At 41.2% G+C, this 60,948-nt stretch overlaps 1 pseudogene; it reads left to right on the forward strand.

Moving 5' to 3' along the window:
- Nucleotides 1–15,255: 15,255 nt before the first annotated feature.
- LOC130102007 (cilia- and flagella- associated protein 210-like) lies at nucleotides 15,256–57,914 on the forward strand (annotated as a pseudogene).
- Nucleotides 57,915–60,948: the final 3,034 nt, after the last annotated feature.

Consider the following 60,948-nt stretch of genomic DNA (forward strand, 5'->3'; position numbering starts at 1 on the left):
CGGAGTCGAACATCATTAGTGCTGACATGAATAATAATCTTAGAGAATTTACGATTAGCATTAGCCAGCACTTTTAAATTTGCTTTGATGTCAGGCGCTCTGGCTCCCGGCAAACATGTGACTATGTTGGCTGGTGTCTCTATTTTCACGTTCCGTGTGATAAAATCACCAATTACCAGGGCACAATCAACAGAATTCTCAGTGGGTGTTTCACTGAGCGGGGCAAATCGATTTATTATGGTAATCGGAACGGAAGAGTGGTTTTTTGATCCGCGACTGCGATCTCTCCCTGTCACCCATGATCTGCCCTGCTGCACTACTTTATTCTACTAGTAACTAGTAATTCTACTTCAGCCGGAACCGAATCATGTACAGAGTTCACTATGCTAGGCGCATCCAAAGAAGTATCTAAAGCTCTAGCATTCTTACTACCCAGACAGCAAACTGACTCCGAAATGCATCCGCCGCGGAGGTACAGTGAACTCCGGAACGGATCAAGAAAGCGGATCCGAAACTGTGTCCACTTGCACACCGCGGTGGATCCGCCCCGGTGGCGGCTTGCGGATCCGGTCCGACATCGCGGCGGTCCCTTTGCGTATCCGTACATAAATGGGTACATCCGCCCCGGCTTCGCTTTGGATCCGCGAATGAGCCGCATATCCGCTCCGGGTCCAAAACGGACCCGGACATATGAGCATCGTATCCAGCCCGGGTCTGTAAATTCCGTCTGCAATGCCACTTTTTTCCCCACACTGCCTGATAACATCCTCATCCAAAATTCATGCAATGAATCCAGTGTGTGAACATGATTGCATTGCGCCTTGTTAAAGATGTCAGGGGTCTGTGATACATTAGGCTACAATATTACATTTGGCTGACGCATTTTTTACCAAAGCGACTGCCTACACAGCTTGTCTTTTAAGGCAATTCTCTCAACAATTATATTTTAAAAAAAAAAGTTAAAGTACAATAAGAATAAGTGCACCAGTGAGTGCTGTTTTTAAACAGTCGAGTGTCAGTTCTAAGTGCTAAAGCAAGACTAGTTAGTGCTACGAGAGGAGATGATGATTATAAATAGGCTACATGCCAATGGAATTTGTAAAGGGCATGGTCTCTGAATTGGAAAACAATGTGTAGCCTGTGAAAGACTATTTAAATTAAAACTGAAACAATTTGAAAGAAATAAAACATTTTATTTAACAAAAGAACACATAAACATAATAGCCTAATCATCTGCCTTAGCATGGTTAGACCGGTTGGTCAGGCGCCTCCTCGCCGCACCACGGTCTGCAGCCAAGTTAAATCATCTTATGGCATGACGTTGAATGTCTGTGGGACACAAACCATTTGCACGTACAGCACCTGTAAGCACAAAATGAGGTTTTAAATTTAAGCTAATAAATGGGTTCTCTTTCCTGATTGGCTGAAATTTGTTACAGGTTTGTTACCTTCTAACAAAAAAACTTTTGTTTTGACCAAACAATATCAATTACCCTATATATGGTACAAAGATCATGTTATAGGGGTAAATAAAATCATGGCACTCAGCATCTGATGCAGATCTGGGTAATGCTATAGCCATTTTAAAACAAACAAACATCATGTGATACATTTACACAATTAGAGCTAAGTTAGTTAACGTTAGCCATTGTAAAACAGTCAAATGTGCGATAACGTTACACATTTTGATAGATAAACAGAACAACAGACATTCTGTAGTTGATAACTGGTAGGAAATAAGTGTGAGTGTGTGTAAATTATAAATTAAAGCAATTTCAATAATCAACAAACTTTCAGTAGAGCTGTTATAAAATATAAACCAAATATCTATAAACAAAATGCACAAATAATAATGAATAAAATAAATAATATACAAACTTTCAAGGACCTTTGGGAAGCGGGGAAAAGCAAAGAAATAAATTGCCAAAAGAACAGTCCCTTATCCTGGTTAGGAGTCCATCTTGGTTCTTCACTGATTTAAACGATAACCACACTTTTGCGCTTCACCTGGTGTCTTAGCTCGCAGATTCTACTGTTGATGGATTTTCTGACATCAGCTTCCTTGGCCGTCGAAAACTGGTTTACAACAGCATCTGTGGAACAGAACAATGATTACTCCCTCACTCCTCCTGCTGCCCCTCTGGTTTGCGAAAAATCTCGCAACCATAGAAGCTGATATGTGCCTGAAAACCACATCTCTAGTTTTCTAATATTAACCCATTTAGAACTGAACTAGTCCAAGAAGCTACAAATCAATTGACTTATTAAAATAAACACATCGGAACAGCAAAAAGTGATAGGACAGACCCTGACCTCCATGGGTGTACAATATATCATTCTTGTTTGCACACATGGCTCATTAGACAGTAACAATCAGTATAATGATGAAACAGACTGTTACCGATGGCTGTAACTTGTTACTTGCACAATCACATGGAACAAATTGCAACATAATTTTCCTTCTTATACCTGTCTAAGTGAGTGACAAATGTTTCTTCAAGGATCATCCTTGTCCCTTGACATTTTCAAAACCCACCTTTTTAGACTTAATTCCAGTTACTTTTGTTCATTAAGGTCTTAGTCTTTTAAATAATTATTTCTTAAAGTTGTTTGTTTCTTTCATTCTTTTGTAAAGCGTCTTTGAGTCTCTTGAAAAGCGCTATATAAATCTGAGGTATTATTATTATTTATTTTTTATTCAAACATTCTCTGAAAATGCATGCGGCCAACATATCTGACCACATAGGTGGGCAGTGATTTGCTTTTCTAGATTTAGAAAGCGTATTGAAAACCACCTTCAGGTCTAAATGGATTAATACCATTTGATATAGAGTAATATTTGATGATATAATACTCAATACCGGTACTTGCCTTTAACTACCATGCTCCGCAGTTTGGTGTTTTCTTTCTGGCTCTGCAGGTCTCTGGTAAGGTCGTTGTTTTACTGGATTGACGAATCTGCTCTGGACTGACTGTCCTCTGACAGCAGTTCCTCCTCCGCCTGTCATTGTGCAGCAACCTTGTCCTTTTTGTATAGGGCAAAGATGTTCATTTTTAATATTTAATCATGGATAAATAATCCAAAACACAAACAATTCCTAATGTGATATCAATCTTAGCTGTTTAATTACCTGTTTTTGATTTCCAGAGCCAGAGGCTTTGTCACCAGTACTGGTATCTTCATCACCAAAGTCCAGGCATTTTGCTCTTCTCACCCTCTTGCCCGGCATGGTATCTGGATAGAGTTCCCGCTCAGCAGCTCTGAGTGTAGCCTCTTTTTCTACATTCATGTAGAAGGATAGATTTTCTTAATGCCAAAAATCAACACCATTACAATGAATAATAAATACTACAGAATAAATAAAAACTAATGTGTCCCATTTTCAAACTTCTTTAAAGAGGTAGTGCCATGAATCAGTGTTCAGTGTTTTTAACTACATAATGTTTATCTTTGGTTTTAGACATTTAAATACATATAATTTGTCAAAAGACCACATTTAGGGCCGTTTCATAGTCAACGCATCGGTACGCATACGCGTCCGCAAGGCTACGCATCGCTACTCTTCGGCCGCCATTATGCGTCGATGCGTAGCCAAATGTGTCGTCCTAGTTTTTGATACGCGACGCACCGATGCACGCAAAACTACGCGTTGTCGGTGGGGGCGACATTGCAAGTATTGTACATTAATTCAAGTATATTATGTTTACAGAAGAAGGTTTGAATCCAAAGGCGGGCGAAGAGGAAAAATTATGCGAGCTATGGAGCTTATACGTAGGTTATACATCCGCATTCATATGACAGTTCATCGCGTCGTGTGTGTAGCCAATCTAGAAGTCAATGCCGTGTGCCCTTCTCGATAGGCTGAAATAGCCTACGGCAAGAGAAAGAGAGAGATATGAGTGTGTGTGTGTACATTCAAAACCATTCAATTTGTACATTGAAATTTAAGTTATTGTTATAATATTTTATTATTTTGATGTCTTTATAACTTACTGTCATTTACTGAGAATGGTAGGCTACTGACTCTACTACCCCCTGTTGCGTGAGCGGTGTATTGCATTTCACGGATCGCCCGGATCGTCACGCTTGCGTCTGCTTGTGTCCACTGTTTAGGGAGCGCGTCGCTCGCTTTGACTATTAGACCAGGTTGAAATCACAAAAATGTGCCTAAATAAAAATCCTCCGGCATTTTTGAGTAAAAGTTGGCAAACAGACTATTCTAGGGGTATTTTTTCTGCTGAATCCATTTTTGCTGTTTGCCAAGCTCTATCTCTTACGTGAAACTCAGTAGAGTGTAAAATCCAAGATGACTGCCTCATACGCCAAAATGAGCAAATTTCTCAGCACTGGCTCAAAGATAAACTGTTTTTATTGTGATTTAGCATTTATTGAGTAAAGGAAACAAACTGAATAGTCAGAACAAGTTAGTCATTCTGTCTTACAATATTTCTGGTAAACACTGACCTGTTATTTTGTGTATTTGAGTATGTCCATATAAGAACATCAACATCATGCTGGGGGTAGCAAAAGGCCGTAAAGTAAAGTGCTTCGTCAACTGTAAGGACCACGTGTTATTGACCAAATGCTGTTGAAATGTGCCTGCATCTCTGTATTACTGTGTTGAGTGGGTCGAGTTCATGGGCGGGAGCTTGTACAATTGGCATATGGTAAAAATGATAAATGGACTGCATTTATATAGCGCTTTCACACAATGGCCACCAAAGCGCTTTACATATTGCCTCACATTCACCCATACACTCACTCATTCATACACCGACGGCAGTGTCAGCCATGCAAGGCGCCATCCAGCTCGTCGGGAGCAGCTGGGGTTAGGTGTCTTGCTCATGGACACCTCGACACTTGGTCAGGTGGAACCGGGAATTGGACCACCAACCTTCTAGTTTGTAGACAACCTACATGAACCACTGAGCCACTGCCACCCCATATGGCCAATACTTGTGACCCCTGAGTTGGTCGTGCAGATTGTCTGATTGAAATTGGTCCAATCTGTCTTAATATCTGCATCTTGCCATTTGACGAAAAACGCCATGTCCTTGGCAAGTGCTACACATGCTGATGGATTATCAAGGAGTTCATTGTACCATTCCTAGTAGGTTTGTAAAATTGATCCTGGTTCTGTTTTTCCTGTCACAACTGCAGCTGGAGAAAGTTGTTCCATGATTTCAAGAACTTGAAGACTAGTTTTTGTAGATGGATGGAGATCATTCAGTCCCATGACTGCTTCTGGACCTGTTTGCCATCCAGCGACTTGAGTTGCATGAAAGCTGTTTTTACCATCAAAACTGCTATCATTGATGTCAATATTGTCACATGTGAAGTGCACAAATCTGTTGGGTACAAAGTTTGGGGGAACCACTGCTCCTGTATCCATGTCCATTGTACGAAGTGTGCTCTCTGCCAAAGCTGTATCAACCTGTTTTAAGTTGTTGTAGCTTGTGACCAGCCATGTGAAACAGCTCAACCAGTTCTTTTGATCTGGTAGCTTGGTGCAATGTGCTTGCTAGACCAATATGCTTGGGAGTCCAGAGTTTACCACAACTGAAGTTGTACACTAGGTCTTGAGCAACACTAAGAACCTTACTTTGAGTGTTGTCTTTTTTATTTTGAGCATCATCATCATCATCATGATTCACTTCTAAGAGACCCTGTTCACCAAACAATAAGCGAAGGAACATGAAGAGGCTCTCTGGAACGCATGATATCATTTCCTCTTCTCTTACTACAAAACAATGACATTGACCGGTCAGTCTTCAAACTACACACAGCTTCCATAATGGTGATCTTATAATCTGACCAACTTCATGGGTACAATTCCACAACTGGAAATATTTTGTTTCGGTTCATGTCGCTCTTTGTATATAGAAATTAATTCTGCTGAAAAATATGATGTGTGAAAATAGAAAGTATGTCTATTCTTTCTATGATCTGTGAATGTATTTTTTTGTTGTATGTCTATTGTATGTCTATTATTACAATAGTACAATATTACAACTTACAATAGTAATACTATTGTATGTCTATTATTTCTTCGACACTGTGAATCATCAGATCCTTCTGTCCACCCTCTCATCACTGGGCATCACTGGAACTTCCCTCCACTGGTTTGAGTCCTATCTCACAGGTAGGTCCTTCAGGGTCGCATGGAGAGGCGAGGTATCCAAAGCACATCAACTGACCACAGGGGTTCCCCAGGGTTCAGTGCTTGGACCGCTCCTCTTCTCCATTTACACCACATCACTGGGACCCATCATACAGGCACATGGTTTCTCTTACCATTGCTATGCTGATGACACACAGCTCTACCTCTCATTTCAACCAGATGATCCCACAGTAGCTGTACGGATCTCAAGCTGTCTGGCGGACATCTCGGCATGGATGAAGGAACATCACCTGCAGCTCAACCTGACAAAAACTGAGCTTCTCGTCCTCCCTGCAAATCCGTCTCTACAGCACGACTTCACTATCCAGCTAGATTCAACCTCAATCACCCCATCAAGGTCGGTCAGAAATCTTGGAGTAATCTTTGATGACCAGCTGACATTCACAGACCACATTACAAAGACAGCTCGATCATGCAGGTTTGCAATGCACAACATCAGGAAGATCAGGCCTTTCCTAACTGAGCATGCAACACAACTTCTTGTCCAGGCCCTGGTTATTTCTAGGCTTGATTACTGTAACTGGACTTCCTTAATGTGCAACTAAACCTCTACAGATGATCCAGAATGCTGCTGCTCGTCTGGTCTTCAACGAGCCCAAAAGAGCCCACGTCACTCCTCTGTTCATCTCTCTGCACTGGCTACCACTCGCTGCTCGCATCAAGTTCAAGGCATTGACACTTGCTTACAGATTGACCACAGGCTCAGCTCCCTCCTACTTTCACTCGCTCCTTCGAGTCTACATCCCTACCAGAAGCCTACGATCAGTCAATGAGCGATGGCTCGTGGTACCATCACAGAGAGCCTCAAAATCACTCTCCAGAACATTCTCATTCATGGTACCATGCTGGTGGAACGATCTGCCCACCCTCATCCGGAATGCAGAATCCCTGACAGCATTCAAAAGACAACTGAAAACTCATCTCTTCCATGAGCACTTAACATAAAAAAATATATAAAAAAAACTCTTTAAATCCTCACTTGTCTGGTTTATGCTACTCTGAGCAATGTTTGAACATTTTGCATTTTGAGCACTTCTTGCGTTGTTATTGCCTCTTCACGAAGACTCGTTTGGTTTAGTCCTCAGATGTAAGTCGCTTTGGATAAAAGCGTCTGCTAAATGATTAAATGTAAATGCAAGTAGAATAAAAAACCTCATGGATAACTCAGAACTCAATTCACAAAATTTGACCCAAAGACAATGGTATGCATGTGACTCCAAACAAATGACTCTAGCATTTTAGATATTCTGTTTGTAAATTTGAAATATAATGATAAAAACAGATATTTTCATGACTACAATGAGAAATAATGCAATTATCATTGTCACATACAAGTACCTTAATTCCCACCTAAATAAACTTTATATACTTGTTAATTGATGTCGCGCATGATGTAAAGTTTTAAAATATGGAATTTCCTGACATTTTAGAGGTCATCCTGGAGTTTGCGCTCTACTGAGTTTCACATAAGAGATACAGCTTGGCAAACAGCAAAAATGGATTCAGCAGAAAAAATACCCCTAGAAAAGTCTGTTTGCCAACTTTTACTCAAAAATCCCCGAGGGTGTCACATTATCTGAAAATCGACCTAGTCTATATTGTTTGAGATGCGCCTTGCCTCGCCTGAAATGTAGTCGAGAGTAGGCGGCTGCAGTGAGAGGAGGAGAGAAAAAAGCGCAGGCAAGCCGGACAGATCTCTCTTCTCGCAGTGGATCAGAGACCTGTGAGATCAAAGGCGGATATCGCGGGATTCACGCTCGTGCAGTTGTTGCTAATAAACTGGATGTAATTGAAGTTTTGTTGCTTGAATATGAAAATAAATAAAATGAACAAAAGACACCCAAAGTACTTATTTAATTCCATTTTAAATAGGCCTACGTGTTTATCAGTCATTTTTTCTACAGATTACAGAAATGTGTTTCTATTTTTTTTATTTTATTATTACATCACATAGATCACACTGTCAGAGAGTTTGGGAATATTCACAAATAATTGATACACATAAAACATGATATCAGAGTTTTAAAATCAAACATTTTAAAAGAGAACAATACATCACGGTTGTTTAAACCAATGAGCATTAAGCTGTGTCGTCGCCAAGTCGTTTCCCATCATGCTTTTGATCAGCGCAGTCGGTGGAGAGCAACTGCGCGCGACTGCAGAATCCGACACGTGCGCCTTGCGGTCGCGAGAGTTTTTTGACATACGTCGGCATGACATCAGAGCAAGGCGGACCGCACTCGGACACATTTCTAACCGGCATGCATCTCGCGCTGATCACCGGTGATCGGTTCTGCGCAGATTTTGCTCATCTCAAACAAGCCTTATGTAACGTCTCTGGTTACTCACGTAACCATAGTTCCCTGAGAGGAGGGAACGAGACATTACGTATGGGGAAATCCATTTTCCTCGAATCATGAAGTCTGATAGAATAACTCTTTTGCTTGCAAATAGCCAATGGCAGTCCCGCCATCACCTGATTGGCTGACACTGCTCAATATAGGTGAGAGCGGGCGCCAAAAACCTCAGAATCTTAGCTGAACGAGTGTAAGGAACTGTGAGCCCTTCCCACACGGCAGGTTACGTAATGTCTCGTTCCCTCCTCTCAGGGAACTATGGTTACGTGAGTAACCAGAGACGTTCCCTTATCGAGTCGGTCTCTCGACATTACGTATGGGGAGCAATAAAACCCCCGCCGCGTGGGAAAAACCCCGCCCAGCTAGAACGAGCTGAAGATAGCACAAGTGCTAATCCCTATACAGCTCAGGAACCGCCACCGGACCTGGTCGAAACCACCTCTTGGCACAGAGCCAAGTCGGCAACCGCACCAACGTGGCCCCTCCCACACAGTTAAGCAACACTGAACTGAATGAGTGGGGAATTGCAGCAATGTGATTGGTGCTTAGGAATACACTGCCGGCTTATGAATGCGGGCATAATAATAAGGACACAACATAGAGAACAGATAGCTTTATATTGCTAATAACTCACGCTTAGTCGGAACCGCGGCTAGAGTGTGCGCCATTAGGGGCATGTTTAGCCTAGTCCAATGACAGCTCAGCTTTCTCTCCATGTACTGACAGTACGTGCGGTGTGAATGAAGGAATATTCAAGTTATAGAATCTCGCAAACGTATTACGCGACGACCAGCCTGCCGCGAAGCAAATGTCCTGGATAGACATACCTCTCGCCCACGCCCATGATGACGCCAAACTCCTAGTGGAATGGGCGTGCACTCCTATAGGGCAAACAGCTCCTCGAGAAGTATAAGCCAGTCGCACAGCCTCCACTATCCAGTGTGATAGCCTCTGTTTCGACAGCGCGCCGCCTTTCTTGGCACCCACGAAGCAAACGAAGAGCTGCTCTGAAGTTCGAAAATGGCTAGTTCTGTTCACATAAGCACGCAGGGCACGCACGGGGCACAAAGCGTCCTTCTGAGACTCTGAAATATTGACCACATCGGGGCAAAAAGCTGGAATTGTAATCACCTGGGCTCTGAATGGAGTTGAGAGCACTTTAGGCGAGTATCCGCGCTTGGGTAAAAGTCTGACCATGCAATCTTCCGGTCCAAACTGCATACATGCACTGTTCACTGACAGAGCCTGCAAGTCCCCCACCCGCTTACCGCAGGCTAGCGCGAGCAAAAGCGCCGTCTTGAATGAGAGAACTTTGATGTCACTAGACTCAGCTGGTTCGAAAGGCGGGTCAGACAGCGCACTAAGCACTAACGACAGGTCCCACACAGGCATCTGACGAAGGCGGGGGGGGAAAAGCCGCCTCGCTCCCCGGAGGAAACCCGTTATCAAAGGGTGTTTCCCCACTGAATGGCCATCTATATTACGACAAGCAGCAATAGCGGCCACGTAAACCTTCAGTGTAGATGGTGAACTGCCAGCATCCAGACGTTCCTGTAGGAAGGTCAAAATAATGGCGATCGCAATTCCTGGGGTCCTCCTCTTTGTCAACACACCAGTTAGCAAACACCCTCCACTTTAGAGCGTATAAGCGCCTCGTTGAAGGGGCTCTAGCCTCTGCTATTGTCTGAAGTACCCGCTGTGATACTCCGTGCTGATCTGCCACACATGCAGGTCCCACAGCTCCGGGTTGGGGTGCCATATGGTCCCCCTCGCCTGAGATAGGAGGTCTCTTCTCGGCGGTATCCGCCACGGGGGAAAAAGCGCCATGTTCACTAGCTCCGGGAACCACGGCTGGTTGGGCCATTTCGGCGCTACCAGAACCAGCGCACATCTCTCCTCCCTGATCTTTTGCAGCACCAGCGGCATTAACTTGATCGGAGGAAAAGCATACTTCCGCCCCTTCGGCCAGCGGCTCGACAGTGCATCTCCCTTTAGAGGGGCCGTCGTCAATGCAAAGAACAGCGGGCAGTGGGCGTTCTCCTGCGATGCGAAGAGGTCGATCTCCGCTTTGCCAAACAGATTCCAGATCATGTTTACCGTCTGCGGATGAAGCCTCCACTCTCCGTGCACAATGCCGTCCCTGGACAGCATGTCCGCGCCGCAATTCAAACTGCCCGGCACATGTACTGCTCGAATCGACAGTAGCACTTTGTCCGTCCATAATAATAGCCGCCTCGCTAGCCCCTGCAGGGATCGCGAGCATAAACCTCCCTGGCGATTTATGTACGCCACCACTGCCGTGTTGTCCGTTCTGATGAGAACATGACGGTCTTTCACAAATGGGAGGAACCCACGCAGCGCTAGATGAACCGCTTCCATCTCCAAGCAGTTTATATGCTAGCGCGTCCGATCTCCTGTCCACGTACCGAATGCCGGTCTGCCATCGCAGAGGGCTCCCCAGCCTGACAGCGACGCATCCGTAGTGACCACTACGCGTCTGACCACTCTGCCCAAAGCAGCTCCCTGCTCGAACATGGTCGTGCCGAACCACGGTGCTAGAGTCTCCAGACATGAACGCGTTATAACAAGGCGTTCCGTTCCCGCTCTCCATGCCCGCGGCTGTACGCGCCCCTGTAACCAGTGCTGAAGCGGTCTCATGTGTAATAAGCCCAGTCTGCAGACGGAGGCTGCAGCTGCCATTAGACCGAGTAGCCTCTGAAACGTCTTTAAGGGGATGGCTCTGCCTTGAACGAATAGGGCTAACACTCTCTGAATCGACTGGATTCTCGCCTCTGATAGCTTCGCGATCATAGTGCGCGAGTCCAGCACCATACCGAGGAATGTGATGGATTGGCACGGTTGAAGCGCGCTCTTCTGCATGTTCACAGACAGTCCCAAATCCGTCAGGTGAGCGAGGAGTCTGTGTCTGTGTTCCACAAGGACACTCCTCGACCGCGCGATGACTAACCAGTCGTCGAGATAGTTCAGAATGCGCATTCCACTGAGCTTCAGGGGAGCATTCATGCACATTGTAAACACACGGGGTGCCAGGGCCAGCCCGAAAGGCAGCACTTTGAACTGGTATGCCACACCCTCGAAAGCAAACCGAAGGAAGCGCCTGTGATGTGGGGCTATGTGAATGTGCGCGAGGATCTGCTTCACTGTTAACATTTTGAACGCGCGTTTCGCGAGCGCTTTGTTCAGTAATCTCAAATCCAAAATAGGGCGCATACCTCCGTCCTTCTTTGGTACAAGAAAATAACGGCTGTAGAAACCGGAGTTTTTCCGCTCTTCGGGAACTATCTCTACTGCTTGTTTGGCCAGGAGAGAGGAGATTTCTTCCCGAAGTAACGGGGCGCTCTGTTCTGACACCTCTGTCAAAATCACACCGCCGAAGCGGGGTGGTCTGCGAGCGAATTGGAGCGTATAGCCGCGTTTTATCGTGTTTAACACCCACATTGAAGCCGTCGGTAGTGTTGACCACGTACTCAGGTGACTCGATAGGGGGGGCTTTAATGAATGCTGCGGCGGGGGCTGGGCGCCAGCCACCGGGGAAGCATTGGCCGCTATATTGAGGGCAGATGGCTCGTCCGCGGCTCTTTGCACGGGGACATGAATAACCACCTTCTCGGGTTTCCCCGAGCTTCCGCTCTGCGAAACGTCTCCCGGGGGAGAGGTTTCGCTTATGGCGCGGGTAATAGTGTTGGGAGGAAGAAAGCTCTTTTGCTGAGACATGTAATGCACTTTGTTTATTGAAACAGAACACAGCGGTTTCAAAATCAACACATTCTCGTCGAACTCTGGGCGGGAACACGCCCTCTTTGCAGCGGGTCCGACGAACACGTCCCGCGCTCTCTCCTCCCCGACACACGCATCAGGAATGCCGCTCCTTTTTGCCCGCCGGGCGTCCTTGGCTACTAGAGGCCGGCTTCGCACCGAAGCGGGGCTGCTTTCTGAACTGCCTCTGGCGGAAGGGGGGCTCTGGCTCGCGACGTTCTGCCGCGCTCGGGGGCGCGCGTCTGGTAGGTCCCGCTGGGCGCTGTGCAGAGGAAGATCTGGATCTCGCCGCCGGGGGGGCTTGAGACCGTTTCGGCAGCAGATGCGGCATCATTCTAGACTGCTTGACGGTCTCTGCGTACTTGTCGGATAACGACTCCACCGCAACACCGAAGAGGCCCGTGGGGCTTACCGGAGCGTCCAGGAACTGCCTTTTGTCAGTATCGCGCATCCCCGACAGCGTTAGCCACAGATGGCGATGTAGGGCCACAAGACTAACCATATTGCGTCCGATTCCCTGAGCGACTTTCTTAGACGCCGCCAGAGCGAGATCTGCCGCCGTGCGCAGTTTTCTGAGCAACTCAGGGTCCGGGCTTCCCTCATCCAGGGACCCTAGGAGTCGCGTCTGGAAAACCTGCAGGATTGCCATCGTATGGAGGGCAGATGCTGCATGTCCTGCAGAAATGTAGGCCTTCTCAGCCATGTGGGCAGTAGCGCGACATGGTCTGGAAGGCAGTTGGGCGGTCTTCCAGCCAGGAGAAGACGCCAGATGAGCCGCGATGGCATCCTCGACGGGAGGCAACCGAGCGTACCCTAATTTCTCAGCTCCTTCCACTGTAGTCAGCAGCTGGGTACCTTGTGCATGGGCTCGGGCTGAGTAAGGGGAGCGCCATGATCTGGTGAGCTCCTCGTGGACCTCAGAGAAAAAGGGGGCGGGTCTCCGCGGGGCGGGGGCGGGTCTTCCTCGGAAGGAACCGTCCATCCATCTTTTCGATGGCAGCTCCTTGGGCGCCGTCCACTCCAGCTCCATATCTGCCACCGCTTCTGAGAGAGTGGCCATAAGCTCCGCATCCAAGGAGGCGGGGGCGCCTTCAGACGGAGACTCGGACCATGCTCCTGGGTCGGAGGCATTGGTGGACATGGCGTCGTCATCGTCGTATCCAAACGAGACCATTCCCCGCGCTTCCTGAGGAGGGCGGTAAGAGGCCTCAGAGTAGGTCACGGGCTCTGCCATTGGCTATTTACAAGCAAAAGAGTTATTCTATCAGACTTCATGATTCGAGGAAAATGGATTTCCCCATACGTAATGTCGAGAGACCGACTCGATAAGGGAACGGCCCTTAACCGCACCGCAGAGACAGAGCCCCGGTTGCGCGTGCGCGCACTCACCGTCTTCAAACAACACGAGCGCTGTATGCTCTCTCTCCCTCGCCTCGCGCATATCAATATACGATAGTAAAAGGTAGGAAGACCGATTGTGTTATATAGATCAGTAGTTTGTTTAAATAAAGTGTTTGATTAGTTAACAAGTACATGTTCAGGAAATGCATCATACAAATTGTATGGGTTAACGTTAATGTAACGGTAAACGGACTATGCACGAAGCTCTTTTGAAGCTGTCAAATGGTGTTGCTATTTTACACTTAATTGTGATCATTGCTGCTCTGAGTTTTCTTATAGGCTACTGTTAAATCGTTGTTGTTGTTTTTGAAGAAGCATTAAGTTACTCTTGCCTCGGAGAAAACAACACGGGAATAGCTACAGTTGTGCATATAAATTACTAGTACGTATAGGGCTTGTATTACAACCTGTCGGCAATTTTCTACATCCTTTTTTGAACGTCGTATTACACTTGTATACTGCACAGCTGGTCGTCGGAGCTACAGAGCCCTCTGCTGGTAGGGAATCGTAAGATGGCCGCTCGAACACTTCCGGTGGCTTCACTGCCTGGTGCTCACGACGCCATCTTGCGCGCCCCCGACGTCACAGGCAGGCACAGGCTCTATGACGTCACAGGCGGGGTTCCTGAGTCAGAACACAGCGAGTCCAAGCCTTATATACACTGTCTGGTCCAACCTTGAACAGCATCTTGAGGATCCAACACACAACAGCATCTTCTCAATATACCAATACGAATCTATTGAAAAATGGCAACAGATAGAACAGGTGTCGTCCAGAACGGCCGGAGAACAGGCTCGAGGATACAAGGTATTTAAAGAAAATACTGCACAACAAAATATCTGTGTAACCATTACATGAATGTACCATTTGCTTATTGTAACTTTTCAAAATGAAACTTTATTTTTTATATTTTTCAACACTGAATCTAATACTATGCATATTTAACTATTCAAAATGTGTATTGTTGTTCAATCTCAGGCAACTTTATTTAATTTTTACAAGGTTTCTAAGCAAAAGATGGACGCATGTTTTCTCAGTCCTGTTACCGAAACTCATTTATTTCTGTTGTGTTGTGGCTTATTTCGTTTTATTGTGAAGACCGACTCGATAAGGGAACGGCCCTTAACCGCCCTTAGATATTACACAAAGTGTAATATCTAAAATATTAGATAAAATATTTAAAAACATAGATTGGATATAAAGTCAAACAACAATGCAAAACAAATCTGATTTCTGATAGATTTTAATCATTATATTTCATGGTAAAGTTTAGAGATAGAGAGTGGGGACATGCAGAAAATGCTATTTTTTAGTGTTCTATGTAGTTTTTATTTATGTTTTTAATTATACATTTTAAATTTGTAGTTAGCTTAATGTGCAGGACATTTTGCTTAATAATAAAATGTATTTTAGAGTTAATTTTCATGCAATTTTATACATATAATGACCTGGGGACAGAAATGTCACCCTTTCGGTGGAATGGCTTTTATAATAACTTGGAAATATGTTGTCTAATGCATACAGTTGTGAGTTGGGAGATGGAAAAACCCGAAGCAGACCGAGTGTTGTCCAGATCTGAATGGCAGCGCGTCCAGGACCGTGTGAACGGAGTGAATCGTCACAGCAGAAGTGTAATAGCAGCGGCTGAACAGCGGGAGGCGCTGCACATGCGCTCTAAAGAGCTCGTCAAACACTGGCCCAACACCATAGCTGTGAGTGACAGCATCGCACTGGAGTTACTGCATTTGTAGCTCTCTTATTGTGCGGGGCTCCGTACTTCCTAAAACTATATATGCGTAAACATCATGCTTTTTAATGACCTAATCACTTTTAAGGAAGAAAATAGGCCTTTTTATGAGTCTTTATTAAGAAATAAGAATAATTTATTTAAATTATAAATTATTATGATTATTAAAGTAAAGACGTCTGTCTATAGAAACATTGTCAGACACTTTTATTGTTTTTATATAGCCTTATTTAGACTTCTCGCTGTCTAATTTTCTTTTTGTGTCTGTGCCCCTATTATAATACTAAGTTTGTTACAATTTGGTATAATGTTAAATTGTAATTTGAATGTCATCTTGATGTGATATTTTAGTTTTTCTTCATTAAAAATAAATAAATAAAAGAATACCTGGGTCTCTGAGGGTTATAATATGAGACTGGATGTTTACAGTAACAAAGTACAACAAACAAATCTGATTTTGTCCTTACAGGGAGAACGACTGAAAAAACTGGAGGCGAAATCAATTCGAGAGGCGATGGAAGAGGAGGAGAAGAAACGTATCGACTTGGAAGCAGCAAGATATCAGGCCCAGATACGAAAGGAGATAATTGAGGAAACTAAAACCCAGCAGTACCACCAGACGGACAGAGTCAAAGGCCTCCATGTGTGTGTCTTACGTTATTAGACCACAAGTGTTTTTCTGTGGTGAAATGTTAGTAGAAACGATCCTCTTGTTGTTCTAGAGCGCTCTGAGGCTGGCGGAGGTCCTGAAGGAAAGAGAGGCTCAGATCGAGCTCAAGCGCATGAGGCAGAACGCCAGCAGAGCCGTGGACAGAGAGATCTTGGCCCGAATGGCTTGCAGAGAAGAGCAGGCGGTCCAGCAGGAGCGACAGAAAGCACTGCAGAGAAAACGAGACCAACTGGCCATTTCTGAGTGCTTGAAACTACAGTAAGGAGAAATTAAAGTGCATTTATGCTTCAGTGCATACACAGCTAACACAAATATGCTCTAAGGACTTTTTGATAACGTTCCAATTAAGATATAAATGTTATTTCTGAATGTTCCCTAAACGTTCAAAGTGTCAACAACATTTAAAATGTTTTTATTTATTTTTATTCTTCAAACACTGTGGGAATGTTACTTTTGAACAGTGTTGGGGAAAGTTACTTTTAAAAGTAATACATTACAATATTGTGTTACGTTAAAATTAACTAATTGTATTACTTAGTTAGTTTAATGGAAAGTAGTGTTATGTTAATGTTGTTACTTTTTCTGTAAAAAAAAAACACTCCACGAATTATGTATAAGTTCTGTTTTGTGTTAATGTTTTGAGAACATGATTAAAGACCAGATAACTTTGAACAAACATAATGTTACTAGAAGAACGTTTGTTCGTAACTTTGAGAGAACCGTATCTAAAGTTCTGAGAACATTCCCTGTTAGCTGGGAATCACCTTAATGTGTCAATGTGTCTGACGTTTCCTCCTTTATTAGGGTTAAGGAGCATGACATGAAGAAGGAGCAGGAGAGGAGAAGGGAGGCTGAAGAGATGAAGCAACTCCGAGATCTTCATCTGAGGGAACAGGCCATCAAAGAGCGCCAGAATCGAGAAGTGAAGAGAAAAAGAATGATTGCTTTTCGTGTAAGCCGGTTGTTGGACAACATTCACACTGTAAAAGCAGATCGAATCAGATGCGGTTTTGAAATCCCTTCTTCTGTCTTCCATCAGGACCATTTGACCAACAGAGAGCTGACAAAAGCAGCGGAGGCTCGGAGGCAAGAGGAAGAGGAGGAGAAGAGAAAGCAGATCGCCAGCCAGAGCGAAAAAGTGACGAGAATGAGGAGAGAAAAACAGGAGGAAACATTTAGGTATTGTACATTTAGGTATTGTACATAAGACAATGGAAATGCGTCCTGTGGTGGATATTAATCACACTCATTAGTGTCAGAAATTAACTTCTTTATTTTCAGGAGCATTTTTGCACATTTATGAGGGCTAACACGCATCAAAAACACAGCATGCTGATTAATTATGTTAAACACTTCCAACCCATACTAACATTTATATATTAAATGCTTAGACAACAGATAAAATAACTTTGGGTGCATTTTAGGCATTTTTGTTACTTTAAAACTGTGAATCTCTAGAGATCATGGGCTTCCAGTGATATTTTAGTATTATTTATAGTATACAGTATTTAGCAATGTTTTGAATGACCTTTTATTATTATTTTCAGAATTGTGTGCTTTTGTCATTTTTCCCCCTGTTTTTTTTATTTTATTTCTTTTGAGTTTTATTTTATATTTACTTCAGTTTTAGTAATTTTAGTACTTCAACTTGCAAAGTGAAATGTTATTTCAATTAGTTGCCAAGGCAACATTTCTAAGTTCAAGGTTAAAGTTTCTCATCTAATATTTTTATTTTTAGCTTCCTAACACTGTAAAACCTAACGCTCAAAATAATCCATTGTTTTGAGTAGAGCCAACTCACATTATACAAATTAGTTCCATCAAATTAACATACGATACTTACAATTTTATGAATATTTTAACATTTATTTTTTCTTTTGAGTTCACAAAACTGACACATTTTAAGTAAGTTGAATTGTTTCGTTGTTTTGAGTTCTATGAACTTGTTTCTTTTAATTTTGACAAACTTAAATTTAACTGAAACTGGGCTGGGATTTTTATTTCCCAGCATGCTTTGCAATGACACTCAAAAGGGAGAGTAAATGCTAAAATTAAGTGTCATATAATGGTTTTTGTGCCAGATTAATGTTAAGTGGGAGATTTAGTAGTGTTTAATGTTTTGTTATGCTAGTTTAGAAGAGTTTCTGTTATGTTGGGTTTTTTGGGGAGTTACCATCATGGCCGGTGACGAGTTTGGTTTGAGAACAGTGTGTGTTAAATGTTTTAAGTTGATGTACTCATTCCGCAAGGGCTATGATATGCTGATACTATAGGTAGCACTTATTGAATTAGCTGGTTAAATCCAGCCAAGTTTCCACTACTAAAAATATTGAAGTTGAGATTACATGAGAATTTTAAGTTGTGTATGAATTATCTTACTCAAATATTTCAAGTTAAAAGCAATTAAAATATATTATTACAAAACAAAAATCTGCAAGCTCTGCTTACTTACACATTCAATTTCTTAACTTAAACAATTTGATGTAACTGATTACCTCAAATTATTTGAGTTTTGCTAACTTAGTTATTCGGGTGTATTTAATCAACTAGAAACTGCTCTAAGTGTTTGTTTCAAATTCAAACGTGCTTGCAAACCAGTTCCAATCTTTAATTTGTCTGTGAAAGGTATTTTGGGAACATTGACATATCATTTGACATCCACATTCTTACAACTTGCTCATTCATGAATCACATCTAACTGGGAAGGTTATTGAATTAATGGAAGTTCACTGAGTGGGAAGCCTGGAGAAAGTATAATTCTTTCCACTGTCTCAGAACTGGGCTTGTATTTGTCTTTATTTTTGCCTTTTAGAGCGTCAAAGACATAGAGAGACTGTTATACAGAAGTTAGCCGTGCAGAAGCAGGAAAAAATCAGCAATGAGGAAGATATCATCGCAAAAGCAGTCGCTGAACGTGAGGCCAGACGGGCCCGAGTGCAGCGCGAGAAAGAAGAAAAACATGCAGCCATGTTGAAATCTATCTCTGCACACAGAGAATCCAGGGTAAATGACCTATTCCTAATGTTTTTATACATCGTTAGTCTCATAGCATAATAGCTATGAGGCTAACGACATGTAAACATTTTTAAATCTCCGCTCCGCGTCATGCCTAACAACGGCCCTCAGCTGTTCCACTGTAAAACACGGCTTCGCGGGGCTTATTGCTTAATTTTACCACAGTGATGCTGGGTTTATGAGCATCACACGGTTTATATATAGAATTTGAAATGCATTTATTGAAATAAACATTTTTCTCAACTCTATATCAGAGGCAAGAGCTGGAACGAAAGGCAGAGGAAGAAAAACAGAAAGCTCTGGAGATGCTGAATGCAAAGAAGGAAGCAGATCAAATCTTCATGGAGAAGCAAAAACTTCAAGCTCAAAAAGCTAAAGAAGAAGGAAAAGCACTCCAATACACATACATACAACAAATGAAAGAAAGTGCGTTCAGCTTTTAAAAAAAATACTATTAAGCATCCACCCTAGACAACGCATCTGCGATAATATTGTCTATTCCCCGGACATGCACAATTTGGAGGTTAAAAGGTTGAAGCAATCAGCGCATTAACCTACGATTTGAATTGTATATGCGACTGAGGAATTTGAGTGGGTCATGGTCAGTATAGACCTTAACTGGATGTACCGTAGAACCTAAATACACTTTCGAAGTGTTGAATAGCCAGGACTAAAGCCAAAGTCTCTTGCTTGATAGTGGAGTACTTTCGCTGGGCAGAATTACATTTCTTAGAGAAGAAACTCACGGGATGGTTTACGTTGTCTACGCCTGATTGCAAAAGTACGGCACCGGCGCCTACGCTGCTGGCGTCCACAGCAAGCTGAAGGCGAGTGTAATAAGACTTTAGCCATGAAAATGTCACAAGTAACAGAAATAAGCGCAAATGTTAGAGCATGTCAGAACACCTCAGGGACCCAGAAAACCCCTCAGACCCCAGAGGGTTAAAATGTCAACAGCCTTAGATAGAACAGGTGTCGTCCAGAACGGTCGGAGAAAAGGCTCGAGAAAACAAGGTTTTTAAAGAATTCAAAATACTGCACAACAGGGGGGCGCTGCCGAGCATCAATGGAGTAGGACGTGAGTTTGTTAGCTCCTGCCGATTTCAGTTAATATTGTTATTTTTCTGCGCTTTTTCGTTACATATTTAGTATAGTTTTACTCCTCAACATTTTTTACTAAAAAGTCTAACTCCGGACTGCATAAGATGGCTGGAAAGATTTCTAAAACTCGCAAAACTATTTAGACACAACTGCGGCCTGGTCTGCAAGTTGCGACCGCGTCTTCGAGTGGATCATCTGTTACCTCAGAGGTCGAGGGCACCTCGACGGATGCCAACCTTGACATCGCTGCACTCAAGCTCGAGTTATTGGCCTCGGTGAGGAAAGATATTGCTGATATTTTTAAAAAGGAACTCCAGGATACTCTCGGGGATGCTTTGCCTACTATTAAGCTTGACCTGCAAGCGGTGAAGTCACAGCTGGCGAATGATAAAGCTGCTACCGATGCTACCATGTCTGAGCTAAAAGGTACGGTCGGAGAGATGGAGCACGCACTCACCGAGTGCTCAGATGACATCGCCGAGATGAAAACAACTATCGAGCGCTTCACAGCTAACATAGCCATGCTGGAAAATAAATGTGAAGACTTGGAGTCCAGATCACGGCGTAACAACATCAGGATAGTGGGAGTACCGGAGGGCCCTGACACCTGTACCACGGCTGCTGTGGCCGCCTTACTGAAGGAAGCGTTCAATCTGGAAAAGGAGCCGCTTTTGAAACCGGTTCCACCGGACCCTCCAACCCAAACCCAAGCCTGGTGATCGTCCACGAGCCATTGTGTGCAGATTTCATTATTACAGTGACTGTGTTGACATTCTGCGCCGCGCGAGAGAGCTCCGGCAGATTAAAGTCAGAGACGCGACCGTCTCAGTTTTCCCTGACCACACTGTCAAGATAGCTCGGGCTCGGGCTGCATTCAACGAGGTCAGACGTCAACTTCGTGGCATTGACGGTGCTCGATATGGTCTGTTTCATCCAGCGCGTCTTCGCATCACATACAACGGTGTTGAGAAGGATTTCGTTTCTGCGGAGGAAGCCAGCGACTTTGTCAAAACTTTGGTTCCTGGGTGAGCTCCAACAGCGTTTCTGATCTATGTTCTAGTAGGCCTATTCCTTAGAGGTTGTGAATACAGCAGTCTTAATTTGTTTAGTATTAGGTGGTTTTCTAGCTTGCTGCACTTACTAGATCTGATCAACATTACCTCATTTTATGCTTTCTGCATCTATTTGCACAGGACTGAGGGCCCACTGTTATTTGTATTTTCGCGTGCTTTACTGTATTCATGCGCATATGTTTAACGTTAAATAGTGTTGAGATCAGCGGGAGTTTTTTTCTCTTTTTTTCTTCTCTTACTTTTGTTTGGTTTGCATGGTCTCCGAGTTGTTCAACGGTGTTGTGGACAACTTTTGTTTACTGTGGGAAGCACTGCTGTCTCCTTTGTTCTGTGGTTATATGGGGACTTTGGGTGCATTTGTGTTTAGGGGTATGTTGGGAGGGGAGGGGGGCCCACCTCGGCTCTATATGATCATTTTCAAAAATAAATTCTTTTTTTTTTCAAATGGTTAATGGCAATATAGATCCCAGCATTGCTGGGTCAGGCACACCTCTCAGATTCATCAGTTGGAATATCAGAGGTATGGGTAATCCTGCTAAGAGATCTAAGGTTTTTGCACACTTGAAACGTTTAAACTCTGATTTAGTTTTTTTGCAGGAGACTCATCTTCGTGTTAAAGACCATGTTAGGTTAGATTGCCCTTGGGTAGGTCAAGTCTTTCACTCAAACTTGAATTCAAAAGCTAGGGGAGTCGCTATTCTAATTAACAAAAAAGTCCAGTTCTCATCCACTGACGTTATTGCTGATAGGAATGGCAGATACCTCATGGTTGCTGGTACCCTGATGCAAAAAAAGGTTTTGTTGGTGAATGTATATGCCCCGAACTTCGATGATGTTGAATTCGCTAACAGATTGCTGAGTAACATCCCCTTCTTGAATACACACCTGCTGATTTTCGGTGGGGATTTAAATTGTGTTTTCGACCCAATCTTAGATCAGTCTAATCCTCGAAATGTATCTCAATCTGCTATGTCTAAAACTTTCTCTGATTTTATGAAACAGTATGGTCTTATTGATCCATGGAGATCTCGTAACCCCTCTATTAAAAAATTCTCTTTCTTTTCCCAGGTGCACCATTCATATTCTAGGATTGATTATTTTTTTATTGACAGTACGCTTAATTCATGTGTTAATTCTTCGGACTATTTAGGTATTGTAATCTCTGACCATTCACCTTTACTATTAGATATTCAACTTTCTACCTATAAACGTAGCCCACCACTTTGGAGATTTAACATTTAATATTCAATAATATTATTGATCTGCCAATTTCTTTTAGAAACAAACTTTGTTATATTGTTTTCATGTTATCACTGTGAAGCGCTTTGATACAATCTGTATTGTAAAAAGCGCTATATAAATAAAGGTGACTTGACTTGACTTGAATTTAACTCTCTCCTTTTGGCAGACCAAGAATTCTGCAAATTCATTTCAAACTCTATTGATGAGTTCTTGTCTTTCAATCATAATGAATCATCTTCATATTCATTGCTGTGGGAGACACTTAAATGTTACCTGAGAGGTCAAATTATTTCTTATTCTGCTCTTTCTAATAAAAAGATTAATGCCAGGCTTAATGCACTTACATCTGTGATTGGGGACCTTGATCAAAGATTCGCGCTGAACCCTTCTCCAGAACTTCTTAAGCAGCGTCTTGATCTGCAAGCAGAATTTGATCTCATCTCAACTAAAGAGGCAGAGCGCTTGCTATTACGCAGCCGTGGCTCATACTACGAATATGGCGACAAGGCAAGTCGTTTACTGGCACATCAGTTACGACGGCAGGCCACTTCCCGTCTGATACCTACTATTAAAAACACGTATGACACTATTACTACAGACCCCTTGGAAATTAATGCTATTTTTAAATCATTTTACTCTTTATTATATAAATCTGAATTTCCTACTGACAACACTAAAATGAATACATTTCTTCAGAATCTTTCGAACCCTGTCATTGATACAAATACTGCCACGCAAATGGACTCTCCACTCTCTCTTGAAGAAGTATTAATAGCAATTAATGCTATGCAATCTAATAAAGCCCCAGGCCCCGATGGGTTTCCGATTGAATTTTTTAAAAAATTTATTGGCAAATTGGCACCGTTACTTTTATCCGTATTCAATGAATCCCTAGAAAGTGGTTCATTACCACCAACCTTGACACAAGCCACTATCGCTCTCCTTCTCAAAAAGGACAAAGATTCGACCTCCTGTGGGTCTTACAGACCATTGTCTTTGCTTAATGCTGACGTCAAGGTATTGGCTAAAGTAATTGCATCCCGCTTAGAGAATGTGCTTCCTCATATTATATCTGATGAGCAAAATGGTTTTATAAAGGGACGTCAACTGTTTTTTAGTACCCGTACACTTTTCAATATAATTTATTCAAAACACTCGGCTGAACTTCCTGAGCTTGTGATTTCTTTAGACGCAGAAAAGGCATTCGATAGGGTAGAGTGGGAATACTTGTTTGCAGTTCTGAAAAAATTTGGATTTGGTGAAAAATGTATTTCTTGGATTCGCCTCCTTTACTCATCCCCCAAGGCTAGTGTTCATACTAATGATGTTTATTCTGATTATTTTGCCCTTGGACGTGGAACTCGCCAAGGTTGTCCTTTATCACCTTTGCTCTTTGCTATTGCTATCGAGCCTCTGTCAATTACATTAAGATCTTCCCCTTTATTCAAAGGTATCACCCGTAATGGATTCGAATATAAATTATCACTTTATGCGGATGATTTGTTATTGTATATAACTGATCCTACACTTTCCATCCCTGCGGTTTTGGGTATTCTGGAGAACTTCAGCGCTTTTTCAGGTTACAAATTAAATTTGGAGAAAATTGAGTGTTTTCCCATTAATACTGCAGCATGTCAGTTGCAACAGTCAGATTTGCCTTTTCGATTTAGTCCATCAGGGTTCCAAATACCTAGGTGTTAATGTGACTCGTTCTTTATCTAGCCTTGCGTCTGCGAATTTCACTCCCCTTATCTCTAGGATTACATCTAATATTCAAAGATGGGGTAACCTCCCCCTTTCACTAATCGGCAAGATTAATGTTGTTAAAATTAATATTTTACCGAAATTTCTTTTTTTATTCCAGTCAATTCCTCTTTTTTTGCCAAAACATTTCTTTGACTCATTTGATAAGATAATTTGTTCTTTTATTTGGGGCGGAAAATCACCTAGTATTCGTAAAACTCTACTGCAGAGATGCAGACTTAATGGAGGACTGGCATTACCTAATTTTTTAACTTACTATTGGGCGGCTCACATCCATAAACTTTGCTACTGGTTAAAATCCCCTGGATCCTCTTGGTGTAAACTAGAACTATCATCCTGTAGGGGATCTTCTATACCTGCTCTACTTTATTCCTCTTTACCTACGAAACCTTCTCTATACACTGATAATCAAGTGGTTCTTAACACACTCAAAATCTGGTATCAATTTAGACGACACTAAATTTGTAGATGCATCTTCCTTGGGTCCTATCAATAACAACCATTTATTTCCTCCATCACTTTCGGACTCGACATTTTTACTGTGGTATGACAAGGGTGTTTTGCAATTCAGAGATTTATATGTAGATGGTGTCTTTGATAGCTTTACCAATCTGTCATCTCGCTTTGAACTCCCTGTTACTCATCTGTTTCGCAATTTTCAAACTCGCAACTTTGTGGCTAAGTGTTTCCCTAATTTCCCTTCTTTACCTCCAGTGCATCGGTGGGAAACCATGCTTTCATTTGTCCCTCATCACAGGGGAATCATTTCAAAGCTATATGACATTATCTTAGCTTTTAGCGACCATTCAAATGACAAACTTAAGGGTACATGGGAAAGGGAACTGGGAATACAAATACAGGAGGAGTCTTGGGAACAGGCCATAGAGAGGATACGTTCTACCACCTCTTGTGCTCGTCTTGGACTTATTCAATTCAAGGTTTTACATAGGGTACATTTCTCTAAGCTTAGACTATCTGAAATATATCCGGAAGTGGAAGACAAATGTGATAAATGCCATGGCTCCCCTTGTCATCTTAGCCACATGATTTTTTTTTTGTCCTGATTTGGTAGATTTCTGGGTGGCTTATTTTAATATTATGTCCTCTGTTCTTGGGGTAAATCTCCAACCTTGTCCTCTGATTGCTATATTTGGGATTCCTGACCCCTCAATGGCACTTAACCGTACACAAAAGGACATCATAGCTTTCACATCCTTACTAGCAAGACGCTCCTTATTGCTACATTCTAAGTCTGCTAAATATCCTTCTATCTCCCGTTGGCTCAGAGACATCATGTATTTTTTTAAACTTGAGAAAATTAAATATACATTGAGAGGATGTATTCAAGAAACCAATTTGAAATGATTAGAGCTTTGTGACATGGTGGAAGTAGCCATCAGAGGATGGGTACATGGTGGCCATAAAGGGATGGACATGGTCAGAAACAATGCTCAGGTAGGCCGTGGCATTTAAACGATGCCCAATTGGCACTAAGGGGCCTAAAGTGTGCCAGGAAAACATCCCCCACACCATTACACCACCACCACCAGCCTACACAGTGGTAACAAGGCATGATGGTTCCATGTTCTCATTCGGTTTACGCCAAATTCTGACTCTAACATCTGAATGTCTCAACAGAAATCGAGACTCGTCAGACCAGGCAACATTTTTCCAGTCTTCAACTGTTCAATTTTGGTGAGCTCTTGCAAATTGTAGCCTCTTTTTCCTATTTGTAGTGGAGATGAGTGGTACCCGGTGGAGTCTTCTGCTGTTGTAGCCCATCCGCCTCAAGGTTGTGCGTGTTGTGGCTTCACAAATGCTTTGCTGCATACCTCGGTTGTAACGAGTGGTTATTTCTGTCACGGGATGGGTAAATCAGGAAGCGAGGATCCAAGTGCAGGAAGGATATTTATTAAACAAACAAAACAAACTACAAACCAAAACTATCCCATAGGGGAAAACAAGAGAGAACTCGGGTATGCACTGAAAACACAAGGGAAACATAGATAACGAACCAGCACAGGACTGCAAACACAGGGAGACTAAATAGGGAACAAACAAAGGAACATAACGAGGCAGGCAGGTAAGGGACATTAAACAATAACGAGATAACAAGATGGGCGGGGTTTGACAATTGACAGGAGAGCACATGGCACAAGGAAATAACATGACAGCCATGTGCTCACAACAGACCAGACTAACACAAACACATGACAAACCGGGAGTGTCACAGCTCTGTCACTATACCAAGAGAAAACCCAGACAAGGGTGACAGAACTGTGACACTACCCCCCCTCAAATGAACGCCACCTGGCGTTCCCAAGGAGGGACACCAAAAACAAGACAAGAACATCAAACGTGCAAGACCAAAGAGCAGACAAGACAAGCAGATCAGAACACTTACACAGAGAGGGGAGGGAGGGATGGCAGCCAGGGAGGGACGGGAGGGTTGAGCCAGGGGGGGAAGGGCGGGTCCCGACTCCAGGCTGAAGACCAGGGTGGCTCAGACAGCCCATCGGGCGGCCAGGGTGGATCCGGCTGTGCAGGCGGCAAGGGCGGATCCGGCTGTGCAGGCGGCAAGGGCGGATCCGGCTGTGCAGGCGGCAAGGGCGGAGAAGGCTGTGCAGGCGACCAGGGCGGAGCAGGCTGTGCAGGCGACCAGGGCGGAGCAGGCTGTGCAGGCGACCAGGGCGGAGCAGGCTGTGCAGGCGACCAGGGCGGAGCAGGCTGTGCAGGCGACCAGGGCGGAGCAGGCTGTGCAGGCGACCAGGGCAGTGAAGCCCGTTCAGACGGCCATGGCGGTGAACCCCATTCGGACAGCCATGGTGGAGAGAACCCTTCGAGTGGCCATGGTGGAGAGAACCCTTTGGGCGGCCATGGAGCAGGAACAGACACCGGCTCAGAAACAGAAGCAGACACCAGCTCAGGATCAGAAGCAGACACCGGCTCGGCGACAGCCATCTTGTCCGGAGACACTGGCTCGGCGTGAACAGTCTCTGGATCGGCAGACGTGACGTGAACAGTCTCTGGATCGGCAGACGTGACGTGTTTGGGCGGCGCCGGCGGGACAAGGCGTCTGGGTGGCGCCGTCAGGGCGAGACGCTTGGGTGGCGCCGTCAGGGCGAGACGCTTGGGTGGCGCCGTCAGGGCGAGATGCTTGGGTGGCGCCGTCAGGGCGAGACGCTTGGGTGGCGCCGGCAGGGCGAGACGCTTGGGTGGCGCCGGCAGGGCGAGACGCTTGGGTGGCGCCGGGAGGGCGAGACGCTTGGGTGGCGCCGGCAGGGCGAGACGCTTGGGTGGCGCCGGCAGGGCGAGACGCTTGGGGATGGCTTCCAAGCCCTGTGGAATCGCCGACGACCCTCTCCTCCTCCTCCGTTTACGAGATCTCGGCGGTGCAAAAGGAAGAGTGGACTTTGGAATCGCCGAAGTCAGAACCTCCAGGACGACAGCAGGCTGCTCGGGGACGGCCTCCGGGACGACAGCAGGCTGCTCGAAGACGGCCTCCGGGGCGACAGCAGGCTGCTCGAAGACGGCCTCCGGGGCGACAGCAATAGTTGGCACCTGCTTCCTCCTCCTCCGCCGTGTCTGATGGCGAGGTGGGGGCGCCAAGCCTTCCGCCTCTGGAACCGCTGCAGGTTCTCCGAGGTCCACTGGGACCGCTGTAGTCTGCCTCACTGCGGGGCTCCTTAGTCGGTCCAGACAGTCAACGAACCCCCAGAACGTTAAGCGGTCCAGTCCCGCCATTGTCCACACATCGATGGGCTCATCAAGGGCATAGTTAAAAAGGTCCTTAAGGGCTGTCTCACCTAGCCCCAGCCCCTCTGCAGCGGAACTAAATTTAAGCGCAAAGTCTCTCACATTCGTTCCCTTTTGACGAAGGGAACTCAAGGCGGTGAATTTAACGATGCGCTCGTACTGCGGGCAAAAAATAGGAGGGACTGGTCGCTGGTGTGAATCCTTCCGCTGAATCCTCATCTTTGGCTGGTTCGTTCTGTCACGGGATGGGTAAATCAGGAAGCGAGGATCCAAGTGCAGGAAGGATATTTATTAAACAAACAAAACAAACTACAAACCAAAACTATCCCATAGGGGAAAACAAGAGAGAACTCGGGTATGCACTGAAAACACAAGGGAAACATAGATAACGAATCTGTTACCTTATCGACTACAGTAAAAGACCTGGGTGTTATACTAGACCGCAACTTGTCTTTCGAAAATCATATTTCGTATGTTACAAGAACAGCTTTTTTCCACCTTAGAAACATTGCTAAATTACGTAACATGCTATCTGTTTCTGATGCAGAAAAGTTAGTTCATTCATTCATGACCTCGAGACTAGATTACTGTAATGCTTTATTAGCTGGTTGTCCTGCATCCACAATAAACAAGCTACAGTTAGTCCAAAATGCAGCCGCTAGAGTTCTTACTAGGTCGAGAAAATATGATCATATAACACCGATTCTATCATCTCTGCACTGGTTACCTATTAAGTTCCGTATCAATTACAAAGTACTACTACTGACCTATAAAGCCCTAAATGGTTTAGCTCCTGTGTATTTAATGGATCTTCTATCGCCCTACAATCCATCGCGTTCTTTAAGATCCCGAAATTCGAGGCTTCTGGTCATTCCTAGGATATCTAAGTCCACTAAAGGAGGGAGGGCGTTCTCATATTTAGCTCCTAAACTCTGGAATAGCCTTCCTGATATTGTTCGTGGCTCAGACTCGCTCTCCCAGTTCAAAACTAGATTAAAGACGCATCTCTTCAGCCAAGCATTCACATAATGCTTACCTTTTATACCACTGTTGAATCAGATCGACTGCATTAATATTATGAACAGCAGCTACGCTAATTATCTCCCATCTGCTTTTCTGCTGTTATCTCGGGACGCTAGTCCCGAGGTAAATAGCGTTCGTCAGCTCCAGTTTGTATCCAGCCTCTCACGGAGACTTCAGATGCTCCAACACCTGCGATGAGACGACTCGACGCCTGTGAAGAGACGACTCAACGCCGGCGATATGTTATGCCCTAAATTAATACATGATGATTAACTAACTATATTCTTCTATGTACATTTCTGAAATGCACTTTCTGTAAAGCTGCTTTGAAACAATATGTATTGTGAAAAGCGCTATACAAATAAATTTGAATTGAATTGAATTGAATTAATTGGGGAAGAGACATTGCGCTCAAACACATGTATAGGAACAAACACCAGAGCTGGGGGACGTAATACCCCCACCCCGAAATGGTGACCTGTCGCCATACCTGGAACATGAGAACACTCATTTTTACTCACGAATTCTGTGTTTCAGCTCAATGTTTGAGCCAACCCAGACAATAGAGTTCCAGCTATAAATAATCACTACCTCGTTCAAGGCGTATCTGCATGCGAAAAGAAGTTAGAATTACACAGGAATGTATTATTTTGGCGTATATGGTTAAGTCACAGGCAAATCGCAACTATGCGCGACGCAATACCTAGTATTGCTACAGACTTACATTAGGTTAGCAAGCCCAATAAATTAAAATAAATCCCAAAACAATCTATATATATATATATATATATATACATATAGTGTTGTTTTATTATTATTAACTATAACCTAAATGTATAGACCATATTCAGTAAATAAGGACACATGCAAGTTCATTTTCACAATAAACAAAACGTTTTTGTTTTTTTCCAAGTAAATTTTTTTTTTAATACTATTAAGCATCCACCCTAGACAACGCATCTGCGATAATATTGTCTATTCCCCGGATATGCACAATTTGGAGGTTAAAAGGTTGAAGCAATAGACTCCAGCGCATTAACCTACGATTTGAATTGTACATGCGACTGAGGAATTTGAGTGGCTCATGGTCAGTATAGACCTTAACTGGATGTACCGTAGAGCCTAAATACACTTCGAAGTGTTGAATAGCCAGGACTAAAGCCAAAGTCTCTTGCTTGATAGTGGAGTACTTTCGCTTGGCAGAATTACATTTCTTAGAGAAGAAACTCACGGGATGGTTTACGTTGTCTACGCCTGATTGCAAAAGTACGGCACCGGCGCCTACGCTGCTGGCGTCCACAGCAAGCTGAAGGCGATCGAAGAAGAGGAGAAGAAACGTCTCGACATAGAAGAAGAGAAATACCAGGCCCAGATACGAAAGGAGGCCATTGAGAAAGCAGAAACCAAGCAGTATACCAGACCGACAGAGTGAAAGGCCTCCATGTTCGTGTCTTACGTTATTAGACCACAAATCGTCGTGCGAAAAAAGAACTGAAAGACTCTGTGGCAAAGAACACCGCTCTCATTGTTGAGGAGGAAACCCAGTTCCAGAAATACGCCAATCAAGTCATCGAAACAGCCGAGAAGGCAGGGAGAAACATCTACCCACTCCTAAAGAACAAGCGGTCAGTCCGTAGATACGGCAAGAGCGTGCAAGCGTTTTTATAATTAATATCCAGTTCTCCTGTTGCTCAGTTTACTATTTGACACAAGGCAAGGCTATTTCGATTCTTTGCATTGAGTGAAATTAAAGTTAAAGACATCAAAATAAAAATGGAATTCACTTGAACAATATTTTGATGAGAACAAAAAGTGCCACATCAACTGTAGTTTCGTAGGTATAACCGGACAAAATATGAACAATAGCTAGGAAAAAAACAAGTGGCGATGAAAAACAAATTAATTTATTTTTTAACAAGCATGTAAACAGAACACCTTATCTCAAAGTTGAGAGAACTCAGCTTGGCGGAAAGATCTCTTTTTTCTCCACGAAGGCCCGACCAGCTACAAAGTAGGCAACCTTTCCTGCTTTCCGTGCCTCGTCGACTAACGGCCACAACTTCATTCTACCATCTCTGTCGGCCTTGCAAAGATCCTCTCTAAAACGCAGACCATTTTCCCGTAGATAAGCGGAGTTTTTGGCTGCCGCCCGTACTGCTGCTCTGTGTATACGCGAAGAGAACTGGATGATTACACCGCGGGCAGAATTTTCTTCACACCAACACGATGCACTGTGTCGATCACATCCGGAAGATGGTCAGCGTGCTCTGGCAGTAATTTCTGACAAATGCCAACCACTTCTCTCCTTACATTTTTTTCATCGATATTATCTGACAGGCAGTGTAATTTCAAATTCCAACGTCTGGAATACCGCTCCAATTCAGTGATGCGTGACTCCAATGCGCCGATCCGATTGTTCTCTTTCAACAGTGATGACTCGACTTGGGAAACTTTGGTCTTCACCTCATTCACATCATCACACACGGCGTTAAGCTTTTCTCTCAATCCGGCAATATGAGAGGTGTTGACCGCAACCATCGACTCCAGCTTATCAGGAATGGCTTTTATAATAACTTGGAAATTTGTTGTCTAATGCATACAGTTGTGAGTTGGGAGATAGAGAAATACGAAGCAGACCTAGTTTTGTCCAAATCTGATTGGCAGCGCATGCAGGACAGTGTGAACGGAGTGAATCGTCACAGCAGAAGTGTCATAGCAGCGGCTGAACAGCGGGAGGCGCTGCACATGCGCTCTAAAGAGCTCGTCAAACCCAACACCATAGCTGTGAGTGACAGCATCGCACTGGAGTTACTGCATTTGTAGCTCTCTTATTGTGCGGGGCTCCGTACTTCTTATGCCGGGCGTACACCAAAGGATTTTCACAGTCCCAGACTAAAGACCGGCAGTCTTTAGGAATCTTACTGGAGTCTCGGCGCGCTCCCGTCGTCTCGATCGTTAATTGTGAGGTGATAATCTGCAGTCGGCGACCCGATTTATGCCAGTCTTTCTCTAGTCTTTCATATTAAACATGTTTGATATTATCGCAAGTCCTAGCGTAGTCATAGTGACGTAAAACAATCAACAACCAAAAAAATCGTTCTCAGAAAACCGGAAACAGGAAGCCATCAGTCACAACAAAGAAACACTTATATCCATAATTTCAACACAGCATTTAAAATTATACCCTTTCAAGACATTTAGTTCAAACTATTGTTCTCATCATATAATGATATAGATTCATAACCCCCGGTCATGTGAAAAAGTTAGGTCATCCCATTAAATAGTCAACTCTTTATTAACTCTTTCCCCGCCAGCATTTTTAAAAAAAAGTTGCCAGCCACCGCCAGGGTTTTTGACGATTTTCACTAAACTTTAATGGCCCGCAGAATATTTTCTTCTATGAATATTGTCAGGGTCTTGCTCTGGCAGCTTTGTCTGTGTTGTCTTTGTTTCATGTCTCTATGTTTGTGTTGTGCTTTAACATATGGTTTTGTTTGTGTTGGCCATGTGCTCCTCTGTTCCTGCCTCCTTGTTTCCCTGTACCACACCCTCTTGTCTAGTTGAGTCCTCTTTTGTCTGAGTGTTGTCACCTGTTCCTCATGTTCTCTGCTCCCTTGTTTGAGTCCTCGTTTACCTGAGTGTGGTCACCTGTTCCTTGTCTGAGTGTGCGCACCTGTTCCTCTTGTTCTTAGCTCCCTTGTAGCCACATCGAGATGTGCCTTAATTAGCTCAAATTATGCATAGGGAATTTTAATAATTAATCATGAATATGATTAATATATTGCATATTACAGTTAAATTATCGAAATTGAAAATAGATCGATTGTATATATGAATGGTAAATCATAACGAATTATAATTCCTCATTCATATATCAATGGTCTCATTACAGATCGATTATATGAGACAACTTTAAGGGAATTAATTTAGTTTATCAAACAATCGGTTTGTCCAGCAAACAGCCGTAAGATTAACTTACCAACTTCTCAACAAAGTTATCCCTTTTTATAAACTCCAAGAAATCTCAATGTTCCGGCCGTGAACATTAATTTTTCTCGTGTTTATAAAATTTACGTTACTGATATAGTAACAACTTGTAAAGCTTTGTAGCTATGATATATTCATTTCATTGACTTGTAAATGAGCACTTCAGGATCAATCAAGAATATGGTTTTAATAATTGAAACTACGGATACAGAATTCTACATTTGAACACAGGATACATGTATGTACAGTTAAACAGTAAAACTAACGATACAGACGAGTAACAAACAGGAGTGAGAGAGAGAGAGATTGCGAGGGAGAAAGATGGGGAGGGAGAGAGAGAGAAAGAAGATGAGAGATCTTCTGGTTTGGCAAAATTCATCACAGACACAGAACCTCTGAGTTAGAACAAGACTCAACAGATCTTAAACCTTGAAAGAATGGTAAACGGTTACTTGCACAGGTAACGCTCTCTGGCGTGATGTGAAGAAAGCATGTGTCTGTGTCTCTGTCCTTGCGTCACGCGTTCACGTGGTCTTTCAGAGCGGGCAAAGCGCGTTAGTTTGAAGGAAGGCTTAAAGGTCTTTGGTTCTCCTGGTGTTGCTGAGGAAAACTGTGTCTTGCGTGTGTGTCCTTAGGAGCGGGTGCGTGCTTTCTCAGCCTTTCCGGGCGAGCGTGGTCACTGCAGATTCAAAGAGTCTCCTTCAGGTTGAAGTTGCCGATTACGTTCATTTCACTGAAACTAAACGTAAGAAAAGTCCGAAGACGAAAATAAAGAAAGATTAAAGAAAACGGAGAAAGCCCCCCCTAAGGGGGCCATGGATCCAGAAACCTCTCACAGGAAAAAGCTCTCGTGTTCTCCGAAAGAAACTTCTGTGTCTCTTATGGAGAGGAGGGTTCACGCCTCTGTTTGCGCGAACCAAACATGACCGTCCGCGGATCTGAAGCGGACACAGTTCTCTTTGTCCTGTGGGGGATGCCCACTTCATGAGGAGATTGTATTTGAGCCGTTTGGCTCCTGAAGTATGAAATGTGTAAAATAATGCACCTTACTTCATCATGCTATCGGTATTCGGCTCCGTTAGATTGAGCGAATTACAGACATATCAGACACGTCACATGAAGATTATCGGAATATAGAGTTACATTCATATGCAGAATTACAAGCATCTTTAAAGTTTGCTTAACACACAATAAAATTGTCAGTACTTCCAGTATGGCATGTGACGACATCTAAGCACAAAAATGAATACATTTAAAACATGTAGAGGTACTTTTCTCTGAAAAGTTCCATGGCTGGTGTTTGTGTGTTGGAACATTCTTTTGATGAACTCTTAGACTTCAGAGCTATACACTAGCAAACCACACTTCTATTATAAAGCAAAGCTAATAAGGTATGCATGCGTACAGGAAGGTTGGATACAATTTCTGTGTTATATACATTTATAGGACATTCTTATCCTAAGTTATGCACAAAGACGTCTGTGTTCGTGCATCTGTATGTGTGGCGTGCATCTGTCCATCCGTGGTGTGTCTGTGTGTGTGGAATGGGCAATTGTCTGTCAGCACTCAGGCAGCATTGTGAATTGACTTACTCATTGCACAATGCTCTGTTGTGAGGTGGTCAAACCAAGGAGACCCTAAGGGGTCGCATGGTCTTCGGCCGGACTCGTGATCTCATCTCGAGTCACATGTCCAGAGCTGACTCAACTCGTAAGCAAAGCATTCCGTTGTTCATTCATTAGAGAAAGATGCTGCATGTGCGAGTCAGAGTCAATGATTTAATCAATTCAAAACACTATCCCCTTTGTTTCACGAATGGAAGTTAAGGGGAACTTAACTAAATTAGAATCTAGTTAATTCACTCCCCATACCAGAGCTGGCTCGATTACCTATCTGATTATCACTACACCCTTTATATGTGTTCTCTTGCCCTCATGTGTTGCCAGTTCGTTAGATGTTGTTCTTCTGTATAAATGTTGTGCTACATTGTTTGTTTGACAGTCTAGTAATTTCTAGTCAGAGCTAACTTAAATCTCCTCGTCTAGTCTCGTCGTTTCTTGTGCTTTCTGTGTCTTTTGTCTTCCCTAGTTTGTCCTCCAAGCTGAGCTTCCCTGGCCGCTTATACCATCAGCCAAGCAGCAAGACAGTCTCTTGCGTGCCTTCTGTGTCTACCCTCCCTAGTGATGGCAAAATGAGGCTTCCTGAACCACTGAGACCTCGCAGCCCATTGCTTCACCCAAAGGTTCATTACTCGAAGCTTCATTCAGCATTGCTCACTAGTGACACCTAGCTACTGTGCAAAGAAATAGCAGGCAAATTAATTCATTCTGAACCAATGACCCACCCCCTCCCGCTCTGTTTTATTTATTTATCTTCTTCTCACTGTTAATTTCTCTGTAACCTTTCATTTGCAATAATAAAGAGATCTGTGCAGACATTTGTCCATTGCCTGGGTATGAAATAAAACGTGTATCTTTCTCTGTCTGCATTTACTTGTACAGAGACAACTGTCACACACACAGTTAATTAATTTATTCCAAAAAAAAAAAATGGATAGTGACAGTATGAACAACAAAAGGGACTGTGTTGAGTGCAGTGCTTATGGTGGAGGGACTCGAGGGAGTGTAATAAAGTAAACTGCTGTAAACACCACAGTTTGGGGTGGATGAAGGAAGGATTGCAATAGATTTTTATTGAGAAAATGAATTTTTTGGAAGTGTGTTGGGGTTTAGACAATTCCTCTTCTTGGACAAAACCTCTCCAGCCTTGGAAAAATATCCTTTCACAAGGAACAGAGGATGCAGGGGAACATAAAATGTCAGTGCCAGCGGGTATAAATGAAGATACTGATGCTTCTGTTGAGCCCAGACAGGGGAGGATCTCCTCTTTCTTGCTGGCTCCATTACCAGGATAAAGGAAGATGTCATAAAAAGCAAACAAATCCAAAAGGGCAATCCAAATGAAAAAGCAGTCCAGATCCAAAAATCTAAGCTACCAAAAATACAAAGCAATCCAAATAATCTTATCTAATTAATATAACAAGACTATAATATAGCTTCTATAATTAATAATAACAATTATTATTAATAATAACTATTCTAACCTGATATAATGTAATAATATACAGCCCTAACACGTATATGACACAATAACAACAATGAGAGATCTCTGACTCTCTGACACTACAACTGCTTCTAGCTTCTACTACTCCTGACAACACCCACAAGGTGGCGCGAGTTTCGAACCCCTTTATCCGGAAGCGACACTCAGACCGAACCGATGACGTATCCACACAAACCGAGGCCTCGTTTGTCATCAGTCACGTGATTTTCACGTTAACAACACAAGCCTCGAATCGCGGCTTCATCTGGCACGCCCATTTTTTCTCGACACAAGCTCCGATGCCTCGGTTCAAATGTCACATCACTAACCCTCCCTCCTACTATCATCCTGGGTTGGATTCAGCGCTCTCTCAGCCTGCCTGTCTTTGTGCCTCATCCCTGCCTACTGTTTGGACTATTCACCTCCTCACCCACCACCATCTCTCGTCTTGTCTACTGTCTTTCAATAAAACCTGTTAACACATTTCTGCATTTGAGTCCTCCATCATAGACTCGTGACAAATATATGAAGATGCTATATATCAAAATAAAGATCTGAGCCTCTGCTTTTAAACAAAAAAACGATTTTATTTTATCTTCATTTGTTCTTTTTTTATTGCCACTTGAACAGAGGTAGGTTTTGTCATGGGCGTCGGAACCATTGTATATGGGTGGGACAAGACCCACCCACTTTTTAAGACCAATGATATTGGACCCACTCACTTTTACATTCAGTGCATATGTCTGTTCGCTTTCTAGAGCGCTGTCAGTGAAATCCATTACACTTGAGGAATGCCCTAATGAATTAAACTCCATTTCCGCTGAATCGCTACATTATATTTCTCAACGAGCCGCAACTCACGAAAATAACCGCCCGTTGTACCCGTCCAGTCAAATATTGCGCTGCAAACATCAATAACAGCTTTAAGTTGTCAATGCTGGCAAATGACCATGGTATCAGCAGCGGAATAATCCACGGATAGCTGTGCATTTAATGCACGACGTGGAGGCGAGTTTAGTTTACTTGTTTAATTAACCCTCTGGGGTCTGAGGTGTTTTCGGGGTCCTTGAGATGTTTTGGCATGCTCTGACATTTGTGCTTTTTTCAGTTGCTTATAAACATATTAATGGCACAGGTGAAATTACACTCTATATAGCACACACAGGGCTACCATAATATGTGAGCAACATGTATGTACATGTTTGTATTTTTGAGAGAATATTGTTTATGCGTGGTTATTGAAAAAACTAAAAAATAAAGTTTATAATATAAGGCCACAAATAACATACTAAATATCTGTCCACAAGACTTTTGACTAGTGGATGTTATCGCCTAGAGTTTTTGCTTCAAATTGATCTGAAAATCATTCTGCCTTATCATTCACATAAAACAATAGATTGTTTTAAATTGTGAAAACATTTTTTTGTTTGCAAAGGCAATATGCGGATGGGTGGAACGGCCCAACCCCCTCATGAATAATTAGGCAGTTCTCACCTGAGCAGACTGCATACTAATGAGCCTTTCAATCAGGGGTGTCACACAAGAAAGAATGCAAGGACAATATATATACACTACCGTTCAAAAGTTTGGGGTCAGTGAGAATTTTATTTTTATTTTTTGGAGGAAAGAAAACAATACTTTTATTTATCAAGGAATAATTAATTTGATCGAAAGTGACAGTAAAGACATTTATAATGTTACAAAAGTCTTTTGAACTTCCTATTCATCAAAGAATCCTAAAACAAACAAAAAAACTGTACAACTGACAGACCAACAACTGTTTCAACATTGATAATAATAATAAATGTTTCTTGAGCATCAAATCCTCATATTATACTGATTTGTGAAGGATCATTTGACACTGAAGACACTGACACTGGTGATGCTGAAAATTCAGCTTTGATCACAGGAATAAATTACACTTTACTATATATTCACACAGAAAACAGCTGATTTACACTGGAATAATATTTAATACTATAACTGATTTTTGTTGTATTTTTAATCAAATAAGCGCAGCCATGGTTAGCAGAAGAGAATTCTTTTAAAAGTATTTAAAATCGTACCGACCCCAAACTTTTGAACGGTAGTGTATATAAATAAATAAATGTTTATACACACACACACACACACATATATATATATATATATATATATACAAACAATCAAAATTTAAATGAAAGCCAAAAGCACATTTATAGTCACACCTTTTAGCCATCCACATACCATTTTTAGCCATCCACCGCGGTAAAAATAAACCAGTCGCATTGCAAAGTCGTTCGCGAAATGACCGCCAGGTGGCGCAAAGGGACATTTAGCAAAACGTAAGTGGGGCTAATGTCTATTAACAGTAGCCTAAGGATGAAATACTACAAGTTATGGTAATTTCCAAATAAGCCTACAACAAATTGTTGGTCATACAGATAAGATATAATCTTTTAAAACTTTAAAAGGCTAAAGTAGGCCTACACTCTCACAGGCTAAAGACAAAACGTTTTCTTGCTCATGTCAGAAACAGACGTTTGAGTATTTCTCAGTGAGAAAATTCATAGCTGAGCGGTAGAACTTACGGTTCATCATCAAGATGACACGGGTTCAAATCCCGCACAAACATGGTCTGCTGTAAATTTTATATTTATTATTGCAAAGAGATTTGTCTAGCTCTAAAACTCTGTTACACCATACAGTTTTTTTTTTTGCTTATATTTATAAAATACAATTATCATGCATTTCCATTTCACACTAAGTAAAAATACAAAAAAACAAAATAGTATCCTACAGAACGACTTTGCATCTGTATAATAATAGGCTACCAATCGTAATTTCAAAAGCAGTTCTGTAAAAAAATAAATTATATATAGCCTATATATATAGGCTATATATATATAATTTTTTTTATTCCAGGCTCTCATGGCACACCCCCGATTTCTCACGCTGAAGTGTCAACCCGGTCGGTCAAATTCCTGAAGGATATAGTTTATCTATAGATACCTGTTGAGCCACTCGTGATCGACTAGTTATTATACCGCAAATTAGTTAAAATATCCCGTAATCTATCTAGAGCGAGCGTGCATGCGAGACAGATATTGTGCTCCAAACCGTGCGCGCGCATGGCAGAGAGGTCTGTTCCCTAACCTAGAGTTTTTAAAAACATGGTTTTAAGTAAAGTGTGATTTGCCAGGGGGGACTGGGATTTCCTTCTGGTCTAAACATCCCTGCTTCTGCTGAATTATTTTAATCCCCACACCCCTCCCTCCACAGCTAATCAATGCTATAGGCTACTTCACCAATATCAAATATATAAAATAGAGATATGCAACAGGCACGTTTAAACGACAAACAATAAAATCAAAACCAGCGTTTGTTCATTAGTTCCAGTGGCCTTAATGCATGCACGGCTTTTCAAATTTCACAAAGCGTGTTGAGATTATTTTGAATGAAATATTGAAGTTTATAATTAAGTGTTTTGGCACACCACGCCGAGTGGCCCTATGCATTTTTCTAAAGTCGGGTTTATTCTGGCATGGTGAGTTAGTGTTCGACAAACACGGCGGCGCGTTCATTTAGATTCATTTATTTTTCTCATTATTACAGCTAAAATAACTTAGTAGGCGACTCCGTAATTTTTTGGTCATACAGATAAGAGTAGAGTAGCTTACATCGTTCAAAACTGTAAACTTGTATTCGTATTAGGCTAACGACAAAAACAGTATAGGCTATCTGTCGTCTCTGTCTCCGGGAACTGCGCGTCACAAAAATGAACCGAAAGCCACTTCAGCTCAGTCACGATAAGAAATCGGCTATGTCTAAAGCCTTTAAATGTCTAAATATTTAGGCTAATAAATGTTATCTGATTATAGGCTAATCCATATGAAAACTAGAGGAACAGAGGATCTACTCAAACATGCAATGTAAGCGCTTCCCAATGAGAAAATGACATGGGTGAAAATCTCGCTCTAATTAAATGTAGGCTAAATCGCCCTGAATTAAAATGTAAAAACAGATCAAATAATGTATTTGTCGAAATGTTGCGATATTGTTTCATTTAAGTTCATAATTGTTCTATAAATGTTATTTACTTTAGCAGCATTACCACGAAGCACCGTGTTTCGATATTATTTGAATAATACAAAATCAAATAAAAACTTAATTCACAAATTGCATGCCTGGTTGTAAGGATCCAAAGATCCCTGTAGAATTTAATATTGAGTTGAACATTTTGTTCATGACAACAAATTAACAAGCGTTTTTTCAGGTTATATTTAGTTTTGCTTGGAAAAAGCTGGCCCAAACCAGTTTTATTTCATCAATTATTGAAATAATGAAATATTTAGTAATAAACTTTTATGACAGAAATATCACTAGGCTACATGTAATTCCATTTAATTCCTTCATTATCAACACTGTCTAGAATAGCGATTTAAGTGTGAATTGCGACTTCTCTTTGTGTTAAGTCAGCCTCAGACTCCGATAGCCTGTGGGGGGTTGGAGGGACAGTTGCTGGACAAAGGTGTTAATGTTCCTCTTTCATATGGAGAGTGTCGGATAGCCAGCCTGATGAGCAGGCAAAATTATTGTAAGGATAAATCTGTGTCCAAATGTAGGCCCCATATTTTATATAAATTTATAATAGTAGTTTTAGTATATTATAAATATTGTAGTTTATTTATTGTAGCCTATTTAAAGTTTTTTTTCACACAAAATTTCAATTGAAGTTATTGTACGGTGAATTCAACAAGGCATGCTGTGTCTTTGAAGCAACAATTAAAGGCTAAATAATTTTTTCGTGATTTGTATGGCTGACACGCAGCGACATATACAGTATTATCAGAGCGAGGGAGACTAAATAAACTTGTTAAAAAGAGATCCAGCGCGAGAGAGGCAAAGAGAAACGCATGTTTTTAATTTAAATATGTTTCTTTGGACAATTTTCGTTTTGTACTGTTTTAATTGTTTAATTTAGCTGTAATTTCTTTGGCAATACGAATTTAAAATGTCGCAAGAATAAGATTAGCCTAGTGTTTCTTATTTTGCATCGCAAAAGAAATAAACTCTAAACCGATGCAACCCTGTTTTAAATAAAAAAAAACTGTCCCGACACTTTATTTAAACCTTGAAATGTTCGAACTTGGTTTCAAACATAAGTAATTTTAGTGTTCTTTTACATTACACAATAATTTAGCAGACTAAAGACGAGCTTCTTCATTTTCATCTTCTGATGCAATCGGCTGACAATCTTTCTTCATCAGTTTATGTCGTTTGTGCAGCGGCTGCGGTTCTACAGGAATGTAGCAAATTTATGTTGTAATGATAATCAAACAAAACTCTTGACTTTAAATAAGTAAACAGATATAAACAGTTACCTATTTAAGCATCAAGGTGGGAAAATATAAACGTAGGACAACATCGGTTAACAACATGTATGCTACATTGAGATTCGATCTCGGGTCTATTGAAGCTCCTCGAAGCTCGTGTTGTTGCGTTAACCACTGAGCTATCGTAAGTACGCTGATAATGTTGTAAAGCCTCATTCATGTAGCCTAAATGTTTTTATTGCAATGTTTTATGTTGAAATGTTTTCATTATTTATTCAATTACATTTCAGTAGCCTAATTTCAGTATTGTGATTATGAATTATTTTAACTACATTTCACTTGTTGAATTCTTCTGCTACCAGCTTTCAATCGCTCTGAATCAGCGCGGTGCGGCAGCAGATTACGCATTAGAGAGAATAAACCGGAATAAACGAACACTTTTCAGAGTCTATGATTGTAGCGCCTCTTAGCGGTAAAAGGCAGCAAATACACCACACATTTTACCGCCGCGGTGGAACGGCTGATGTGGGCATTGTCATGGCTTGCCTCAACATTTGCGTTTGAATAGCGCGCGTCCTCCGTGGGCGTGTCAGATTAACGCGTAATGAAGTGTAATGAGCTGGGGAAAAAAATACTGACAGCACTCTCTTTTCATACAGATTGCATAAACTGAGAATATTTGTTTTTTATATAAATTACTTCATTTAAAAGAAGAGAATTTAAGCTTCATAAAGAAAAACCTCTCGTGCCTGTATGACAAGTAATCGCGGAGTTACAGTTAATCTTAGGACGCGTTTCAGAATGGACTTCACTGAGAGAGAGAACGCAGAACTCGCATCATGTTTGTTTTTCTTTATTTGGTGAAAAGCACAACACTTTGTTTTTATTGTGAGTATCCACAAAAAAAATAGAAACTTAACAGGATCTAATGATGTACAACACTTATATGTAAGATCAAAATTAACCGAGTATTTTGAGTCTCTTTTACACTGATAAGAAAAAAAGCGAGACAATCGCGCCGGCGCGATAGCCGACCCCAGGGGGTTAAAAGGCATCAGAATACATGAAATGGCATTAGTACATTTTTTCTGGGGGAGGACCCACCCACTTTTTTTTTTGCTTACTACGCCCATGGGTTTTGTCAAAAACACAACATTTTTGACAAAAAGCTGAGAAAAAGGCATTTTTATCAAACAAGTGCATTTTCAAGCAGAATACATTCAGATGTCGTTTCCTTCATATATAAAACCTTTCAAAATAAATTAAATTTATAAATAAATGTAAAATATATCAAATTTAGGCAGTGTAATTTGCTTTTGAGTGGTACACGGAGTAACATTTCCCAGGATGTAAGGGGACACCACAACTTTTGCAGTAGAACGAGGTCTCCTTCCGCAACCCCTTACGTACACAAACTCTGCATCCTCTGTTTGGGTGTTGCTTTTTGGGAGTGGGCAGGATTGGAACAAGTTCATGAACAGCAAAACTGACATTCAGCCGGTTGGTTGGGTCAGTGTTGTATGGTGCTCTTGGAGTGTTTTCAGTTGGGGGCTCAACACTTTCCTCCCCACCACCAGCATACTGTTGGCTGGTCCATGATTTTATAACACTCTGGATGAATGAGAGAAGAGTGTTACAATTACCCTGTGGGTTTTTCGCTTTGTAAATGACAAAAGCGTTGAACAAACTGATCTGAAACAGATACATGACAAATTTCTTCGTCCACTTGTGTGACTTCCTGATAAAAGGGTAGTACACAATGTTTTGGTCTGTTCACCTCTGTTTTTCCTAATTGTACCACGTACATGGGTTTTCATATCAAGTAGGCGCTTACACAGTCGTACAGAGTTGTATAAGTTGTCCATAAACAATCTGTAGCCGTGACCTACTAGGCGATCAAGAAGAGAGACAACCGTGTCTCCCAGGGCAGCGCTTTCCCCACAATAGGGCTTCATGTTAAAACAGTACCCTGTATCAGAATCGCACAAGATGTAGGATTTTACTCCATATTTGATGGGTTTATGGGGATTGTACACCCTGAAAGCTAGGCGCCCACGCCACAGAAACATCCCCTCATCAATGCAAATGTTTGACTTGGGCTGATACATTTCGCGGAATTTGGACACAAGGTGATCCAAGACAGGGCGGATTTTGTACAGTCTGTCAGTACAATTGTCTGGCCTTGTTGTATTATCATTGAAGTGAAGAAATCTCCATATGATTTCAAACCTGTTGCGAGGCATGACCTTGTTGAAGTAGGGGGTAGCTAACATGTCATCTGTACACCAATACATATCAAGTTCAGGCTTATGAATGATACCAGTGAGAAAAAGGAGCCCCATGAAAGTTTTCATTTCTGAAACTGTGACAGGCTTCCATGCATGATATCTAGCATGTTGTGAAGTGTCATCCATAGCCTGAATACACTGATCTGCATACAGGTTGGTCTGATCAACAATGTTCTGAATCAGTACATTAGAAATGAACAACTCAGTAAAGTCTACAGGTTGTTCTGACTCAAGAGCAGCAGCATCACCGATAGGCCCAGGATTCTCAGTGAAGGGAATGTTTTTTGGCTGCCAGTTAATTTCATGCCACTCAGGATCATCAGGTTCATCATCTTCAGCTGGATCAGGATGGTTCACAGTGGCCCTTGTTTGGTCACCAGCAGCACCGTGTTGATGTACTTGACGCATCAGGCCTCTGCCTCGCTGTGTTCTACCTGTAAATAATTATATGAGTAATTGGAATTACTTTCAATAAACAGACCTAGATACACACACACATATATAAATACATATTACAATGTGGTAAATGTGCACAAAGAGAGATACAATTTGGCCATTATACGCTCATATTTACAGACACAGCCACACATAAATGCATGCACACTCACACACAAATATTATAGTGTTTATATATATATATATATATTTTATCCCATAAAGATATAACACTTTCTCAGATATTTTGTTTTCTTACCTCTATGCGTTCTGCCTCTGCCTCGCTGTGTTCTACCTGTGAATAATGATATAAATAATTGGAATTACTTTCAATAAACAGACCTAGATACACACACATATATATATATAAACATATATTACAATGTGTTAAATGTGCACAAAGAGAGAAACAATTGGGCCATTACACGCTCATATTTACAGACACAGCCACACATAAATGCATGCACACTCACACACAAATATTATAGTGTTATATATATATATATATATATATCCCATAAAGATATAACACTTTCTCAGATATTTTTTTATCTTGTCTTACCTCTATGCGTTCTGGCACCTTGGAACGACGAATTAGATCTTGACCTTGAATGCGTCCACTCACTGTCCGAAGTATCACAGTCTGTAATGTCACAGTCTGAATTGTCACTGTCCAATCTTCGACACACAGGTGAACTTTGTCTTCGTCCAAATCGACGGGTGAACGATCTATCTGCGGCACGTCCATGGCTAGAACTTTCTGTGACAACATGTGCATCTCTCTCACTGACTACTTCGTCCCGATCAGATTCAGAATGATCAAATAAAGAGTGATCGGACTCCGAGTCCATCAACACCTCCAGCACTTGATCAGCCGTATACCTCTGCATTTGTCTGTCTGATATTTTGAGCTACATTCTCACTACTCCACTTCTTCACGTTAGAGACGATCGCAGTCTGTTGCTTTGATCTTTGAGTTGTGTACTCTTTCAAAACATGCGCGTGGGTCTTCCTTACCGTTTATACCACCTAAAACACAGATACCCGGAAAATTCCGTGTTTGGCGGGGAAGCGTTTTTTTATAAAACCCGGAAAATTTCGTGTTTGGCGGGGAAAGAGTTAAGAAATGTTCACATAATGTCAAATTTGATTTTTTTTATTCCTGGAAAAGAAAGTGATTTATTGTAATTAAACAATATAAATTAACATATTTTTACTCATCAAACAAAAAATATGCATAAAAATGCCTATTTTAATGGAGGAAAAAATTAGGACCCCTAATAACTAGTGATACCCCCCTTTGTTGAAATTAATTCAGTGAGGTAAAATGGTGGAATGGCTGATGTCAAAGTCCTTTGATATCTTTTAAAATCCTTTTCCACACTCATAAGCAGTGTGGGGGAAATATATGGGGGGTGTCCTAATTTATTCCTCCTCAAAAATTGCATTCTTTTAAAATTACAGTTCACAGAGAGTCTTAAAAAGGACTTTCTTATTTTTAAATAGTTTATATAAATCACTGGGTCCTTCAGTATTGTTATGTTATTACATGTCCGTATGTTGAAAAATAGACAGGCTTTCATGGTGTCCTATTTTTTCACATGACTGTATGGTTGCCTTTATATAATTTAATAATGATAATTTATTATTATTATTATTTAATGATAGCTAACTGTAGCTGCTTCTCCTCCATTTTTGTTAAATCACTGCTGAGCATGATGGGAGGAATTTGGTGGGAATAAAAAGCTAAAATAATCTTGTTGTAGTCTTGTAAATAGTGTCACTACAAGATTCAGTGTATGTAAAATCTTTAGTCTGAGACTAAAAACACTGAACCCAAAATCTTTAGATGTGAGCTGATAATCTTATAAAGTCTTTTCTAAATCTTTTCAAAGTCTTTAGGTGTACAGAAAGCATTAGTCTCACTGACTGAGCAATAATACTTGCTTGAAAACCCCCAAATTTAGCCTAAAACTATATATGCGTAAACATCATACTTTTTAATGACCTAATCACTTTTAAGGAAGAAAATAGGCCTTTTTATGAGTCTTTATTAAGAAATAAGAATAATTTATTTAAATTATAAATTATTATTACTATGGTTATTAAAGACGTCTGTCTATAGAACCTGTCAGACACTTTTATTGTTTTTATATAGCCTTATTTAGACTTCTCGCTGTCTAATTTTCTTTTTGTGTCTGTAAATGGACTGCATTTATATAGCGCTTTCACAGACCCAATGGCCACCAAAGCGCTTTACAATTTGCCTCACATTCACCCATTCACTCACTCATTCATACACCGACGGACGACGGCAGCCATGCAAGGCGCCATCCAGCTCGTCGGGAGCAGCTGGGGTTAGGTGTCTTGCTCATGGACACCTCGACACTTGGTCAGGTGGAACCGAGGATTGAACCACCAACCTTCCGGTTTGTAGACAACCAACATGAACCACTGAGCCACTGCCGCCCCGCCGTCTGTGCCCCTATTATAATACTAAGTTTGTTACAATTTGGTAATGTTAAATTGTAATTTGAATGTCATCTTGATGTGATATTTTAGTTTTTCTTCATTAAAAATAAATAAATAAAAGAATACCTTGGTCTCTGAGGGTTATAATATGAGACTTGATGTTTACAGTAACAAAGTACAACAAACTAATCTGATTTTGTCCTTACAGGGAAAACGATGGAAAAAACTGGAGGCGAAATCCATTCGAGAGGCGATGAAAGAGGAGGAGAAGAAACGTATCTACTTGGAAGAAGCAAGATAACAGGCCCAGAAAAGAAAGGAGGCTATTGAAAAAACTAAAACCCAGCAGTACCACCAGACTGACAGAGTCAAAGGCCTCCATGTGTGTGTCTTACCTTATTAGACCACAAGTCAAGTCAAGTCACCTTTATTTATATAGCGCTTTTTACAATACAGATTGTATCAAAGCAGCTTCACAGTGATAACATGAAAATAATAATAAAAAATTGGATCATCGTCCACCTTAAGGCAGATCTATGATATTGTTGAATATTAAATGCAACTGTTTTTCTGTGGTGAAATGTTAGTAGAAACGATCCTCTTGTTGTTCTAGAGCGCTCTGAGGCTGGCGGAGGTCCTGAAGGAAAGAGAGGCTCAGATCGAGCTCAAGCGCATGAGGCAGAACGCCAGCAGAGCCGTGGACAGAGAGATCTTGGCCCGAATGGCTTGCAGAGAAGAGCAGGCGGTCCAGCAGGAGCGACAGAAAGCACTGCAGAGAAAACGAGACCAACTGGCCATTTCTGAGTGCTTGAAACTACAGTAAGGAGAAATTAAAGTGCATTTATGCTTCAGTGCATACACAGCTAACACAAATATGCTCTAATGACTTTTTGATAACGTTCCAATTAAGATATAAATGTTATTTCTGAATGTTCCCTAAACGTTCAAAGTGTCAACAACATTTAAAATGTTTTTATTTTATTTTTTATTCAAACAATGTGGGAATGTTACTTTTGAACAGTGTTGGGGAAAGTTACTTTTAAAAGTAATACATTACAATATTGTGTTACGTTAAAATTAACTAATTGTATTACTTAGTTTAATGGAAAGTAGTGTTATGTTAACCCTCTGGGGATCAGAGTGTTTTTGGGGCCCTTGGGATGTTTTGACATGCACTGACATTTGTGCTTTTTTCAGTTATTTATAAACATGTTAATGGCAAAGGTTTAAATTCACTCTATATAGCACAGACGGGACTACCATGATAAGTGAGCAACATGTATGTACATGTTTGTATTTTTAAGAGAATAATGTTTATGCGTGGTTATTAAAAAAAATAAAAATGAAAGTTGCTGAAATAAGACCACAAAACACATATTGATTATTTCTTCACAAGACTTTTGAAAATTGTATCACAGTCTAGAATATTTGCTCCAAAACTATGTGAGAATCATCCTGACTACTCATTTAGATAAGTCAATAAAGTATTTTACATTTTTAATTACGTGTTTTGTTTGAGAAAGCTTTATGCGAGGAGGCATGATCTCTCATTAATATGTATGGCATTTCACACCTGAGAAAGACAAAGACCCTCCCATAATATGGCCCTATTAGGTGCTATCAGGCCATATCATTACAGGAGCCTTGCACAAAGAATGAGGAGATTTAAAAAAGAATGGCTTTTAGATTGTTTGGATTTATATAAGGAAAATACAGGGTGCATACGTCTGGACACTTCTATCACACACCCTTCACCATATAGACATGTTTTTTTTTTTCAGTTCAAAGTTAGAGTTGGAAACATCTTGAAAAGAAAATTGTCTTTTCCCATAAATGTCTTAGTTTGATCATACATATTTCAAAGTTGAGGATTCATTATTTTGATATAGCTTGAACAAACACTATAACATCTTAGTTGATTAGTTTATTGACAAAACATACTATATATTTAACATATGAGCAGAAACTCCTAACAAAAGCTTATTTGATGTCTATTTTAGAGTCTGTAACAGTAAGTATCTGTGCGTTCATTCATTCATTCATTCACACACACACACACACACACACACACACACACACACACACACACACACACACACACATACACACAAACATGATTTACATTTAAACAGTATGCTATTTTTCCGTTTACAGACACTAACGTTATTCTATATCGCGATTAGAACAAAGCACTTGCATAAAACACTTACTTCTCAGCTGAATCTGTTGCTCCTCGAAGTGAAAATAAACCAGCACTTGTTCTGTGGTAAATTGTCCCAGGATTGTTCCTCATATAGCCGCGCAAGACGACAGTAGATTAATCTGACTAAAAAATAATGTGTGTTTTCAGAGTTTATGGGCGTTAACGCGTCTCAATGTGTTGCTTCACATATTTGCGTTTGAATAGCGCGTGCTCTCCGTGGGCGTGTCACATTACCAGAGATAATCAGCTGAGAGAACGGTAATGAGACGGGCTGACACGTCTCTCTTTTTATATAGATGACCAGAGGTGGAAAGAGTAATAAAATATTCTACTCAAGTAAAAGTACTACTACTTCAATGAAATTTTACTTAAGTACAAGTAAAAGTACCGGTCTAAAAATCTACTCAAGTAAAAGTAAAAAGTTGCTCATTTAAAATTTACTCAGAGTAAACTTTTTTTACAGTTACAGTTACTGAGTTACTTTTTTAACAGCGGGGGGGGGGGGGGGAATCCCCCGTGTAGGGTTGTATTAATGGTATGAGATTTTCACAGTATGATAACGTCTCAGAAAATATCACTGTTTACAGTATTAATCAATTATTAAATATGCTATATGTATTTTTTAGCGGCCTCTATCGGTGATGTTTCAGATTGCAACCAATTTTTACAAGAGCGCTCGTGCTCGAACACAAGAGCGATCACTCATGGTACCGGCCACACTGATACTTTCAACACACCGGAGAAAGCGTCACACAACATGCTGGAAACTCATGTAAACTCCCACTGCAACGTTACAATAATAGGCTACTTTTATCAGCTTGACGTTGAACTAATGCTCCATGCTCGTACCATGATAACGTTACATTTGTGGTGTTATCTAGCATAAGGCATTTCACTAACTATTCGTGTATCTTTCACAATCAGCAATGTCAACATAGGTGAATGTATAATACCGTATGATAACGAAAACGGTTAGTGAACTAGACTGAACAATTTCAGTGTAACAGTAAGATCGTAGGAAGTAACATTACTGTACTGAACGTGTCTGGAAATGTGTATTATAAACAATATGATAGTAGTGGGATGAGTGACGTTAGACAGTAGATCTAGTACATAAAATAAAAGTTACATCCTAAAGCACCTACTTTTTGTTATCCTGGAACAGTCTTTTGTATTCATTTCATGTCTCATGTATGTTGTAGTTTACCTTGCTATTTCATTATAGTTTAACATTATTTCAGCATATCTGAAAACTTGTAATTTATCACAATAAAAATAGCGGAGGTCTCTCCATAATTCAAACACTCTGCCGATGTTGATCCGTGTTTTTGTCCTAAGTCGATCCGATTCACGTTTGGCCTGACGAGCTTCAGCAGATACATTTTTGTTTTGTTTTGTTTTTTATATTTTTGTGGAGTTTGTGTTGGAGTGTGTGTTGTGCTGGAGGCAGGTCGTTTGTTGGTGTTATCAGACTCCATGTGGTCAGCTGCAGTGCCGTCGCATAGACTGTATATAAACAGTAGAGAGGCTCGGGAGCGCGCATGCACGTCACATCCGATGGATTTACCAGTAAATCCGACCCGGAGACTTCACATAGAAATAAGAATACTGGCCTTCAGAGGTAATAGCTAAACCCGACAAGTGGATCATTGTAATGTGTGATTACAACCCCTTCACACACAGGCAATAAAAAAAGGATTCATTTTAGAAGAAAAGTTACATATAGCACCTTTAAATAAATAAACGGTATTATTAAATTATGGTTATTATTATCATTAGTTAAAATGACAGTTAAATTAATAAAAACAGGGGTTTTTTTGGTTGAACAAATGCTTTTACTATAACAAACTTGAAACCATTTGTTTGTTTTGTTTATTAAAATTTCAATAAAACATGTCTAATCAATTAAATTCAATAATTGATAATGAATTAGATTGACAACTTATTTTTAACATTAATAATTTATTAAAATGTTTAAGAATAATATAGTCCTATGAAATGTATTTTATTCAGAAAATTAATGTTTCTTTTTATGATTTAATCCAAATATATTATCAAAAACGGTGGTAATCAAATGTAAATTTAAACTTTGTGTCCTTTTATTTTTGGGGGAAGCGCTGCAAAAACAGATTTACTAAATTAAACCATGGACAAAAAAATTATATTCCTTTAAATAATGTTTAAATAAAATGTCTTATTGTTGTTATCATTATTTTGAGAAGTTCGTTCTATTGTATGCCCAGAATTTCTCCTTAGTAAAACCGAACTTTTATTTTGACAGGTTGTAGTGAAGACCCGTTTGAAAGTGTATTTGACAATGGTTTTTCTCAAATAAAATTATGAAAATGCTCATTAGGCGTTCTCTCAGAGTAGCTCTGGAAATGTATTCATGTCCTCAAATTGTTTGTGAGACGCTGAAAACACCATGAACGTCACACGTAGCTACTTGAGTATGTAACGTTAGTAGACAAAGCGGCACAGCTCAGCAGAACAAATACCGTATGTTATATATTTACATAGCAGTATTTTTGTGCTTAAATATTCACAGACCATGTCGCGATTGGATTTATTGCACAGTTCTACTTTCCATGTATTCATCCATCCATTATTTTGCGTGTTTTACGTGACATCTGCGTTATGTAAATTCCATTTTCATGACTGGATTCCGGGATTCCCTCTGCATCACGTAAGTCATTCGGCCTTAAGTTATAATCATCAGGACATACCTTTATCTGCAGGAGGGATGGTGTCCTATGTATCCTCCTTTTGCAGCCACTTTGCGTCCACATTTTTTGCAAATTGGATATCTATCCCCGAGGACAACCACTCGTTTTTTCTACAAAGTATTTCCATACTGGCCATAATTCGCTTCATAAGAATTCGAGGGCGCTTTCAGCTCAGTTGGGTCTGCGTCACCTTTTTGCGCGTTTGTTCTCCCGCCCTTCAACCAATCAATGCAGTAGTTTCCGGAGTGTGATTTTTTTTTTCCTCCCTTGTATTATTTTTTACTCAGTAACGGATATGATTTCAAATGTAGCGAAGTACAATACTTCAAACAAAACGTACTTAAGTAAAAGTACAGATTTTAAAAACTACTTTAAAAAGTAGAAGTACACAAAAAAACTACTCAATTACGTAACGCGAGTAAATGTGATTCGTTACTTTCCACCTCTGTAGATGACATAAACGGAGAATATTAATTTTAGTTTTGAATCGGATCATTTAAAAGTACAAACTCAAATGATTTAAAAGATATATTGCTTATGGCTGGGTGAATAGTATTTGCTGGGTTTTTTTTATGTTTAGAGACGTGCTCCAGAAAAAAAGTTCACGGTGACTGTTTATTTTCTTTATTTTACAAAAGCACAATATTTTATTTCGATTGCATGTGGGCACATAAAAAAGTAGACATTTAACAGATTATTTTCTCATATTTCTTAACTCTTAACTATGTGAAAAAAACGAGCAAAACGCGCCGGCGCGTTTCTGGTCCCCAGAGGGTTAATGTTGTTACTTTTTCTGTAAAAAAAAAACACTCCACGAACTATGTATAAGTTCTGTTTTGTGTTAATGATTTGAGAACATGATTAAAGACCAGATAACTTTGAACAAACATAATGTTACTAGAAGAACGTTTGTTCGTAACTTTGAGAGAACCGTATCTAAAGTTCTGAGAACATTCCCTGTTAGCTGGGAATCACCTTAATGTGTCAATGTGTCTGACGTTTCCTCCTTTATTAGGGTTAAGGAGCATGACATGAAGAAGGAGCAGGAGAGGAGAAGGGAGGCTGAAGAGATGAAGCAACTCCGAGATCTTCATCTGAGGGAACAGGCCATCAAAGAGCGCCAGAATCGAGAAGTGAAGAGAAAAAGAATGAATGCTTTTCGTGTAAGCCGGTTGTTGGACAACATTCACACTTGTAAGGACTGGGCGAGGGTGAATCTGAATAACTAAGTACATCCTGCTAAAGACCCAAAAAGCCTGGAATGTAAATTTATACACACACACACACACACGCATCCCCCACAAGTGAAGCCCGCTCAGGACAGAGCGTGGTGTCCAGTTACGAGACATTTTTATGACTGACTTGGAATTTGATGCTCAAGAGAAAGAAACTTCTCTTTTTAAAAGACATTTAACCAGATATATTCAATGTGTTTTATATGTGTTTGTTGTCCGGGTTACATTGGAATAACTGTGACTTTATCATTATGCATTTTACATATAACTGTCGATCCCCAGAATTGTTGTGTCTCACTCTCTCTGGATTTAACTAAGAAGGAGAAATGAATTCTGCATTCATGGATATATTCTATTATATATACCCCCTTGAGAATTGTATGAACAAATGTATCTAAGTTCCCTATTTCATGAGTTGCCTTTCTGTGGTTTGGTCTATGTTTCTCGACAACTCTAATGGGATAATGTTTCAAACTTTGCCAACTAAGGTTTAACCAAATCCATTTGTGGCAAGTTTGGTCTCGATAAACTCCAATCTTCGTTCCCCATTTGTTAAAGGCACACTATGCAAGAATTGTACCTTGATATAACAGCTTCAAAGTCATTTCGGTGGTAAACAAACTCATAGTAGGGCGAATCATCCTGGTAATAAAGCTTGGCGGGGTCGCCGCTGGAAAAACCAGCAATGCAAGTTTGAGAGGAGCGCCCCCGACAAATCTCGCGAGAATCACGACTTGCTTTACGGCAAAGACGTCACACACATCAACAACCAAATATGAAGCACGAAGACACTTGTGCGCATTTCAGACGTGATACTTGACGATGGAAAAAGCAAAGAAAACGCGGTCGAAAGAGACTTGGAAAAGGAAAAGAGAATCTGACCGCGTGAGGAACCGGAAAAGAGTCCCTGATTCGCCCTCGCTATGTGTGTGCGTGTTGTGTGAGTGAGCGCGAGGGCGGGCGCGGCTGATGAGCTGATCAGCGCCAGCTGTTTTGAATGAGGATGTCCGATATATTGTTTGTTACCTCGTCCTGTCTTTGCCAGTTGGTTGTTGAGGCTACCAGGGTTCTAATCACCGTGTTCTGCTGCATTCCACTCCTGTACCATGCTGTGGTTTCCTGAGATTTTCCCGGAGGAATTTCTACCTGTTCCTGCATCTGTGTCTGCCCACTGCGTCCCTGCGTTGCCGAGCCTGAGTCTTCTTCTGTCTGCTTCCATTTTGACCCACACGGATATCTACTATTGTGCTCAATAAATTACTGTTTACTCGCAACTGAATCCTTTGACTATTTCCTTGTGACAGTCCCATTCGGTCGGGCTTTCACTAGTTGGCGCGAGCTAAAAAGCAGCACTGGATTCAACCGCGATGCTGACCTGGCGATCTTGTTGATGGATTAAGTAGCCTAAATCTCTTATTTCTAAACTTGATTGCGTTCTATGTTGTTGCGCTTGCTTGTAGTATGCCATTTTTTTTACGATGCTGTTCATTCATCCATTGTTGATAATTAGACCAGTCCAAAAATGTCCACATATGTCTAGATAGCTATTTACGACCGTGTAAGTGTTCCACAGCGACTATAGGGGTCACTGTTTGACTAAAACACAATTTCTGCATAATGTGCCTTTAATTGACATTACATTTTGCTAAACTTTGTGACACATTAGTATTATAAGAATTGTGAAGATTCTTCTCTTGAACACCCAATGAAACTAGAGATTTAAATGCCTGGTTATAACACAAAGGGTCATAAAATCTCCCTCCAAAGGGACAGCTCCTGATTGGACCCTCTTCCAAAAGAAGGCGGAAACGTCAGGTCTTCAAAAGGACAAACCGCAGGCTTAACTCCCTCTTCCTTCGCTTGTCCTCGTGTCATAATGTAACATCTCGCCTCCAGGCGAGCTCTTCGCCTTTCTTTAATTTGTTTCTAGTTTAGTTTGTGTTTTTCAGTTTTAGATTAGTCTCAGTGTTTACTTCCACGAAGTGAAAGGAACACCGCGTGACAAATCTCTTCAGCAAATCCAACTACAAGCATTTAAAAACGAGCGCGCCTCGCTATGAAGGAGAAACACGCGCACGTGACCACGTGACGCGACGGACCGAGAGATGCACACGGGCTTCTTCACCAGCCATGCAAAGATGTAACGTTAACTCCGCGTGATTTCCCCGTAGAGATCTTTATTTATTTTTTGTTAGTCAAAGTTTGTTTTCCGTAGTTGACTCAGTTCACTTCCACGAAGTGAAACGAATTTAGCCGAACTATTTCCCTTTGGTAATGTTACCCCAAAGACTTTGAACCTCCGTTCAACACGCGCGCCAAGCAACCCACGTGACGCTTCCTCACACACAAAGGACTCAGCTCACGCGGCCAGACAGGGCCGTACAGGAATGCCTCGACACAGAGAGACCATAACATAACTTGTGCAAGTATAATCTCTTTATAGAGCTTCTAAGAAGCTTTAAGATGATGTTTTGTCTTGTAATCAGAGAGGTGAATGTCTTAGGAGGAATTCTGGTAATGTTCTCTCTCTCTCCCCCTCCCTCTCTCTCTCCCTCTTACTCGCTCACGCCTGTAAGTTATCCATTGTCCAAACTTTACGCATTTCTCGTTCATTGATGTCTTATTATCGTGTTTTGTTTGTTTATTATGTTTGTAAATACAAATATCCCCTGTAACCGTAGTAAATACATAAGTAGTCATGCCTCTATTAAATTAATTATATATTCATTTGATTGATGTACTGTCTCTTTGCTCAGCTTCAAGTCCCTTAAGTGCCAAAGATCTTGCTACAAGCTTACTAAAATTAAATATACCTTAAAGAGTATGTGTTTATAGGGCGGGAAACCCAATTCTTCTGGCCAGAGAATTGCATTTCCTGAAATCCTATAAAGTACGATGATATTGTGGATCCCCACAAATATTATACTGACAATTGAGCTAATTCATTTTACCTGTTTTGTGAAACGTGGTCCGTGTAATTAATTGCAATCAACTTGTGGTTAATTTCAAGGATTCACATGCATGCATGCAGGTAAAATGACAGATCCTCCCTTATCGGGAGATTTATTAACATGTAAGACTGATCTAATCCAAACATGCATGAATAATTATTAATTACCAATTATTAATTATGATATGCAAATTCCCCACGGATTAGATCCGCCCTTGAGTCCTTACACACTGTAAAAGCAGATCGAATCAGATGCGGTTTTGAAATCCCTTCTTCTGTCTTCCATCAGGACCATTTGACCAACAGAGAGCTGACAAAAGCAGCGGAGGCTCGGAGGCAAGAGGAAGAGGAGGAGAAGAGAAAGCAGATCGCCAGCCAGAGCAAAAAAGTGACGAGAATGAGGAGAGAAAAACAGGAGGAAACATTTAGGTATTGTACATTTAGGTATTGTACATAAGACAATGGAAATGCGTCCTGTGGTGGATATTACAGTTTTTCTCGATTGCTTAAACACATTTCTTGAAACTATGCCTCGTATTCTCAAAACAGTAAACACAAATCCATAACGTCTCACCCAATTCCCCAAACATCCTATTTTCAGGTCAAAATGAAGCTCTACACTCAAAACCATTCACTCTTGCTGAAAAACCAAACTTTGCCCTCAGACAGGACACACAAGCCCTCAAAAATACACACACTACAACATAGTCTTACACACTGGTGCTATAAATTCAAAACAACATTTCCAAAACTGGTAATTCATGTTGCTTGTGGTTCCCCCCCCCCCCCCCCCCATCTTTTTTTTTACTCTCTCCTACTCTTACGTAAGATGTGTGTGAGCATCATATGACAGTAAAAGAGCACACACAAACCTTATTCAAATATGGAATTGTATTGGAATGGTAAAGAGTGTTGGACACGAACATGGAGGCCTTTCACTCTGTCGGTCTGTTATACTGCTTGGTTTCTGCTTTCTCAATAGCCTCCTTTCGTATCTGGGCCTGGTATTTCTCTTCTTCTATGTCGAGACGTTTCTTCTCCTCTTCTTCGATCGCCTTCAGCTTGCTGTGGACGCCAGCAGCGTAGGCGCCGGTGCCGTACTTTTGCAATCAGGCGTAGACAACGTAAACCATCCTGTGAGTTTCTTCTCTAAGAAATGTAATTCTGCCAAGCGAAAGTACTCCACTATCAAGCAAGAGACTTTGGCTTTAGTCCTGGCTATTCAACACTTTGAAAGTGTATTTAGGTTCTACGGTACATCCAGTTAAGGTCTATACTGACCATGACCCACTCAAATTCCTCAGTCGCATGTACAATTCAAATCGTAGGTTAATGCGCTGGAGTCTATTGCTTCAACCTTTTAACCTCCAAATTGTGCATATCCGGGGAATAGACAATATTATCGCAGATGCGTTGTCTAGGGTGGATGCTTAATAGTATTAAAAAAAAAATTTACTTGGAAAAAAACAAAAACGTTTTGTTTATTGTGAAAATGAACTTGCATGTGTCCTTATTTACTGAATATGGTCTATACATTTAGGTTATAGTTAATAATAATAAAACAAAACTATATGTATATATATATAGATTGTTTTGGGATTTATTTTAATTTATTGGGCTTGCTAACCTAATGTAAGTCTGTAGCAATACTAGGTATTGCGTCGCGCATAGTTGCGATTTGCCTGTGACTTAACCATATACGCCAAAATAATACGTTCCTGTGTAATTCTAACTTCTTTTCGCATGCAGATACGCCTTGAACGAGGTAGTGATTATTTGTAGCTGGAACTCTATTGTCTGGGTTGGCTCAAACATTGAGCTGAAACACAGAATTCGTGAGTAAAAATGAGTGTTCTCATGTTCCAGGTATGGCGACAGGTCACCATTTCGGGGTTGGGGTATTACGTCCCCCAGCTCTGGTGTTTGTTCCTATACATGTGTTTGAGCGCAATGTCTCTTCCCCAATTACAGATGAGCCACACCTGAGCGAAGCCTACTTGCGCTATAAAAGGCTCCTGGGACCACACCTGAGCGCGCACACAGAGCCTGAGAACAGAGTCGATGCACAGCCGTGCTTTCTGTCTTTTGAGTGACTACCGTCCAGCCGTCCACCCGGCAGTAGAAAGCGTTCCGCCTTTGTATTTTTTTTGTTAACCTACCTATTATTTGATAACCATTCTGTTAAATAAACATACCCCTACTTTTGATACGAGCTGATCTGTGTGCGTCTCTCCTTTGTTAAGGGTGGTGTCCGTCTGCCCGTAACATAGTGGAGGCTCGTCCGAGATCAATAGTTTAAGTCGGACTTTAGTGTTTAGTGTTAATTGCGGAACTTTTGAACGCTACAACATTTTGGTGAGTATTCTGGTGGGCAATTTTGATTGTCTGTTCCTTTGTTTAGTCGACTGTTTATTTTATTTTGGTGGATATCTCAGGAGGGGGCACGTGGGACGCCTCGAGCTGAGTAAGCCACTGAAGATTGCGTCGGTATTTAGGATTTCGTTTTTGGTTTTATGTGTAGTTAGTTAGAGAAGTTGGACAACATTTTGCCTATCAGAATACCTTTTAGTTTAGTTGTATAGCTTGTGATATATTGTGGCATATCGCCTATTTAGTGAGCGCTGGTACTCTGTATGTACTAGCGTATTGGTTAAATTTGTGGGTGGACATTAAAATTCGTGGTCGTTTGTAGCCTATATTGTGCTTTTCGTTTGACCACTTTAGATATTCGCTACTTTGTAGCTTTGTTGCAGTTAAACTGCTTTGGTGAGTGTTTATTTGTACTTGATTTTGGTGCGCTTTAAGCGTCTTTTCGCGTTATAAATGGCAACAGAGGAAGCTACCTATTATTTGATAACCCTTCTGTTAAATAAACATACCCCTACTTTTGATAGGAGCTGATCTGTGTGCGTCTCTCCTTTATGTTAAGGGTGGTGTCCGTCTGCCCGTAAGCTCTGATTATTATACATTATTTTCAGATATTTTGTTGTGCAGTATTTTTTTTTTTTTTTTTTTTTTATTGAAGGAAAAGGAAAACAATACAACAATAACACAATACAGAATTTCCATTCACAGATACAATTGATCCTTTCCCCCCTTTTTTGTTTTTTCCACCCACTTTTTAAACATATATGTACATGTACACGGACACATATACACATAAAAATAAAATAAAATAATAATAATAATAAAAAAAAAAATTAAAAAAATCTAATAAGAATTATTAGAAATAAGTAAATTAGATCACAGAGTGTCGTGTTAGAAATAATAAACAACCCCCCACCCACTCAGCTCACCATGACCAACACACATATTACTGGTTAATTATGCAATACAAACAGTACAATAATAACAGTACACATTCAATTGGGTAGTACCTTTAAATTTGTGAAATAGGAAATAAAGGGTTGCCATTTAAGGAAAAATTTGACTGTACATCCTCTCAATGTATATTTAATTTTCTCAAGTTTAAAAAAATACATGATGTCTCTGAGCCAACGGGAGATAGAAGGATATTTAGCAGACTTCCAATGTAGCAATAAGGAGCGTCTTGCTAGTAAGGATGTGAAAGCTATGATGTCCTTTTGTGTACGGTTAAGTGCCATTGAGGGGTCAGGAATCCCAAATATAGCAATCAGAGGACAAGGTTGGAGATTTACCCCAAGAACAGAGGACATAATATTAAAATAAGACACCCAGAAATCTACCAAATCAGGACAAAAAAAAAAAAACATGTGGCTAAGATGACAAGGGGAGCCATGGCATTTATCACATTTGTCTTCCACTTCCGGATATATTTCAGATAGTCTAAGCTTAGAGAAATGTACCCTATGTAAAACCTTGAATTGAATAAGTCCAAGACGAGCACAAGAGGTGGTAGAACGTATCCTCTCTATGGCCTGTTCCCAAGACTCCTCCTGTATTTGTATTCCCAGTTCCCTTTCCCATGTACCCTTAAGTTTGTCATTTGAATGGTCGCTAAAAGCTAAGATAATGTCATATAGCTTTGAAATGATTCCCCTGTGATGAGGGACAAATGAAAGCATGGTTTCCCACCGATGCACTGGAGGTAAAGAAGGGAAATTAGGGACACACTTAGCCACAAAGTTGCGAGTTGCATCAGGGTACCAGCAACCATGAGGTATCTGCCATTCCTATCAGCAATAACGTCAGTGGATGAGAACTGGACTTTTTTGTTAATTAGAATAGCGACTCCCCTAGCTTTTGAATTAAAGTTTGAGTGAAAGACTTGACCTACCCAAGGGCAATCTAACCTAACATGGTCTTTAACACGAAGATGAGTCTCCTGCAAAAAAGTAAATCAGAGTTTAAACGTTTCAAGTGTGCAAAAACCTTAGATCTCTTAACAGGATTACCCATACCTCTGATATTCCAACTGATGAATCTGAGAGGTGTGCCTGACCCAGCAATGCTGGGATCTATATTGCCATTAACCATTTGAAAAAAAAAGAAGAATTTATTTTTGAAAATGATCATATAGAGCCGAGGTGGGCCCCCCTCCCCTCCCAACATACCCCTAAACACAAATGCACCCAAAGTCCCCATATAACCACAGAACAAAGGAGACAGCAGTGCTTCCCACAGTAAACAAAAGTTGTCCACAACACCGTTGAACAACTCGGAGACCATGCAAACCAAACAAAAGTAAGAGAAGAAAAAAAGAGAAAAAAACTCCCGCCGATCTCAACACTATTTAACGTTAAACATATGCGCATGAATACAGTAAAGCACGCGAAAATACAAATAACAGTGGGCCCTCAGTCCTGTGCAAATAGATGCAGAAAGCATAAAATGAGGTAATGTTGATCAGATCTAGTAAGTGCAGCAAGCTAGAAAACCACCTAATACTAAACAAATTAAGACTGGTGTATTCACAACCTCTAAGGAATAGGCCTACTAGAACATAGATCAGAAACGCTGTTGGAGCTCACCCAGGAACCAAAGTTTTGACAAAGTCGCTGGCTTCCTCCGCAGAAACGAAATCCTTCTCAACACCGTTGTATGTGATGCGAAGACGCGCTGGATGAAACAGACCATATCGAGCACCGTCAATGCCACGAAGTTGACGTCTGACCTCGTTGAATGCAGCCCGAGCCCGAGCTATCT

This window comes from Rhinichthys klamathensis, unplaced genomic scaffold (assembly GCF_029890125.1).
Source record: "Rhinichthys klamathensis goyatoka isolate OS25496 unplaced genomic scaffold, OSU_Roscu_1.1 h1tg000264l_1, whole genome shotgun sequence".
Taxonomy (NCBI): domain Eukaryota; kingdom Metazoa; phylum Chordata; class Actinopteri; order Cypriniformes; family Leuciscidae; genus Rhinichthys; species Rhinichthys klamathensis.